Here is a 72,089-nt window from a genome sequence, read left to right on the forward strand (position 1 = left end):
CTCTTAATTGTAGTAGAGTAGATGAATAAAGTAATATACTCAAGTACAAGTACGGCACTTTGCAAAGATTTTAGGCAGTTTAAGTGTTTAGATTCATCATGCAATAACATCAGGGAGGAATCTGGTTGGTCCCAAATTCATTCTGCAGCAGGACAACGAGCCCAAACACACAGACAGAGAACAAGGAGTCCTGCAACAGGCGGTCATGTATGTATGTGTGTGTGTGCGCTTGAGTATGTATGTATCCGGAAGGCACCACAGTTTAACCGAGAGTTACGAGCACTAGGTGGTACACCAACCACCAATAAACATAAAAGGAGTAAAGATACAGGTGGAGGCAAAATGCATCATGTCAGTCAACAATTTAGCTCAGGCTGAAGCTGTCTGGAAAAGGGTGCAATCGGCATTCACACCCGGGGTCAAATGACTGAAGAATACGCGGCTCCGGCTCCGATCGGCATTGACGTAAACACCCGCTAAAACACCGTGGCTACACTGCGCTCCCGGATGAAAGAGTAAATGCAGCTGCGAAATTAGTTTTTTAAAAAACACATATTTACCTATACACATATATACTTTTATAGGAGCACCAACCCGGAGATGAGATGTGACAGATCCGTTTTACCAGTTTGCATGGCGGTCAGGAGCTCACTCACTCTTCCCCCCCTGACAGCTGACATCAAAATCCTCTACACTCAAGTTTCAAAAACACCGAGCAAGATAGAGGGAGAGAGAGAGAGAAGCCATCACTAACTGCTGAGCTAAAGTATCTAGGAGATGAATAGCATGCCTACCTGTAACCAACCAGATGAGACATCCCACACTGTTTCCATTGATCAGGGGCTGCTGCGACGCACAGAAAGCTAGCCGGCTAGCCGATATTACAAACAACCTTAAGACAGGAAATACAACTGCTCGCTTCTCGGATCCATCACCAACTGTTAACTAACATGTTGTTTACAGAGAGTTTTAACAGAAAGACTGGAATTGTGATTTAAATGAAGCTATTATAAGGCGATGCAGGCTGCTGTTAACACTGCTTTCTTTGTACCGTGAGAGTTGAAAACATTAAACCAAGATGGTGTCCCGTACGAAACACACCTCAAAACTACGGTGTCCCACAGCGGTCAAATAACACACAAACCGGGATTCACCTGGGAATAAACATCGCAACTGCGACTTGGGCTACTGCCCTACACATGCATAACCGTATGTATACATGTACAGTGAATGCCTGACAGTATGCATGTATGTGCAAGTGCTTAGTACCAGTATATTTGTATGCGCACGTGAAGTATTCAGTTTTGGCCTAGCAGCTTCACATAGAATTGACTAAAGTGAGTATCACACATTGATATTGTGGATAATAGCAAACTGAGAAATAGGTTTATTGAACACAGAATAGATTTTAGTTTGCGCAGGTTACGGTATTATTTGCTCAAAAAAAAATTTTCTTCAAAATGTAATTTGTGTGTTTGCAAAATGTATTTGTCTGTGCAAAAAAAGTTCCAATGCGTGCTTAGGAATGAGGCATAAAAACTCCATACATTCAGTTATTACTATAAATGCATACTTAAAATATAAACTACAATCATGGTTTCCCTTTTACTGATATTCAGTTTGTGATATGAAAACGTTTGTGTTTGCCTATTTTACAACTGCGACCTTCCTGCTTTTTTTCTTCCGTATTTAAAGCAAAGTTGGCGCCTTTCGGCTCAATGCCCGTATGTCCACAAGCAGCAGCAAAAATCAATAAACAACAATAAGTGAAGGTAAACTGCAGGTATAAGTCCAACCGCAGCTGTGCATGAAGTCAGGTTACTAATAAATAACAATCACAACGTTCATTAACATACAGTTCATTAATTTGAAAGCAATTTTGACTAAATGAAAAGCTTAAATGTCACATGTTACTGCTGGGTCCAAGGACAGTTTAGTCTGAATTATCTGTCCTAAAGGTAGAAATCAGAGAGAATCCATAGATTAACACAAGGGGCACTGACTTCGTGAAGAATCAACAGATGTGATTTCCAGTAAAATGAAAATGTGGAATGCAGGAATTGCAGTACTCTCTTTAAATGAGTCACCCTACTGATGTTATATAGCTGAAATTACTTTGAGCCACTAAGTTCCCTCTCTATCCCCATAATTTACAGTAGCTGTGTAGATTACCTCCTAACAGGTCTCATCCAGATTTTGAATTGGATATAAAGCTTTAGATTTGAAACAGTCATTTTAGTGTAAGAAATTACACAAACATTTTATGGCCTTGTAGCATCAGAGCCCCATTCATTGTTACAGAGCAAACCGGGAAGAAATTGCACATTTTAAGGTTCTCCCTTTGGTTTCTTACTTTAGAGGAGAGCGCTGCATGTTTACAAACATTCACCAGTTTGTTCTGGGGCACAGCAATAACAAGTGTGAATTCTTAAAAAGGGTTGGATTCTCCTTTAAATGCACAATCCAGGATTATGATATAGTGTTTCATCCTCAAAGCATCTGGAAAAATAATAGGCTGAAATTATAAATATTAAAGTCATTATAGAAGCCTATTGGGGACTATTAAGAAAATCATATAAAGCTGAAAATGAAAACGTGATTCCATGGTAGCAATATAATTTTTCACGTGTTCTAGGATTATACTGGACTTTACTTGAGGAATATGAGCAAAGCGGCAGAAGCAGTTAGCAGGACATTTCCAGGGATGGATGAGTGGAGCTGAGAGAGTGAAAGAAGAAGAAAAGAGGAGGGAATGAAAACAGAGTGATCCGGAGTAGATCAAATAAAATACTGTATGATAATATTACAGTACATGTCCATGTTATTTATACTATGATGCTATTCTTTAAAGAAATGTAATATCATTAGAGTAAATGTTCTTCTGTTGGCCTCATATTCAGTTCAGAGTTGTGAAGACATTCACTTGGACTCGTTGTGAATCCATGACTGCTCAGTTAGAGCGGCATGTATTATTATGGTCTGGATTTAATGTAGATTTGTCATCTAAACATTAAATCTGTGAACTTTAATCCAACATAGTGTAACAAAAATAGGTGTCAAGATTAGTGATGCTGTTTATGCCAGATTCATTCCCCACCTATGTCATGTAAATTCAAAATAGTCACATCAGACAATTTTTGCATCTTATGTGACAGTAGGGAAACTTAATCATTGTCAAAATCTGTTGTGTTGTGGTTTCAGAATGATGGAGACAGAGAACAATTTGATTCAAAATGTGATGCAGGTTTAGATGATTTTTTTTTTTCTGGGCAACTGTTATGTTTTCCCCAAATGATGTACAAATGGCTTGTAAATAGTGCATTCAACTGATGTGAATGGGTAAAAAATTCCCCGGGAGAGCATGTCCCCTGAATATCGGCTTTTTATGTACAGTCTATAATATCGATTAAATTGGGGCTAATCCCTGAATGTTAAAAATGTCTGGCTCTGCCCCTGATATTAAACACAAGATAATACGAGACTGTTTTAAATTCATCATGGTTGTGACTCCAAATAAGATCTCATAGTTTGTAGTAAACTTTTATACAAGTGTGAGATTGTCTTGTTTGCAGCTACAGACACTACAGATACCAGAAAGTTGCAGCTACACGCCCAAGAAACACAATGATGAAAGTGAAAGTGAATGACGTGTGGTCCAACCAATCACTGTGGAGGTAGGCGGGATTTCCGGTGACGTTGACAAATCAATAATGGTGACAAAAAAAAACTTTAGCATGTCAGCAAAACAACACGGAGGGGGAGTGAACTTATGGACAGCAGTCATATTTTGAAGAAACATTATAATATATTCACCTTATTGTGAGCAGTTTCAGTTCAGCCGAAAGGTAATTTAACTAACGGCGCTACATATTTGATAAATACTGGCATGTAACAACTCAGGGTTCTGCTAACGGTCCGAACTTTCTGACAGGACACAGTTCGGTTGAGTCTCTAACCAGAGCTAGCAGACTAGTTGCTAAGCTAACTAGCTGCAGCTAGCGGTTAGCTAAGTTCCCCGAAGATCAAGCAAAACTAAACGCTCAAAAGCGTCCATGTTGTTTGTTCCGTGAAACTTTGGGCTTCTCTATTTTATATTAAAGTCAATCGCTGCCTCTACAGATGTCGCCAAAGTCATGTCAGGCGCGTGACTTTCAGCTAAAGTTTGATTTTTGATGGCATATCCGTGATGGCCACCAGTTTTGGGGAAGCCATGATTTAGTCAGAGTTGGTTGCACAGAACTGAACTGAACGGCACAGAGATTGACAGACAACAACGATACAGCGCTAACGCTAGCCTACTTATATCATTTAAATCGCGCTATTTATTATTTGTCAGTGGCAAGGAGACATTTATTTTATTGCTGTAAGTTCAATACTGTCTGTTTTTATCAAAAAATGGTAATTGGTTGAGCATTTACAGTAGTCATTAGTAATTACGATACCGACAGGCTTACTGTAGCATATCGGAGATGGGCCATTGTGTTATGCTCATAACGGAAAGAATCTATGTATTTTAAGTGTAACGTCAGGTGAGGCAAATAGGTCTGATATCTGCATTTGGGCAACAGTCCTGTGCAGGAGCAGTTATGGCTCTGAGGTTTGACAGCAGAAAGTAAAAGATTGACAATATCTAATTTGACAAAAGTGGTCAGTCAGGCTGATACAATAGTGGATGGTATTTTCTTGTTAGCATTAAGGTTGCAGCACCACGAATAGTTTTTAGTCATCAGTGAACTTCATGCAGAGTGCAGAAAAAAAGCCTTAATCTTAGTTTCTGTGACCACTCTTTGCATTTAAAACAGCCCCAGTTCCTCTCTGTACATCTGTTCACAGTTTTTCAGGTACTTGGTAGGTAGGTTGTTCCAGGTCTCAGTGTCTTCTGTCTCTTCATGTGATCCCTGACTCCATGATGTTGAGATCAGGGCTCTGTGGGGTTCAGACCACCGGTTGCAGGACTCCTTGTTCCTCTTGTCGCTGAAGATACTGCAGTTGTTTATGAGTCTGTCTGTGTGTCTGGGCTTGTCCTGCTGCAGAATGAATTAGGGACATAATCACGCCTCTCTGATTACACTCCATGATGGATAAGAATCTAAACATCTAAAGTGCCTGAAACAGTTTGCACAGTAATGTATATGTTATGGTTGATGTTGTTGTTGTTACTCAAGGCTTTTTCTGGTTCAAAATTAGACTTGAAAGTTAGTTTATGTATTTTTTTTTGTTTTTGTTTTACTGGAAATTAAATTAAAGCATGTGTCAGGTCTTAAGCTGCACACTCTGCCTATATGAAGCACTGCCCATGATTCCGATATTATTGACAGTGGACAGTGGAGAGGGGTAATGGCATGCAACAAAAGTCAGTCACAGTACATGGCACACATCTTAACTACTAGGCCACAAGGACCTCCCCCTGATTTATGTGTTCATTGATTAAATGGATTTTTTGTTAAAATATGTCTATACAACATAATCCTGTTGAAGGAAACTGCTGTGTAATAAAGAGTGCAGACAATTCAAACAAAATTTTAAAATACAATAACAGTGTTAATAATATTCAATTTTATTGTGGCAGTAAAATCATGTTCTTCCTTTTTTCCCCTCTTAGCTGTCTGGTGTCCCACCAGCAGTTCAGTAGATGTCCACCCCCTCAGACACGTCAGGTGGTATGTCCCATCCTGGCCCTTCTCCGGGGGCAGGTCTATCCCCAGGGCCCATCTTGGGCCCCAGCCCTGGACCGGACCCCTCACCAGGCTCTGTTCACAGTATGATGGGACCCAGTCCTGGACCTGGAACACCCAATGCACCTCATGGCATGCAGGGCCAGGGGCAAAGTGATTACTCTCAGGACAGCATGTATCCTATGCACAAGGTATAGTATACCTGCAGCTGCTATCACTGCTGAATAAAAAGATAATGGATTAGAGAAGTACCAAACTATATAGCATATATATAGTTATATAGAAACATTGCAATTGTCTTTGTGGTTTTTTTTAAATGTTTTTTTTGTTATGTGTTTATGACAAAAATGGTAAAATGGAGGAATCTATAAGTGTCAGTATGTCTCTGCTGTTTTTTATCATCTTCTTACCCGTTCAGCTCTCTGATCCCCTTTTTGACATTGTAATGACCTAAGATGAATAAAGAAAATACATTTTGCTCAACGCAACGTTTGATTGACAGACAGTGTTCATTTTTGTGGGTATTGATTCCAAGGTTTGGTTAGAAACTACAGTTTGGCGAGAAAATGTGTTGTTCAGTGCATTCACAAAGTTTTCAGACACCTTCACTCTTCACATTTTTAAGATGCAACCTTATGTTAAAATAAAAACAAAGTATTTTTATGATTATTTTTTAGCATAGGTCAGCAACATAACAAAAACATTGTGTAAAGATTGAAGGGGTCTGAATACTTTCTGAACACATTGTATTAATGAATTCGTGTGAAACTTAAAGATTTTTTTTTATTTTTAGCCCATGGAGGGGATGAATGATAAGACAATGGCAGACGCGATGCACTTTGGTCACATGAAAGGTGTGGGGATGAGATCTCTGCACAGTGGGATGGGGCCTCCACAGAGTCCTATGGACCAACACAGCCAAGGTGTTGTTCTGCTTTGTTTTTAAAACTAAAAGTAGTGGGCTCATTGTTTTATTAGTTTGAGTTTTTTACAGAAAACCTTTTTTTGCTCAGTAGGATCAGAAACTTCATCAATACTTGATGGCAGTCTTGTCAACCTTTTAGGCTTGTGACCCACTAAAGCAATTCCCCTTCACATGTCTACAGAATATTATCAGATCAACCAAATTGTAATTATTCCTTTTATTTAAATACCTTTTTAAAGTCATATTTTTCCAGGCAAGTTTTAGAGTAAACATTTCAACAAATGCCCAGTTTTGTCTCAGAAAACATGTATTTTCTGTTTTTCTGTCTTGCTAATAATCTTGTGACTCCTTTGATTTATTGTAAGATCCGTTACATGGGCTCTGACCTCCAGGTTAGAAACTTCTGCTTAAAAGGTACCAGTGGGATTTTTGGGTAAAATTAAACTCTTTCCTGTCTGCTTTAGGATACATGTCTCCCCATCCATCCCCTATGGGTGTCCATGAGCATGCTTCTAGCCCCATGTCAGGAGGAGGAGGTGGGGGACCCACGCCGCCCCACATGCCTCCCTCACAGTCAGGCCCTATGATGCCCATGGATCCACAGGGAGGCATGTCCAACATGTCCAACATGTCCAACATGGCCCAGCAGGGACGGGGACCTTCTGCTTTCAGCCCGGTCCAGCTGCAGCAGCTCAGAGCTCAGATCCTCGCCTACAAGATCCTGGGCCGTGGGCAACCCCTGCCTGAAAACCTCCAACTGGCTGTTCAGGGCAAGAGGAGCCTACCCACAATGCAGCAGCAACAGCAACAGCAGCAACAGCAGCAGCAGCAGCAGCAACAACAACAACAACAACAGCAGCAGCAGCAGCAGCAGCAGCAGCAGCAGCAGCAGCAGCCAGCACCTAGTGCCAGTCCTTACAACAGGCCTCCAGGTAGGCAGATCCAGTTTAACAGTGATACAAACTGCTTTATAATGAGCAAGTGAATCAGTGTTGACTTTGTCTGATGCAGCAGATCTGACACCCTTGCCACTTTAATGTGAACAAGGCCACCTCAAAGTACGGATATGGAGTTCATGTCTTAATGTGGCTTTGTTCTGACCTAAGAGTGTGAATACCTGTAATATGACCTGACAGCTGATGTACTCTGTCATGAACAATGTGTGCATTGAAAAAATGTGTTTTGCGTCTGTTGCATCCTAAAACCAGAAATTATTATAATCTCATATTTTATCAGATTTCTCTCAGGTGGTGCTTTTATCACTGTTATTATTTTACTATTTTCTGTGGCTCTTTTGTGGCAAATGACCTAAAATGTGACCAGGGTTTTCTACCCTGAAAAGAAAAAATGATCAATTAAACATAAACATAAACATTTGTTTCTCCATTTTACTGTCATATAAAACAAAGATCAAATTCTAACATTTTGAGAAGCAGGAATTCTTTCATTCCTTCAAAAAAAATGTATTTTCAGTTGATTGTTTACAAGAACAAATGAGTAAAATCACTCAACCCATCACAGGCAGATTTTATCTGTTTATGTCACAAAACAGACAGAGGAATAATATAGAAAACTTCTATCCTGTTGAAAGGTATGGCAATGGCACCTATAGGTGGACCCCAGTCAAGTCCCTGCCCAACTCCAGCCATGCAAGGCCACAATCAGAGCACAGGACCCAAGCCTTGGTCTGATGGTAAGAACTGTGTACATGTTCATAATAGCTTTGGCTTTTTCATTCCACACATCATAATCCAGTGTAGGAGAGAGAGGTTTGAGACTGACCATGTTGCGTCCAGCTGTTTGATGTGTAGTCTTGTATGAGATTCTCAAGGCAGTTCAAGGGGCTGGTTCGTGACTGCCATTTTTTTTTTTTTTTTAATTTTGAAATATTCAAAATAAACATCAAAACGTTTGGATGCCAATGTAGGCGGACAAAGGCAGGAGCAACACCCGAAAACAGACTATGTAGTCTGCCATCTGTTGTTGCTGTGCTTGGCGCTAGCGTTGCTGGGAAAGCAGAGACATGTATGCATACAGTGACGTAATGACGTGGCTCTATGGCGGCAGTCCACCAGCCCAGAACAAGCACCTGGGTTCGAATTGGTGGAAAGGACAATAAAGGACAAGAAAGATGCTTCAATCCAAGACTTACTTCAAATACAGTGTAACAGCACCAGCTCTGAAGATGCCACATTATCTCCTGCTGTAAAGACAGAAATCTACCCTGATACATAATTTGCATATGTTGCCTGGTCAACAATAATTTTCTCTCAAAGTCAGAAACAAGTGAGAATGTCGATGAACAAGACACAAATCCTACCTGGGAGATGTACAATACAGCAACAACACCGCAGTAATTCGGGAGAAATGTTATGATTAATACATTTTATAGTGAAATAAATTCCCAGTAGGATGAAACATCAAAGTCTGCAAGTCTAATAAAATCTCCTTTTCTTTGCCAAAGAAGAAGCTCCCCAGTTTTATTATCCTATTGATGGCATTAAAAATGTAGTGTTTGATTTTCAAGGGTTTGAAGCAAGTTTTTGTTTTTTTAATATATATTTTTTTAACATTAAACCTCATGAGGTCCCTGGTGGAATGATCATAGCTTTCATTAATATTAAAGGAGTGATCTGCCTCTAGATAATTCATTGAGTTCACCACCCAGTTTTCTGCACCTCTCAAAGCTTCAAACTTCACCCACACACACAAGCAACAAACAGGCTTTTCCCATGTGTCTGCATCAGTCTAGTATAAATCTATAAGTGCTTTTATCCTGGTAGTTTTGGTAGATCTTGTACCTTGCACATCGATCAGCTTTATTTAATGATTCATAATAATAATATGGCTGTGGGAAAAAGTATACTATAATATTCTGTATGTCACAAATACATGGATTCTCTGTTTGGAGGCTTCATTCACAATCATAATTTATACTCACCACTCAAATTCCACAAGTATAAGCACAGGATATTGGTTCAATAAACAAGCATCTTACAACAAATGTTTGAAGAAAGTCAGAAATAAGTAAATAAATACAAAGCCCCGATTGATAAATAATAAATAAATACAAACCCCAAATTTACGAAAAGAAAAATATCTAGATTCCCAATGAGGTCAATTTAAAACTGAATAAATCGGAATAATAGGAAGTCAAAACAACAACAGTTCCTGGAGGGGTCTCTGGTCGCATATTACTCCCATGTGAGGAACCAGATTCACAGCGTTTCAGAGACATCAGGGTTTAGATTGAGGGGTGACCTTAGATTGTCAGGGAATTGAGGGAGTCTTCCCGGAGCTGGGTCTGGGAGGGAGAAAGGCCAGTGCTGTTATGTGCAAGTGTCTGGTGCTTTGCAAATCAGTATAATCTGGTTTGTATTTGATGGAACTGAGGAAAACCTGGTTTATATGAACTCGTCAATCATTTATTCTGATCATGTCGTTGTCAACCTGCCCTACCCTACTGAGAACTGCCCCAGTAACAGTCTTTGGTCTCCAGCTCAGGGTGGTGACAGTCAAGCCAACGCTCAGAAGCACCTCACCCCTGCGCCCAGTGGACGCCCATCCCCTGCACCACCCCAGGCCACTGCTGTGCCAGCTGGGCCCATGCCAGGCAGCTCGGTGACCCCTCAGCCTCCCGGGCAGCAGGTGTCCCCCATGCTACAGATGCAGCAGAAGCAGAACCGTGTCACGCCGATCCAGAAGCCCCAGGGCTTGGATCCAGTGGGGATCCTGCAGGAGAGAGAGTACAGGTATTTACAGATATCACACATGGATAATTTTCTTCATTCAATTCAAATGATTTCAGGTGAGCAAACTTACAAAATGTCAAGAGGTTCAAATGTCAGCCTTTAACTTTTTGAAACAAACATGAAATACTGCTTTTTAGACAGAGTTGCAATGTAAACTCCCCCTTTTCTGCAGCTCAGTAGCAAGAGATAGTATGTAAGTGATTTTCTATATTAAGGTTAGGCCTGGGCGACATGACTTCAAATCAATATCCTGATTATTTCAAACTTTTACCTCAATTGCAAATAGGGTAGAAGTTGCTCGGGTTGAGGGTCGTTGTTTGTGCTCTGAGTGAACGTGGCCTAATGTTAGTTGAATGGGGTTGAGACACGTTACTGTATTTTTTAAGGGGACTGTTCATAAACACACACATTTGGGAAAGTATTAACTGAATTAATCGACATGAGCAAGATTGAGACAGTTATAGGTTGCAAATGTCGATTTTGATACTTTTATGGTTAATTGCCCAGCCCTAATTGAGATCCAGTAATCTCTGTGCATATCTCCCTACTTTGCACCTCTGAAGTATGTGAAGCTCATACGTTCTTGTACATGGTGGAGTCTGATATTTTCTCCTAACGTAGAAATTATTTTCATTATCTTTATGCCTCTTAGTAGGTATGTGAGTAAAGATCCTAGCAGGAGATGTTTTTCTTCATACAACTTCAGACGCTTGTTTTGATGATCCCCTCTTCGTGTTCTCATATCAGCCTTGACAAGCTGTTTGGTCAAGATATTCTCGGAGACGAGAGAGCGCTGAACTCTCCTCAGTTTGTCTGTCTTATTAGGCCATTTCAGCTTACAGCACCTCTGTGAAACATCTGTTGTGCCAACTGTAATAATTTTTGAATACACATCGGAGGCACCTGGGCAGTTGTATAATCAAAAAGATAATATCAGAGGTTATAAATTATTATACACTGCTCCCTTGGGTTAGTGTGAGGTGAGGTAAACAAAATGAGAATATTACAAAATATGCATGTTTAATGTCTTGTTACAGGCTGTCTGCTTTCCCCACATAGTCCTGACTGAAACTGAGTAAACGTAAAGCGTTCTTTCATCATAAATGTCAGGACACCCAAATATAGGAGCGGGCCAAAGCTTGAAAAATTTGACTCGCACTCACAGTTTCCCATAAATTGCAACTCCTCTTGTCGAAAAACCGCTACAGCAGGTGACACTCGGCACAGTGGGTAACCAAAGTTAAAAGGAGTCCCTGTAAAGTGGCTGTTGTGTCTGTCTATCATGCACAACCAAGTGGAACAGAAAAGTACTTTTCAAAGTAAAGTTACTGAGCACAGCTGAGTGAAAGATTTAAAACAGATTGCATCACTATACAGCAGATTTATTTCTCTAATGTAGAATAAATTAACATGACCCTGTTAAGGATACCGGGAACTTCCACAATGCTACCGCTGCCACTGATCTGATATGTGTCATTTTAGCCAATAATTAACCAGTTAATCAATTCAGTCATTCAGCTGATCAACACAGGACTGGGTTTGTAAATGTTTACAGGCTATCAATTCTCTGTGTAAAATGATGCAGCTGTGAGTAGTTGTAATAATTCAACTGACAGCAGCCTGACTCTTCTGTTTTATATCATGATAATTAAAATATATTCAGCAGCCATTTTAAGACAATAACTCTTAAGACATTTTATTTACCAACAAATCCTTAAAAATAATGAATATAATTATTAGTTGCAGACCGAATAATTTCACTGATTAAATGTCCTCTTGATGTTCTTCAGGTTGCAGGCTCGGATTGCACATCGCATCCAGGAACTGGAGAGTCTGCCGGGCTCCCTGCCTCCTGACCTGAGGACTAAAGCCACAGTCGAGCTCAAGGCGCTGCGACTACTCAACTTCCAGCGGCAGGTACACAACGGCCGCCGTGTTTCATGTTTCATGTTTCATGTTCAGTGTGACTACATAAATGTAAAGCCACACCTAGAATAACTTCACTTCACCGTTTTTATTGTCAACAGCCCAGCAAGTGCTATAAGAGTGCAGTACTTTTAACATTGACTGATGCTCATTGAATCCACACCAGGTTTCCTGAGATTATTCTTTATGGACTAAATTGAGCCAGATTGGTTAAAAGAGTGACATGAAATTGGTTATTTTTTTCCTTCATGAAAATGATGTTTCTACAAATTAGACAGTTAAGATATTGAAACAGTAAAGTTTGTATTATAGATATTACAAAATAAACTCCTGCAGATAGAACGGAAGTCATTTAATTTCATATGGATTGTATTTTGTTTTTGCAGGACGTCTCCAGATTTAATAATATTTTTATATTGTAATATTTGCTTATGAAATTATCAGCAACCTGTCAGTGACATAACACCAAGTTTTAAAAAAAATAACCTCAAGTCATTCTTGAACGAAAAGTTTACGGCCATGTCAAAAGTTTCACGACGCCTCATTAGTTGCTGTGTTATTCTCCGCTCTATTTACTGTTAAGATGCAGTGTTTTGACGGTATCAGTCTACCTACAAACTGAATTTGATGTGCAACCTGTGCGTATCTCCAGCTGAGACAGGACGTGGTGGCGTGTATGAGGCGAGACACAACCCTGGAGACGGCCCTCAACTCAAAGGCTTACAGACGCAGCAAGCGGCAGACGCTGAGGGAGGCACGCATGACTGAGAAGCTGGAGAAGCAGCAGAAGCTCGAGCAGGAAAAGAAGCGCAGACAGAAACATCAGGTGAGCCCCTCGGTGTTTGTACTGAAATTGTTGAAATCGTTACTCTGAGCTGATGTTTAAAGAAAACTTCACAATTTGTTTTCTGTAGCTGCAACAGAAAATGTTAAGATGAAGAAGAGAAAACAGTTATAGAAAGCTGAGAACAAGGCGGCAGCATCAAACAGTCCCCGCATGTTGACATGAATCTGTCAAAAGTGATTTACAAACTGACAAAAAAAGTTGATTCTGGTAACATGGCGCCTAATGATTTTTCTTGTGTTGTCAAAGTAGTATTTATACTTGTTTTTCAGGAATATCTCAACAGCATTCTTCAGCATGCTAAGGACTTCAAAGAGTATCACCGCTCAGTTTCCGGGAAGATCCAGAAACTCACCAGAGCCATCGCCAACTGGCACACCAACACGGAGCGGGAGCAGAAGAAGGAGACCGAGAGAATCGAGAAGGAGAGGATGAGGAGACTCATGGTAAGAACCTGAAAGTCTAAATAAATGGTATCACCTCTTTTAGACATAAACGTGCAACAGTCCTAGAAGCTTCACACTTGAGCTTTTTCAGAGTTCAAAGTTGTGCAGTCAAATTTTTACTTGAGTTAAGGTACTAGAGAACTTGCTTTTGAAAGCACTTTTTATGTCTCTGAAACAATTTACTGACTGACTGTAGAATCTGTAGAATGAAAAGCCTGTTTATCTGGAATTAAACAAATGTTACATACCTCGACATGCTTTCCAAAGTTGGGGGGCGAATGGTAAACACAGCAAACACTTCAAATGAAAGGAACCTGTCTTTGTTTATAAAACTTCAAATGTGGACTGAAGATCAGGCCATTGCTCTCTGGTAAAGAATCTGCCTCATCTTTATCGAACATCGCCATCGTTAGGCCGCTGCCAAGTTCAAACGGAGCAAGCACAACATGACTGACTGTAGGAGTTGACTGTGAATGGTGTGTCATAGGTTTCAGAAAAGAGAGAGTATGAGTGACAGACAGTGTTGAACTTTTGTTTTTGGTTTCCTGGTCAGAGTTTATGATCTAAGTGACAATATATAATGTGGATAGGTATTGATAACCGATCCATTACATAAGGAAGATATTTGTACCAGCGCTGATCTGGTAATTGTAATGATGTGTCAGCACACTAGCGCTGCACTATTCAAATAAAGCGTAGACAGACTAGCTTTGAATGAATATTATCAAGCTGTATATAATATTTTGAAGATTATTTTCCTCATGGAGCTCCGGTCCTCTTCCACCATTAACCTCCTCTCACCATCCCCCTCTTAGGCAGAAGATGAGGAAGGCTACCGAAAACTGATCGATCAAAAGAAAGACAAGCGTCTGGCCTACTTGCTGCAGCAGACGGATGAATACGTGGCCAACCTCACCACCCTGGTGTATGAACACAAAGCCGCCCAAGCTGCCAAGGAGAAGAAGAAGAGAAAGAAGAAAAAGAAGGTGAGAAGAGAAATGTTCACATGGTGAATTTGTGTTTTTTTTCTGTTTAGATAAAAACAACCCATGAAACCCTCTTTCCTACAGAAGATGGAAAAATGGCAAAATGGTTTATTAGAACGTGGCTGAAGCACTAGATTATTTAAAAAAAATATTTGTCAAAATCCTGTCAAACACATAATAAGATGGTTGGTGTTCATGGTGTTTCAGTGTCAGTGGGTCCAGACGACAGAGGACAGTTCAATGTGACATGAATTATTCTGTATCACGGTTCCTGTCAAAATGACAGTGTGGTTATTACCAGGCGTGACTAGGTTGGCGGTTTTGGAGGGTGGAGCTGGAGAGCTGCTCTCACTGCCGTCAGCTGCTTTGATCTGCAACACTGATATTTCGCCCTGACTTTCAGACTTTTGGAATCACTGTCTGTCCATCTTTGGGTTTATAGGACTAGGTTTATAACACTTTTTGGAAAGCTGTTATTGCACTCGATGTAATGAGTTGTCAACCTGTCTCTCCTCTGCTCAGTGTTTGTGGGCAATGGTTAAGACACACACGGTGAAACAGAAAACAGAGGAGAGTACGTGACCGTAAATGACAGGAAAACGCTGTGAAGGGTCTCGAAATGGTCTCGGACTCAGCCACATGATGGGCTCAGAGTTCATGCTATCCCAGATGATTTCACACCTTGCTGTCAGAGAGGCAGAACTAATCAGGTGTTGTCATTGGCTGGAACAAACACCTGCAGACTCTCAGTCATTCACTACGCTGGGTCTGACATCCTTGACACTGATGTTAGCCATTTGAAAAAGGCTTTTTCTGTAACCACATACTGTGTGTAATACCTCACTTTGTGTAATGATGATTCTGGGAATAGCATCTAAGAAAATTATTTCAGTTTCAACTCAGAAGGTAAACAGAGTACCACAGATAACCTTTAATAATCCAGTTGGAGAGCTCCATGCCATTAAAATGCCATTAAAAGCAACCAAAACCACCCATTATAAAAGCACTATTACTGAGATATCACTTCATGCTTCATGCACACTTCTACTTAGAACATACCCTGTAGAAAATGAAAACGTTTACAATGTGCCAGCTGAATTGTTTTTTATGTGTTTGATGTGTAGAAGGTGGATGGAGATGGTGAAGGCACCAGCGCCATAGGCCCTGATGGAGAGGTAAGCTACACTGCTGTACTGTATGTTGTTATATTTTCTATTTGTTGGTAGTGTGTTCCCCCCCCCCCCCCATTCTGGCAATGAACATTATTATGTAGCTGTCTTAGATGTCTGTTTAAAGGGTAGCTATCCTTGGCTTTACACAGTGGTATAACAAGTGAACAAGCTTAACAAGCTTAAGTGTAACAAGCTTATTGTCGCACAAGCTGTGGGAAAAAAACAAGACTTAAAAACGAGTAATGGAAACACATGAATTTTCGAAAAAAAACAAAAAAACTGTCAAATATCAAAAAGAAGAGATGGTTTTTCAGACTAATCACCAATATTTTGCAAAACTGAAAGGAAAAACACTTTTTTCGCATTCAAGTCGTGGCGCCTGCTGCTGTATCAGGCCCCAGGGAGCCGGTTCTAACCACGAGGCAGACTGCTGGAAATCCATTTTCATGTTTAATTGGAATGATATCGCAAGAGAGCAAATTGTGTTTTGTCAACTTTTCTTAAAAATTGCTTGTATGTTGCGCAAAACTGCAATGTAAACCTGGCTATTATATAAAGCTCAACAGAGCTAAAAGAGAGGGAACACTGGACTTAGTTTCACCAGATGACACAAACATGACTGTAACTGCTGGATGTGGTTTGCTAACAAGTCCACTAAATCAACTTCGGCAATGATATGTCATTGCTGTGTTTACAGCTTGTTTCCACTTCCCCCAAATCAGTTATTACAGGTTTAAAGGGTGTTTCAGGTTTCACTTTTCTATCTAAATTCACAGCTGGATCTCAGGCTGTAAATTTGCCCTCAGAGGATGTTTAACTTGTAATAACGATATTTATTGCTCTCCTGCTTTCACTGATACTTGCATTGCGGCTGCTGTGAAACCAAACTTTCACTCCACCTCTTCCTTCAAAATGTGCTCTGACAGAAATGAAAAAAAATAAAAATAATAATGTGAACAACAAATCAGACAAACATTATTTATCCTCTCAGAGATGAGCTGGACGCTGAGTGATCGTCAAACAGAAGCAAATCAAACATCTTGTAAATTATGTTGTAAAACCAAACAGAAATCTGCAGCATTTGTTCTCATTCAAAGCTGCCCACAGCTTTTAATTGCGTTCTCCTCCTTTGTCTGCTGTCAGAAAGAGATACGCCTTGAAGGCCAATTATGGAGGAAACAATATCCCAGTGGTTGTTAGACTTTAAAGGGGGCTTTCCAAGTCCCGAGTGTTGGATTGTAGTGAAGGTGGTGGTGATTGGTTTGGAACTGGGATTTATGATCCTTCCTTCATTTTCTGGTACCATTTAAATAGGTGAATCAGTGAAGCAAGGACAAAAACTTTAATTCAGGTCCATCAGAATTATGCAGACAATTAATTAATTTACTCTATCATAGTATTTGTTTCTATGTGTTATTATAGGGACACGCTCTCATGTGTTTTCACAGTTATTATCCAGCCTCCACCTGGTACTTAAATTTGTTCATATGCAGCCATGAAAACAGGAAAAAAATCTGTAATCTCCGATGAAATGAAGATATTGTGGTTCAGTTTTATCAATGCACATGTTTCAATGTGGTTTGTCTTCCTGCAGCCCATGGACGAGAGCAGCCAAATGAGCGAGCTGCCAGTCAAAGTGATTCAGACGGAGACTGGGAGGGTTTTGCAGGGAACGGATGCTCCCAAATCCAGCCAGCTGGAGGCTTGGCTTGAGATGAACCCTGGGTAAGGAGGCACATGATTGCACTGTTCGGTTGTCTACCTCTGATATCTCTTTTAAATGAAAGTGATGTTATGGTTTGTGTTTTTGGAAAGTGTTTATAAGAGAGTTTCTGCTGGTGACAGCTGCCTCTGCTACCTAGTTACTGTTACTAGTCCACTGTTACTAATGCTTGAAACAAAATGCTGAAATTGTTCACGTAAGCCCTTAACGGACGTGTCCATGAGCCAAAACTGATATACCTAAGATGAAATGGTCACAGTCATGAGACCAGGATCTCATCTGAAAGGTAACTCTTTATAGGCCTTTTCCTCTGGAACTTCCCAGAACCTGAGTCTGTAAGAACCTGTAAGGTCTTGGTTCTAGGTTCTGCTTTGATTCTCCAGAATGGTTCAGGTGTGCGTCACTGAGAAGGCAACGCTGTAAGGTGACCGACAGCAGTGGTTTTATGTGGTGTTTTGTAGGTGAGTGTGCAGAGTGGAGTGTACATGTGGGAATAAAAGCAAGGAAAAAAGTGGAGCTACTTTACTCTTTTGAAAAAGAGAAAAAACACGACCTGAAGATTATTGGGAAATGTAATTTAATACTCACCACACTTTACAAACTATCTACGGATAGATGGAGAGATGCCCCACGTTGTACCTGAATTACCTCTAGCTTGGATTGAGTAGCACCTCCTGAGCAGTGACAAAATTTATGTTCAGGAATTTGCCCCCAAAGCAGAGTCTTAATAAAACCTCTTCCCTGCCTGTTTCGGGGACCGCTGCTCGTTACAGGATAAATTCGACGGAAGGTTGAACATTACGTTTCTGTGTGACGGATAGAAATGAACCAGCCTTTTGTAACTGTACTTTGTGTTGTCCTTGTTTCCTCTTCCTGCCGGTTCCACCTTTGAAAACCAGGTATGAAGTGGCCCCGCGGTCAGACAGCGAGGAGAGCGGCTCCGAGTTTGAGGAGGAGGTCAGTGACTTTCTCACTAATGAACTCCAACAGTGGAGGATTTGAGATCAGCCTGCAATTCTCCACATCATACAAACTGACAAAGTGGTTAAATGGGATTTAAAGTACATCTCGGCTTGACAGTCAGACTAACTCTATACGTACATACACATCAAAATCCACCAGGGGGCTGTAGCTGTATGTCAATAATGCTACATATGATGATTTAGTTTTATCGCCATCAGAGCTCCTTCTGGGATCTCTCTGTGCTGTTATTATTATTATTATTATTATTATTATTATTATTATTATTATATTAAGTATGCACAACTTTGCCTTAAAAGGAGGAAGAGGACGGGGCCAAGGCAGAAATGGAGGAGAAGAAGATCATCGATGCCAATGGACACGTAGTATCTGTGAAGGCCGCCAAGCACATCATCGAGTACTGTATTCCTTCTTTTTACTTGACGAGAACCGGTTAGAGACAAAGATAAGAGAATGAATTTAATCTTAATTTCTAAAAAGTTTAGTGTTTTTTGATGGAGTAATTTTTGTTCGAAAAGATTCACCACATTTTTTCATTTTCGACTTGAAACAATTTCAAACAAACTCAGAGCCTCATCTGGGGGTAAATGAGTCAAACTTCAAAATTAAAAGGAAAAAAAAAGTACAACAAATAGATGAATTAATAAAGCTCTGGTAGTCTTCATACTGAGTGTAGACTTTTCCAGGGGGACCCTTAGTGAGGAGCTCAGGCTTTTCCTCAGGCTGTGCTCCCGGCACCAGACCCAGCAAAAGGGTCGAAACCGATCATTAAAATCAATAAGCAGCACAGTGCAGTTTGGGTGAGAGAGGTTTCAAATGCTCTCTCTCTTATTTTTCATTATCATTCTTTTTTTTTATTTGCACCAAACACACATTCAGTTCGGCCAAGCAGGATGTGGATGATGAGTACAGCGTTCCCGCTGGAGAAACCAGCTCCCAGTCGTACTACGGCGTGGCCCACGCTGTCATTGAGAGGGTGGAGAGGCAGTCGTCACTGCTGATCAACGGCATGCTCAAACAGTACCAGGTACACACACGCACACATACTGTACTCCACTTTGTTATAAATTGGTTTCAGATTAAATGTTCATCAGCTATCCGCTAAAAGGCAGGTTTAACACAAGAAGCAAACACTTTCACAATCTCATTTTCACTTATTTTTTCATCCTCTTCCTATTTTTTCATTGTTTCTTTTGCAGCTAAGATGTTTCCAAGAACTTTTTCTAAAATCTTGAATGATGAATTGTCCTTGAACTAATCAACAAATCTTTTGAAAAACAGCAGCTGCATTTTCACACATGACAGTGAATTGACAAACAGAGCAGAGGTGACTGTAATAGAAAAACTGAATGAATGAATGTAAACCAGTCCAATGTCTTGATAAACAGTGGAACCTGCTCATAGTGATCACGGTCACAGTGATCAGCAGCTTTTATGGATGAAAGAGCTTGGGACACAATCATTCTTATACAAGTGCTGTTTAAATAATTTGCTTATAATAGAGTCAAGTTGTCTGCTTACAGAGTTCATTTTGTTGTCGCCTTCTACGACAAGCTGTCACATGCTTGGATTAACTTGACTTATTTTTTGGAGGTTTTTGGAGCCACAGTGTGTGACGCGTGGTAACGACTGTCCCTGCCTGATCTATGTGTGCGTGATATCTTCACCGCCACGGCGACAGAGTTATTTTGCCTCCTGTTTCTGCTCTGGTCGTGTTCTGGGACCTGTACAGTGAGTCATTATCGTCCCCAGTAGGTGCGTTACGTGAGTGGAGTGTAAAGCTTCCACCCTGACCATCGAGACCAGGCTTGGCGCAGCAGCAAGTATCGGTCCTATAGATAACGTCTTCCAGTATTGTGTCTCACAACACTGGTTTTTGGAAGCGTTTCCTTTACCAGTCTGATGAATCCAAGACGTCGCTCTTGTTGTTGAATTTGGTTTGATCTCAGTAATTGGAAATGTGTAGCACTACCAGGAACTTTGGCTGGAGCCAGCAGCAGCGCTTTCCAATCCCTCTTGAACAGCTTGTGTTGGTCCTGGCTGCTCAGTGTGGCCCGGCAGCCACCACTAAACAAGGCTGATTTATTTAGATTATTCCTGGCTTACTCTTAGCCCTGTTTTTATATGTGTTATGATTTATTTATTTTTTGTTTTTGTGTGTGTGTATGTGTTTAATGTTAAAGAGCCATTATACTTTACAATTAAATCAGGTTACTTAGTAATTAGATGACAACCTCTTATTAATTTAGCTACAAGAGACAAACACCAAGAGCTAAAACAAGTCGATTAATTGATTAGGCAACAATTTTCATAACCACATTAATATAAACAGTTTTTAAAGCAAAAAATTCACCGGTTTCAACTTCTTAAATGTGAGTATTTGCTGGATTCTTACAGGTGATTCAGACTGAAAAACAGCCCTGCATTAAAACTGTGAAGGGGGTTGTGTTGGTGGGGGCGTGTTGTTTGAGGTCCCACTGACACAATGAAAAAACAATCCAGGTAGAAGTTGAATTGAAGCAATGGATTAGTGTGTGTGTGTGTGTGTATGTATTTATGTGAACATTCAGACTCTTAATGAACTGTGGAAACAGTGGAGACAGGAACAGGAACCACTTCAGTCCCTGTTTCTTCTCATCATGCAGGGTTCCTGAATATTCCTGTGTAGTGGGAATTGGCCGTCGTGGGTTTGGAAGTGGATGTGGGGTGTGTGACTAAACATACTAGGCAACTAATTGCTCAATCATTTTAGTTGAGCTTAAAGATAGTCTGCTTGCTCATAACAACACAGCCACATTGTTTTCCAGTATGACACTACGATCTCATCTCTGTTGTAGTAAGTGGGGGTTGCGGTGAAAGATAGTGTATTACCAGAGAAAGGGAACTGGCAATTGGGTGCTGCTCACGTTTTCTTTCTTCCGATCAGTTTGCAGTCCTAGCACTCCTCTGATCTATGGTGTGCCAGACCTTTTTAAATGAGATATGGTGGCAGCTCCCAGGGGAAATTGGAGCGATTTCTGCTGTACCATAATTGGATCAACTGTCTGCAGTAACAACAGCAATCTGTGCATCAAACCTGAGTCATCAACATCAACTTACAGAAGCTTTGAAATACTTTTGTGGGACAATTTTGAGTTTATTATTTCTTATTCCTTTCCCCCCCGGCCAGTCTTTTCTTCTGGAATTAGCTCTGCTTTCAGGTGTTTTGTTAACTATGCAGTTAACTAATTGGTTGGCTGCCCCTTTTTCTGCTGCCACTGCCCCCCTGCCCTCCTCCTGTTTATACATTCTTTCTCTTGCTGGTTGTAGCTCGCCACAAGTGAGCTACTCAGTTGGTAGCACACTTGATTTTTCTACTGTCCTTGAATCATTTGGGATGTAAAATGCCGCAGTGGCAGGAAGATCAAAGTGCATGTGCAAAACTCGCTCTGAAAAACCTCAAATTAACTTCTTCAGACGTTTTAAACGTTTGTACTGTCACATGTAGAGAGGCAGGAGAAACACATTGAACACATTTGTCTGGCATTTTTTCTGTTAGACTGTTACAGCTGAAAGTGACAAGAGATTTAATAAGAGAAAGCAGAACATCACAAACATTATGCTTGTTTCGTTGATATATTATGCATTTTAGCTATCTGAGCTAATTAAAACCAGCCGTCAGGACTTCTGTAACTTTGTGATGTCACAACAAAACAGTCACCGCTCTCAGCCACGCCCCGAAGCCCCACCCACCTGCACCCACCATCCAAGCTCTGAGAATTTACCTGAAATTTGTTGCATCATTTTCGAAAACAGTCAGCCAATCAGGAGAGAGGCTCAGAGTCATTTTCCCTGATATGGCCCATCACTGTTCAAGGTGTTGTCTTTTATCTATGGTGGGAAAGGAGCAATACATCAAACAGTTGGAAAGAAATGGAGGGAGGAATGACAATTTCTTTGCAAGCATGTTTTCACACCACTTTATTTCTGTGTGTCGCCCAGATCCAGGGGCTGGAGTGGATGGTGTCCCTCTACAACAACAATCTAAACGGCATCCTGGCTGATGAGATGGGCCTCGGCAAAACCATCCAAACCATCGCCCTCATCACCTACCTGATGGAGCACAAGAGGCTCAACGGTCCCTATCTCATCATCGTCCCTCTCTCGTCAGTACTCTGCAGCTGGCATTTATCACAACTCTTATCACTCTGTGTCATGAAACCTTAAAAATGCTTTTAGCAAGGGACCAATCCGCACAGTGTTTAAAATTACTCCAGCAATTAGTTTTAAATTGATTTACACCAACCTTATCAGCCGCAATCACCAGATGGAGCTGTCAGGAGTCCCGTCTCTGATTGAGACAGTGATGCACCTGTTTGCTCAAATGATATTCAGGCATCAGGTGTGCACACTAATGTTTCCACAGTGAACGATGAGTCAAAGTTAATAGCAAACACAAAGAGTCTCAGCAGTAGCGAGTTTCTAATCAGCTCAGACAAAGCTGCGTTCACCAAAGCTATGTCTTCATATCCAGTTTGTGGAGTAAAGATGACTTAGCTGTGTCCGTCATGGAGATTATGGGCGCTGAAGTTAAACTATCTGCGGTAGAGTAACGTATTGGTCTTAACACAAGATGACCCTGGTTATAAGATGACAACCCACAACACTTATCCACAAAACAGTCCTGTTAGGAAAGTTTCCCTAAGTTTCCCCTTTGGCATAAACATTCACTTTCACTCGAGGATGATCTGATTAGAATTTGGTGGTCAAAGTTCAAAGGTCACTGTGACCTTTTTTTTTTGGCCATAACTTGAGAATTCATGTACTAATTATGACAGAATTTCACACACATGTCTAATAGTATAAAATTATCAAGTGTTGACATTTTATATATCCAAAAGGTGAAAGGTCAAATAAACTTCACACCATTTATTATATTCCTTCAAAGTCTTCACTACATTTACAGTATTATGAGTCTAAATAGCAACTTGACAGGTCGGCTCAGCTGCTTGACAGATGATTTGGCCCCCGGTCTGTTTCTGTAGTACAGATGTCAAGAGAAGACATTTCCACCTCGCTGGCAGGAAAATAAGTTACACAAGCTGAGGATGAACCGAGCTTCCCAGACACTTTGGGCTGAGTAAAATCTAAAAGACACTGAAACTGGCTTAAAGAAAACTTGCAAGCCTAGAAACACTAATCCTACAAACTCTCTATTGTAGCCGGTATTACACCGATCCTCTCTTCATTCAATATCTAAAAGATATTATTCTGAATATTGTAATTGTTTAGTCCTTGAACATAATATGACCTACACTTGAACTGTAATTTTCAGAAGAAAATATTGTCCTGTATTTGAACCACTATGGAGTTTTCGCCATTTGTGCAAAACACTGAAAACCTTCCGAGCTGAAATGAGGAGAAGGATTTTAGTCATTAGATCATAAGTTATCACAGAAACAAGCTGAGGAAATGTTAGTGGCAGCCCTGTGTTTACCGAAGAGCATCAGGGAAACACTGATTTTTAAAGTGAAACTGCTTTATTTACTGTTTTTACCGGATTTAATCACCGGGTCTATTTGTTTTGGAGAGGAGGAGACCTGTGGATAATTCGGCTTTTGTAGGTCACTTTAGAGCGAATGAAAAACTCGGTTTTAATTCCCACTTTCACATTTCACCTAATTGGTGTTTTCTCTTTAGTGGTAATTTACCACTGCAGGTGTGAACAGATTAGAACGATGGGTCTCTTTCCTCCAACACCCAAAAGCAGTAAACCTGTAATTCCTGAGGCGTGCGCTGCTTTTGTAGTCAAACAGCAGAGCAGAGGCTTAGATTTGACTCTAGGGCCAATTTGTTGATGTGCTTTTTTAAATATGGAGCAAAGCCTTAAACTCTCCCTTTTTCATTTGCAGTTATGTGTTAAGAAATTAAAAGTTAATGGGCAGAGACATTAATCTGTCCAGAGGCCAGTTTTTCAACAAAGAAACACAGGAAAGTCTGTTGTGTGAACTTTTTCTTCTTCTGATGTTCATCCAGCAAATTTTGTGTCAACCTTGATGATGGGCATTTCAATGACCACTCAGCTTCTTGTTGATCTTGCTTAACTCAGCTAAGAGTGTCTCTTTTATTAATCTAAATTCAGACCACTTTCTTACATGTGACTTCCTGCACGTGTGATGATTGTCACTGTTTTTTTTTTTTTCAGGACTTTGTCTAACTGGGTCTATGAACTTGACAAGTGGGCACCGTCTGTGGTCAAAATCGCTTACAAAGTAAGAGAAAGTCACTTTTCTCTTTTCTTTTTTTTTTCATTTAAGACATTCTGATTGCCTCACGACAGAGATTTGTCTTGTCTTTGTGTCTCCCCCATGGAAGGGCACCCCTGCTTTGCGCCGTGGACTCGTTCCTCAGCTCCGCAGCGGGAAATTCAATGTCTTGCTGACCACCTATGAATACATCATCAAGGACAAGCACATACTGGCCAAGGTGAAATAGATCAAATCTCTGTCCTCTCTGTATGATACACTTTCCCACTTGCACTCTGTTGCCATTTTGCACACTTCACATACACACAGGTGACATCCACACGACTAAAAAGGAGACTTTTTACGCTGCCCTGTTTTAGTTTGAAAACTGTTGGAGACCTTTGCAAATAATGACACTCTCAGTCGCTCCCTTATTTGGTCTTATCAGTCATGACTACCAGTGGTGAAAGCAACAGGGATAACGAATAACAAGCGTTACTGCCCTTGTTGTCTTTGCTAGCAGCTAGCAGAAAGAGTTTGAAAGTCACTTTTTTTCTCTATCTTAGTTGCTTTGCACTTCCTGCAGAATTCAAGGAGGCTGACTTGTAGCAGCAGCTTTAACTCCTCAGATCCAGAAGGAGATTATTTATGTCAGTTTGTATCTAGAAAAAAATGTTTCATCATTGGTGTTTGTCTTATGGTGCCTTCACACATTTGGATGCAAAATAGTTGGCCGCTTGTGAATCTGTGGTTGTGGGGATGTGTGTTGTGTGAACAACTCAATAACTCCTCTCCAAGCTGCACTAAATGGGATTAACATTTGGTGGAAATGAGCTGAAATTATTGAAGAAGAGGTTTGTGTTTATTTGTTACCTGTTAGCAAAATGTGTGCACAAACAATTATTGTAAGTGTAAGCAATAAGAGAGGGAATAAGAAACTTCTCATTTGTATGCAGTAATGTTGTTTACCCTGAGGGCAGTCAGAGTAGGAACTCAACATTTTCTTCTCTGCTGCCTCTCATTATCTCCTTTCACTCAAACCTATTTCAAATGCAGATTTGGTGTCAGCATCTCTGGGTTCTTCACTCTCAAAGTGTACAGGTAAGGCTATAATGATTCTTCTTCCACATACAGATTCGTTGGAAGTACATGATTGTGGACGAGGGTCACCGCATGAAGAACCACCACTGTAAGTTGACCCAGGTGTTGAACACACACTATGTGGCTCCCCGTCGCCTCCTCCTCACCGGTACCCCACTGCAGAACAAACTGCCTGAGCTGTGGGCTTTGCTCAACTTCCTCCTGCCCACCATCTTCAAGAGCTGCAGCACCTTCGAGCAGTGGTTCAACGCGCCATTCGCCATGACGGGAGAGAGGGTAAGGACCGGGGGAACCGGCCTGGAGTCTCGTCTCACTAACTCTGCTGCTCATTATGTAGAAGACAACAGTCTGTGATGTATCATCACATATTCTTTCTGACTTGTTCAGGTTGACCTCAATGAGGAGGAGACCATCCTCATTATTCGGCGTTTGCACAAGGTGCTCCGCCCCTTCCTGCTCCGCAGACTGAAGAAGGAGGTGGAGTCTCAGCTGCCAGAGAAGGTGAGAGCTAAACCGAGCTTTGTGTATTTTGATTTGTTGTCACATGATTATATTTGCTGCACAGGATTCACTGCAGAAAACTTGCACTGTTGTTTGATTAGATTACTATAAACCACGTCAGCACTGGCAACTATAAATCAATGATCATTAACAGCATGATTATTGGTTCTTTTGATATGTTAAAAAATGACAGAATGGGGGATTTTTGAAAAATGGCTGAAACAATGAATTGTTGCACTTCCACTTAAAAGAAATTTAAAGCTTATAGGAGTAATAACTCACACAGCCTGAAGTGCAACCTCAGATGGTTTGATTGAATGTGTTTCACTGCAATAATCAAAACTGCAGGTTTTCTGTACATGTGGCACCTGTGTATAATGTAACTTTCTTTCTCTCACCTTCTCTTGTTTTGTATTTTTTTCATTCCAACTGTCAGTATAAAGAATAAGACTGTGATCAAGACCTTGTTGTCAAATCAAAAAGGCTCGCCATTAAAAAGACATTGTCGTGTCACTGAGGTGTTGTTTTTATTGTCATTCACACAGGTGGAGTATGTCATAAAATGTGACATGTCTGCCATTCAGAAGGTTCTGTACCGCCACATGCAGAAAGGCATCCTCCTCACTGACGGCTCTGAGAAAGACAAGAAGGTAAATACACCAGGACCCCTGTGTCTTCACTGTATGTCTACACTTTGTTTTATCAGCACGTGTCACGCTGACAAGTGGAGCCGTTTGGCTCAGAGCTCAGTGGCAGCTTCCTGCTGTTTGACATCTGAAGGTCCCTGAATTCTGTCATGTAATTGGAGCCACAGTTGCCCTGTGCGTTTTCTTTTAACAAATATCATCGTGAAACAGATAAATAAGAACTATAACGTCATTTTTATTTAACCTCTGAATCTGTATCTTGGCTTCCAGCCTCAATTTTGGTTTCAGTGCAGCAGAATGTCTGTTGTACAACGCTCTCGGAAAAATACGCTGCACAGGGTTTAAAAAAAAAAATTGAATACACTTCTCAAAATCCATTACTTTCAAAGGGGTAATCAAATCTTCTTATAGTTATTAGTGCAGTTGATTTACTATGATGGATATTTTTATCAGGACAGTGTGAAAACAGTCTGACAGTGTGAAAGGTGACACTTGTGATGAACCTACTGAGAATTATCACTTGAATCTGCAGCTTCCTCTGGCTGAACAGAACTCCCACTGTGCACTACCAGCTCAGCACCACATTACAAACAGACATTTAGAGGGAGGTGGTAGAGCCCAAAAACAAAGCTATAACAGAGGGAATCATTGACCAGGTGGAATGATAATATTTCTCTGTAACCACTAAATGAATAAATGAGCAACTATTTGCCAAAAATGTTTTTCATATCAACTTAAAAGGTGATGAAATGTAATTATTACGTTCACAGCATGTTTCTGCAGCTCTCAACTTAGCCCCTAAAGAAACTTCTTATTGCAGGTTTAAACTCACATCATGACGAGAAGAATCGTTCTGATCTGGAATTAAATCTCTTCTATCTATACACTAATTTTCTCCAGGGCAAAGGAGGGGCGAAGACCCTGATGAACACCATCATGCAGCTGAAGAAGATCTGCAACCATCCATACATGTTCCAGCACATTGAGGTGAGCACTGCAGGGCCAAGACCACTGGTCCTGGCTCTGAGGAACCAGTTACTAGAACTTGTTAAAATTTATATATATATGTTTTTTGCAGTACTTGTGCATGTTTATCTGATTTACCTAATTATTTCACATTTATGACCTTCATTAAAACAGACCTCATTTAGACAGTTTTTCCTTAAAATGTATATCAAATTTTATGATATATTTGATATAATATTATAAATATTATATTATAAATTATTTATATATATATTATATATTATTATATATTATATATTAAATATTTTCTAAGACCCGGGACTTAGTTTCAGAGATTTGCTTGACATTAGTCTTTACTAGGGGAGAGGACGTTGTTTTGTGCAGGTTGTGCCGTCTTGTGTGTGAAAATGTACAGTAAACTTACACATATATATATATATTAAGAAAAAACTGATAGGCTATCTGCCACAAACTTTAAAATATAGTTTTTAAATATAGTTTGATAGCCCCTCCTTATTTAAACCAGTAAATACTCTCTGTTACAGGAATCTTTTGCTGAGCACTTGGGCTATCCAAACGGCATCATCAATGGGTAAGTCGGACAAAAGAAGTCTTGTGTGTGTAAAGAAGTCTTGCCTATAGACATTATGGAGTTTGTAATTTTTTTCTTTTTAATTAACAAATTACAATAAATCCTCCTTAGAAAATATAACTGTGAAACTTTCTGCAGGTTATAGTATTTCTGTGTCACAAAGGTATCAGGAGATGTGCAGGATTCCTTGTAAAGTGGGATTTTGCCCACTCTTAGTAACATGTTAAGTCTACATGTTTGCTGACTTTTCATGGTGTTGATCCCTCAGGATGTCATAAAGAGGTTTTTACAGAGACAATATAAAGAGGCTACAGCTGCCACCAACCACTGAAACAGTAAATGATCTTGTTAACTGGTGATTAAGGAGTTAAATGGCATTATTTAACTATTTACACTGCTAACCGCTGTCCGCCCAGAGGCCACAGACACTTTAACAATCATCCCTGTTAATGACGACTTATGATACTTTTCTGGTTTCATCGTCTCCGCTCAGGCCTGATCTGTACCGAGCTTCTGGAAAGTTTGAGCTACTGGATCGCATCCTACCGAAGCTCCACGCCACCAACCACAGAGTCCTGCTCTTCTGCCAGATGACCTCGCTCATGACAATCATGGAGGACTACTTCAGCTACCGAAACTTTCAATACCTCCGTCTTGATGGTGAGCTCACCTCTCTCATGATGTTTAAAAATTCTATGATCCTCAAATCTACAGATAATAAAATATAGAATATATATTTTATAATTAATAGAAATGTTCCAAGCTGAGGTCGCATTTAAATCTGGTTGTTGTCTGGTTAAACTGCTCTCTGCCAGCTGGTGTCTGTGCCCAGCCAAAGATCATTTGTGAGGAAAGAGTCTCCACTCTGTTACATCACTGTTCAGTGATACGATTTCTCTCGAGCCGATCACATGACATGTCTCCCAGTTAAACGTTAATTCATATCATAGTTATGAACCAGGATGTTAAGCATTTGAATGAAGCACCTCTTAAAAAAAGCAAGTGGGTCAGATGTAGAAGTCTGCAGCTGTTATTTAAATGCGTAAACGTTTCGGTAAATAAAAGAATCAGATCTTTTTTTAAAAGATTTGGATCTGAGCCAAAAAAACTTGATTGATATACCTTGTAGGATATTAATTCTCACATGTCAGAAGAAGTAGGAAGACATCTGAAGCTGCCTGATGCGTCGATGTGGTGTTTAAAACCCTGTGCAGGTCTGATGCCTTTGAAACGAAAAGGTTAATTTCTCATTTCTAATTTGAAGCTGACTCACACTTGTCTAGACTAAAGGAATAATAATCTTAAGGTGTCATAATTCCCATTACATACACTCAACATTATTCCCACGCTCAGCATCTCAAACAGAAGGCAGTCCTTCTAGCCACTGGGTCTGACGACAGAGACCCGAGCTCACTGAGGAGAGGTAAACCATTCGTTTTTATGCTCCTCTTGTTACAAAATTAGTCTTTCACTCCATTCTACCTTGACTGCTGTGTGAGTGACAGATCATGCAGCAGTGTAAACAGCTATCAGCACATAGAAAACATAAGACACAAAAACAGCTTCACAGTGTGGCCAATTAAAAAAGAAAGAAATGAATAATGAAAATTAAGAAACTAATCTCTGATATGCAGCTGTGGTTTTGTTATCATATTTTAATCAGACGTATAAACTGGTTGTTGAATGGTGTTATCACATTGTGAACCCTGCATAATCAGAGCCACTGGATGCCCTTTTCAGAAACCTTTGAAACTGTTTCACTGGTCAGAGAAGCGGCGCTGTGCACATGTGACAGTTTTACTTTGCTTAAAACAACAGGCTTTTTTTATCAGAATAACAAGAAGAAGTAGATACTGGCTTTCCAAAGTTAACTTGACAGACTTTTCAGCATTTCAAAACGATCATGTTTGATGTTCCAGGAACCACCAAGTCTGAGGATCGAGCGATGCTGCTGAAGAAATTTAATGAGGAAGGATCTCAGTACTTCATCTTCCTGCTCAGCACAAGAGCCGGCGGCCTGGGCCTCAACCTGCAGGCCGCCGACACCGTCGTCATCTTCGACAGTGACTGGAACCCCCACCAGGTCTGTCTCGGTGTGAAGGCGTGATTATAGAAAGTGTTGACTGTGTGGTTTAGGTGTTGGCAGCTGTTGGGAGTCTGACACTGTTAAATACTCTACCGATCAAATTGAAAGGGGTGTACACTAAGGGTTTGTGCTGAACAGTCAAATAGAGTTAGCTGTTATTTTTAAGGACTGCACTGCTGTGCTGGTAGAAGATAGCACCCCTAAGAATCGTGTTTGGTCTCATGCAGTATAAGGCATTCCTGTTCAGAGGTGTAAAATATGTGAGGGAATGAATATTTTCTGCACCTGATTTATCTCTGCAGACTGATCACTGCCACAGATGACACTGTGAAAAAGCAGGTGTAAAATTGATCGAAATGCTTTAGCAGACTCACACGGAGGGTGGGAGAGATGGAGAGAGAGAGGGAGAAACCCTAATTGAAAGATGCATTATAAAGTTATTTTACTGGACTCCACTTAACACCAAAACACAAGACAAGCAGCGATGCAACAACCTTTAATTGTAATACTTCCACAATCTTGCATTTCTGTTTCCCACAGTGTTTCCCTGTGTGATATGATTGAAGCAGCCACTGATGCTTATTATATATTATATAGTTATAAAGTTTTTTTCCACACTTATTTCAATGCATTGTTCAATCAATGATCTTTCTGATGAGCTGACATCAAGCTATTTAAATTTTCTTTCTCTGGCTGTTCCAAAAAATACCTTCAGCTGATTTTTAGCTCCATTGCTTTTCCAGATATGCGAATCAGATGAACTGTGGCTGGGCTCAGTCATGTCTTAATACTCTGCTAGGCTGAAAAATTGCATTGCAACATTTTGGGCCCCTGACAGTAATTTGTGACGGGCTTAACGGATATCTGTTTTAGAGTTTGACTAAAATTCATTGCCTCAGTTTTACAATCAGTCCAGCTTGCATTAAAGTCATAAAGTCACTAGAAACTGGAATCCAGATGAAAGTAATGGTTTAAAGGCCCTGAAGCGGCCGGTGGTTGGTCATCAGATGGGACGCTGCTGGGTCATCGTCAGCCCCAGTCTGATTGGCCGTTAACTGTAGTGAATCATTCTGTGTGGTTTTCTTTAGTTTTGGTTTTGTTTGAGTTATTTTTGTCCTTTCCTTTTCCCAAACAAAAGTCAAAAGTCTAAGCACACCTACGTAAAGCAAAGCAAAGTAAAACTTTCAGAGTTTTTAAAGTTTTAAAGTGCCCTTTGCAACTCTTTGTCAGAAATCTTCTCCATCTATATTCGAGATATATTGGACAGATTGACAGCAGTATAAAAGTGTTCAGTTTTTGTTCGTCTTCCTGTGATTATTTTTTTTTGGATTAGGAACACAGGTACTTGATGGAAGTAGATATTTCCTCTCATGCAGAACGATACGTGCACGTGTTCAAGTGCAACTTTTAGCAGCATGTTGTGATGATGAAACGTGTGTGATCAGACGTTCTTTGATTTTGCCTTGTGGGTTCGGACTCCAGCAGGTAAACAGGGGTGGGTATGATATCGAACTTTATGTTTGCTCTGATTTTATTTACTCCCAGAGAAGCACGGTGTTTTATTTTGAAATGGTCTCATATTTCTCTTTTCGTCTGTTAAATCCAGGACCTTCAGGCTCAGGACCGGGCTCACCGCATCGGTCAGCAGAACGAAGTGCGCGTGCTTCGTCTCTGCACCGTCAACAGCGTGGAGGAGAAAATCCTGGCGGCTGCCAAATACAAGTTGAACGTGGACCAGAAGGTCATCCAGGCCGGCATGTTCGACCAGAAGTCCTCGAGCCACGAGCGCCGCGCCTTCCTCCAGGCTATTTTAGAGCACGAGGAGCAGAACGAGGTAAAATCTCAGTTTGTATTTTTGGGCGTTTTATTATATTATAAGTTCAAGCATCTCATGACCAAGATGAGGTGCTCATGCCTGAGAAGGCATTTTATATAATGAATGTGGGAGGCCTTAAATAGAAAAATAAATCCCCACCTATAGTTAAATTATGCATGTTGGTTTTGATTGAATGACTCCAGGCCTAAAGACAGCTCTGTAGATATGATCAGCGTGTAATGCAATTTCAGCTATTTAATTGGTATTTGATCAAATCTGTACGCGATGCTTGACTGATTGTTTTGAACTGAGCTCGAGAAGCTTCTGTTTTGCTGCAACAGTTAAAACGGACACTGTAAAGATTGCATTATACGTTCAGAAGAAACAGTCTTTTCATGCTTTTCTCCTGTTGTAACTTTAGGAGGAAGATGAGGTTCCTGATGATGAAACTCTTAACCAGATGATCGCCCGCATTGAAGATGAATTTGAGCTCTTCATGGTAAGAAAAGTCCAGATTTTTGTGAGATGAAATTGAGATTTAACTTGCAGAACAGTGTTTTCTGTCTGTGTTGGTAGCAGACAAGCGATTAAAAATGAATTATTAAATAATGTTGTATATAAAAGATGTTTAAGAAAAAGAGAAAATAAAAGTTTAGTTCCACCAAGGAGATCAAGTTGCCCCCATTTATTTATTATTTATTCATAAGACAATCAATAAATAAAGATATACTTGAGAACAAAAGACAAGTGCAGGGTTGTTTGGCCTTGGCAGAGAGACGCGCTTGACTGGGTGTCATTGTACTTTCTGATTATTTATTGACGACAGCATAAATGATGCCGGTATTAAATTTACCATGCCGTGTGTGAGATAGCCAAGTCTTAAACAGAGGCAAACCCAGTGCGTCTGTGCTTACTGCTTGCTGATGTCCTGACACAGCATCATGTTGGCAGAGAGAGAGGGAGACAGGGCAAGGACTGGCGGAGCAAATCAATGGGCTGCAGACAGCTCTGCAGCGAAATAAGATTTGATCTGCAATAGTAACAAAAGAAAATAGAAAATAAATAGTGCTGATATTTGTGTCAAGCTGCCACACACAAATCACTGTATGGGAAACACTGAAGAGTAAAACCATGAAGTGACTGGTCTTAAAATATTAATTTGCCACAAGAGGAGTCGCTGCCGGCTGCTTTTCTTCTCCATCCACTCCAAAATGATTGTAGATTGTCCATCATGTCAAGACCATTATTCAGTCATCATTTGTTCAGGCACTTTCAGACTTGACAGTAACTGTCCCCTGCCAGACGCTTCTCCCTGCATAGAAATAGACTGAATTGCCATGGATACAGGACTCACATTCAACACATTAGGCAAACTCTTGTTTGAGACCATCTGTGTTTGACATGTTTAGTACAGTTGTTGTGTCACTTGGCCCAACCACTAGTTTGCAGCAGGAGTTCAAAATCAGATGTGTGTTGTTTTTTTACATTAACATTACACAACCTGAAGCTTCACTGGTTCATGCCACATCTTTGGTGTTTCGTCCAGCTTTTAATGGCTGGTGCCATGACAGGTTGCAAGACGTCACCTGTATTTATAAACCTGAGTTTAACTGATTGGGCTTCATACGTATCTGGAAGAAAGCAATAGGATGTGGTTGGCAGCAAGGTTGTAACTTCTGAAAGAGCTTTAGTATTACTGAATCTAATGTTGAATTTGCAGTTGTATGTTATGAGGTTACACGCACATCCTCTATAACAACTAGACAAAACCTTCTCCACTGCAACCCTTGTGCTTACCACAATCCCAGTTTTCTATCACAGTGAATGAAAGGACATAAACATGGTGATTGCATGGCAGTCGTCACCTGTGTAGCCCACTGTCACTTTGTATCACCAAGTAAATGAAAGAATGTAAACACACTGTTTGTAGGGAATATAATTAAAGCACAGTATGGCCTGATAAAGTACGATACATCCAACTAGTGATGCACCTGAAATCGGATGCTGATATGTTAATAAAAACCTACAATATAGGTACCTAAGGTGGAATTGCCCTAAAGAGTTGTGTCGCCTTTCCCGCATTTCTCCTCTAGCGCATGGACATGGACAGGCGCCGGGAGGACGCCAGAAACCCAAAGCGCAAGCCGCGACTAATGGAGGAGGACGAGCTGCCTTCTTGGATCATCAAAGACGACGCTGAGGTGGAGCGGCTCACGTACGAAGAGGAGGAGGAGAAGATGTTCGGCCGAGGATCACGCTGCCGTCGGGATGTGGATTACAGCGACACTCTGACTGAGAAACAGTGGCTACGGGTAAAGTCTGAGCATAATGTTGTGAGCTGACTGAAGAAAGTTTTTTGTACCTGCAGAAGATCAATCATTGTTAGCAAACTATAATTGGATGCCAATTTTATTTTATTTTGTTTTATTTTAAAATTTTTTGGCGTGATGCTAATGGACCACAGTCCTCCACACCAAATATCCTGTGACACATTTCCCTGGAGAGACAGCTCAGACCCGACATCCATTTTATCGACTGTGGCTCAGGTGTTTCAGGGAAAAGAATAGAAAAAAGAAAGAAGGAAAAGGCGGAGGAAACTCTGTGTCGGAAGAGTTGGTTTGGTTCAGAGAAGCTATAATTAAAGATAGAAGAAAAACTTTTCCTTTTTTACTTATTTATTTGATAGGGAAAGTGCAATTTAACACGGTCCCAATACAGAGCATGAAAGCGATGAGTTGCACAAAGAGTTTACTACTGCTAATTTTTTCAAAATTGATTGACAATGATCTCAAGATTACCCCTCACCTGTGGACAAGTCGAAGTGATTGTAGGATTAACCTTGTCTCCGCTCCGGCTCCTTTCACATTCCAGGCCATTGAGGATGGAAACCTGGAGGAGATGGAGGAGGAGATCCGGCTGAAAAAGCGAAAACGCAAGCGACGTCAGGACAAGGACTCGTCGAGCAGAGAGGACGGAAGCAGCAAGGCCAAGAAGCGACGTGGGCGTCCACCAGCTGAGAAACTCTCCCCCAACCCCCCTAGACTCACCAAGCAAATGAACACCATCATCGACACAGTGATCAACTACAGAGATGGGTAAGGAGAGTAACTTCCATGAGATAGATCAGACTATGCGTATGGTTATGTCAGTTTTCTGCAGAGTTAAGAAGTGTTGTTTGTGAAACGACCTGTGCAGCTGCATTGTTCTCATCCACACTCGATGCTGTTTTTGAAGGAATTTTTCTAATGTCTCTTTTTCTACCATGAATGTACCTGCTATTCTGGTTAAGGTCTTCATTTTTAATCCATTTTACAGTGATTTGATTCACTTGGTTTTTTCACTTTTCAACCCGTCAGCTAGGCACGGGCGATATCCAAAATATAATGTGGTGATACAGTCCAGGCCAAATATCGCAATATATGATAATATCCCACACAGGGATCTTTTAATAATATAATATAGATATTTGATATTATCGAATATCAGCCCAAGCCTACGTGAACCACACCAGACCTACTGAAATGAATAAGAAACAAGAAAACAAGAAAAACAAAAAACATATGCTGCTCTTCAGAGGTCTGAAACCATTTGGTCCACTTCATGTATGTCAGTGACAGTAGTCTAAATCAGCAGAACCACAAAATGCAGCCTTCTCAAATGACCAAAGTTGAATCGCATCAAAAACTGAGCCCTATGACCTGAATGACAGTAGGTTTTACAGGTACCTGTTGCATTAGACAGAATCAGATTCAGACATGTGTACCTACTAAAACCGAGTTTATTTCTGGTCTCATCTCCCTCATGATAAATCAACAACCACCAACTGGTGTGGAAGGACAAATCTCCGGTTATGCTGAAATTTTCACACAGCATCACAGTATTTGACAGACCTTGACAAAAACTAATTTGTTTTTGAAAATATTCTGCTGGAAGCTTTCCTCTTTGCTCTTTCTGCTTTCCGCCCATCAGCTGTGCTCCTCAGTCGCCCATCTGACTCAACAGATGCATTTCAATATTAAGCAGTTTAGCTGTCTGTACCCACGGGATGACGGCTCACGCTTGACACATGTAACTGCAGCCTCACACGGCAGCACTGATCCTGTGCAGACGTTGATGGAGGACTATAGATATTACTGTTGTGCTGATGACAAGCTTCTCTCACTACATGGCCAGTTGATATGAGGCCTGCGGAAGTTGTTCTGTGGCACCTCAAACCTGCATATAACACTGTACATAAAAGGATTTTTAGTTTGACCAGGACGCCCTGTAGAAGCAGTTCTATATTTTTTTTTATAAATACAGCCATCAAATGCCGTAAATATAAATACTTAAACTCATAAGTATACACATTCATTTTATTTTTTCTCACAAAGCCTGTTTTATAACAATTACAGATAAGAGCTTTTGAAAGTGAAAGTAGCTCTATAGCGACACCACTGGCTGTTTTACATGTTGTGCTAGAGTAGTTTGGTTTGATCGCAGTTAACTGGTGATGGTATTCTTTGAATGTGGAAGTTACTACTGTCTCAAAAACACTGGTGTGAAACTGGTTGTACTCCGCAAGAGATGGGCAGAGTGGCCCGCTGTGTAGGCAGGTTGTTTGGTCTTTAGCAGTCCCTGGTTGCTCTCTGTCGACATGCTGCTCAGAATGAGATTGAAAAATGATTTAATGGCGGTTTATTAAAGTAAAATTGATTTCATGCAGCAGAGGTTTACTGTTGCAGCAGCTGATAACAACAGAGCCCTGCAGCCAGAGAAGACGTGATGCTCTCTGTAAACTGGGAACTAATGCAGATTTTAAACTTCATTTTAATGGTATTTGATGCAGAGGGGCCTAAAAAGTAAAATCCTTTACATACATTACAGTGTTAATACACAAGTTTACAAGTGAGGTGCTCCCACAATGATATTTACATTTGTGAATTTGATTTTCACTGAAAAGAATAAGAATAAAAACAATGATGATTTGATTTTTTTGCTGGGATCTGTACCAAACCAGCGTATTGCCTCACGTCTGGAGAATATGATTTCTAGGCCGGGGCATCTCTGCAGCACCACAATGCTTCATTTATAATGGTATGTTGTGACACATATTCACCTTTATCAAAAACTTGCAGCTCCTGCGATTTGGATATTGCACCTGGCCGTACTGTGATTCTGATAATATTTTTGATTGATTGCTGAGCCCCGCGTCTGAGTTCAGAACAGAACCTCCGTTTGTGAGACTGGTGCAAATAGGCCAGACTTGATTATCCAGTGGAAAGTGGAGATTTCTCCGTGGTCAGCAGAATAAATAAACCGACATGAAGTCATGTCTTAGGAACAGAACAGAGAGATAAACATCCCTGTATTCCTTCAGTCCAACACTTATGAGAGTTAGTATATGAGTGTATTTGTGTGTCTGTGTCTGTCTGTCAGTCAGTGTGTGTGTGTGTGTGTGTGTGTGTGGTCTATTTTGTTGTGTCTTCTGTCTTGTGTTGTCTATTATATACACCCGTGCATGAAGGAACATGTGCATTTATGTTCCCTCTATTCAAATATGTGCTGGCTGAGAACCATGCCAGGAAACTGCTACCTGCCTTTCCAGCAGTCAGATTCTTTCCTCTTCCAGCTGATGGCTTTTCTTCCCAGAGCATCTCAATCATCGCTCTGGCGTTCCTCTCACTGAGCTTGACTGGGGAGAGTTTGGAGTTTCCACCCCAAGACTTTGGATACATAGGTTGCACTGCTGTCTCTGCATAAAACAAACTATACCTCCAAACTGCATGACGCAAATGTGAGAGCAACTTAAATTTAATTTGGAGCTTCTTGGTTTTAATAAACTCTTATCTCTTCAGTGGAGTCAGGCAACAGTCGAGGCTCCATGTCATGTAACTGTGACGACGTCTCTATTAAACATGGCAACAGAGATCATTGAGATTTCAAACACAGGATGCCACACACTCACATTGGTTTGAAATGAGGCGTTGTTTTACCTTGTTACTATCACAAACCATTGGAATAAAAACCCTAGTTTAAAGCCTTCGGGATCACATTTCCCTTAATTCCAGTGTCTTTCACAGAAGTCAACAACTGGGTCTGTTCCCAGAGGTACCATTGTTGTGGTCTCATGTGGACGACCGTCGTTAGGGTCAGGTGACCCTGTTGTTATCCCGTGTGAACGACAGTCGTTAGGGTCAGGTGAGCCCCTGGTGGATGATGATCGTTGAGAGTCGTCTGAGGTTATGTTGTTGACTCTCCTGGGTACCGATGAAAGGGCGACATTGTAGATGGGGGATAGATGGTGTCGCACAACAATGGTCAGGTGAAACCAGTACTTTCACAGGTACCTTGGTGGACCCACCCACAAGAGGTTAAATACCTGGGTCCTACTCCACTTTCTTGGTCAGACTAGTGCGGACTAGAGAGACCAATACATAAGAACTGATGAAGCCGCTTGGATAAGAGGCGAAACGTCTTCCACAGACAAATACAAGTCCAGTTGCCTTCGATTTAATTTGAGAAAGAGATAACAATGACCTGGACGAATGAGAACTTTCACAGATATATGTGTGTTGATTCTAAATAATCTGTCAATCCTCAATATTTCTAAACTCAAAAAGCGAGTCATCTTTGCTGGACTGACAGCAGCCAAAAAAATGATTGCAACTTGCTGGAAGACACCTCATTCTCTGACTACTCAGTCTTGGATTCTCTCTCTTTTGGACGTCATATACATGGAGCTTTCAACAGTTCGGATTAATGGTGCTAATGATAGCACCCTTAACACCTGGCGTAGCACCGCTGACTCTTTAAAAAACATGCTGTAAGTTGATTTTCCCAATAGCTTTCTCACCTCTCATCTAGTGCTTCTAGATGTCAAGTCCCTTCTGTCTTGTCAATATATGTCTTTGTGTATGTATGTATTTTTGTAGGTTATGTATGTAATTTTATTTTTCCTCTTATATTTTATTATTTATTTTATTTATGTATTTATTAATTTTTATTTGTTTATTTATTTTCATTATTATTATTATTATTATTTTATATTATTTTATTATTATTATTATTATCGTCAATACTTTCACTGTGTTCTTTCCCATGACACGTTTTTATGTCTTGGGCAACTGTCTTTCTTTGAGAATCCATTCTAACGATATTGTATCCCCTGAAATATTTCTGTTGGACTTAATGGAAATGAAAATAAAAATTTGATTGCAAAAAAAAAATTATAATGCTGAATTATTTTATGTTCATTTCCAGGTCAGGGAGACAACTGAGCGAGGTCTTTGTCCAACTACCGTCCAGGAAGGAGCTCCCAGAATATTATGAGCTGATCAGAAAACCTGTGGACTTCAAAAAGATCAAGGTATGAAGAATATGATAATCCAGAAATTAATAGAGATGGAGATTTGGAACAGAAATATGAATCTGAAAGTGTAATGGTATTATAATTGCAGCACAGTATATACTAATATATACTATACAGTAGTTACAATAAATTTAATTATTCATTTATTTGGTTTAGGATAAGCAAAGTGTTTAGAGCTGTACAGTCATTTGGCGACAACGTGGACGCCTTTAACCTCACTTTAGTTGAAGCCTTGCAGAGCCTGAGAGGGATGAGTGTGAATCAAGCTGTTGCTCCATGCTGCTTTCTTTCTGTCAACAGGAGCGTGTGAGAAATCATAAATACAGGAGCGTGGGAGACCTGGAGAAGGACGTGATGCTGCTCTGTCACAACGCCCAGACCTTCAACCTGGAGGGATCCCAGGTCAGAAACCCAGCTGTGGAATTTACTTTTTCTAATTTACTTTGTCTAATTAATTTTAAATTTTTCATCTGGTGTTGAACCATGTGTGATGGAGAACCAGAGGTCTGCAGGTTCCCAGTCTCAAATTGTGCTGAAACACTTAACTGCTGTGTCAATAATTTAGAAGAATCAAGGAAAAAGTTCTCTGAGTAGCATGAGGCTGATGTTCCCTCGGGAACCTTGAGGTCTAATCCTGCTTTGGTTCCAGCGGTGGTTAATCTATGCTCAGCGGCGGACCTCGCAGCATTTTCACCCTCCAGCATTCATGTTATGTGGAACAGCAAGGCTGCGTATGCTGTGCCCGGCCTAAAACGTTTGCACATCACTGTCTATATGAGGAGAAGTAGGACGCTCAGACAAAAGGACCAGTTATTTGTATCGTATGCTTAAACCATCTTCAAAGAGACTCTCACTGGATGATGGAAGCTGTGACATCAGCCTCCTTTGTTAATGCAACATTTTATAGGCTGGAAGTCTTCACGCCTGCCTCATGCTGTCCTGAAGGTGGACTCATCCTCATACTTAGATGTAAGTGGGCAGGCGGTTCGTCCTTGAGTTGAACTCAGGTCGCCATTTAGTGTCTTTGCCTAACCTTGGTTCTCTGAGTAGCATGAGTGTGATGCGTCAGCCATATATAAAGAGGCAGAATGCGATGACTGCCAACCACTCAGAGCTGGAGTAATGAAATATGTGATGCGGTGAATACACAGGGGGCTCGTCTCATCATCGAAACGGATGCTGTGAAAGAAACTCCAAACATTCTTCACTCCCACCTTCTCTAATGTGAAAATCTGCTGCTTTTGTAAGTTTCATATCACTGCAAATTTAATCTATTTAGGTTTCAGACTGTCAGTTAGACAAATCAATAAGGATCATCCTGGGATTCTGGGACTATGTTACAGGCATTTTTCACTATTGGCTGGTGTTTTATAGAATAAACAATCAATTGGTTAATTAAAAAAGAAATTTATTTGAACCCCGACTTGCTTGTTCTAAAATCCATTACACATGCCCTTTATCCACCATCTTTAATCCATTCTCTATCCATGAATGTTTAATGTTTTCTATTTAATGTCTTTACCCACACCCCCCCTTGTGTTCAGCAGGCTCTTCTGCCATTTCCTGTTGGAGGAGCTGTTTATATCTGGTCTTGTCGTTTTATCCCTGCAGATATACGAGGACTCCATTGTCCTCCAGTCTGTGTTCAAGAGTGCCAGGCAGAAGATTGCCAAGGACGAAGTGAGTGAAGATGACAGCGATGAGGATGATGACGATGACGACGATGAGTCAGAGGCAGAGGGTAAGATGTACTGTTTTTTAGGACATGCATGCAAAAACAACACACACACACACACACACACACACACACACACACACACACACACACTGCTGCTGCTGCTAAACTGTAAAACAGTAAGTTAGGGCTGCAACTAATTATTTTCAGTATTGATTACCCTCCTGGTTGTTTTCACAAGTAACTGATTAATCATTGGTCTACAAAATAATGAAAAAGTACAATTTCCCAGAGCTAAAGGTCAAAAGACAAAGATTCATACAGTGGCTTCAGACGGTTTCCAGATCCCTTCAGTTTTTGAACATTTGATTGTGCTGTAGATTTAATTTGGATTTGGATACAACTGTCGTTTTTGCCCACCAATCATCTTCACTCAGTAACCCAAAATGACAATGTGAAAAGCAGCAGCAGGGACAGGGAGACTGGTCAGAATTGAGGCGAAGATGAAGGCTCCAAATACAATAAAACCTGCTCCAGAGAGCAGGCGACCTGAGAATGAGACGACAATTCACCTTTCAGCTCGAAAGTGACTCACAGCCAAGAAAACGCTGGAGTGGCTTTGGGATGAATCTCTAAGCTTGAATCCCCTAGAACATCTGTGGAGACTGTGAATGGCAGTTCACTAACGCTTCCCATCGAGTCTGATGGAGCTTGAGAGGAACTGCCAGGAGGAACGGGATTAACTGCCCAAATCCAGCTTTTGAAAGATGCCCAAGGAGCTTCTACAAAGTTCTGAATTAAGGGGTCTGACTACTTTCTGAAGCCACTGTGTTTTATTTCATGATTCCACATGTAATCAACATGTGGTCTGAGCCCAGACGTGGGTGGATACTTAATGATGAGTGTAATTTATGTTTTCTGACTCAGAAAACAATGATGAAAGCAGTTATGTAAGACTTTGTTTTAGTTGAACTTTACAGTTACGCCTGTTTTCCCCTTGTGCTTCACTCAGCCAAGTCGGTGCGGGTTAAGATCAAGCTGAATAAGGAGGCGCGAAGCCATGACAAAGGCAAGAAGAGGCAAAGCCGAGGGAAGGCCAAGCCGGTGGTCAGCGACGACGACAGCGAGGAGGACCAGGACGATAATGTAGGTCATTCCACTTCACGGCGTTTTACTGTGTCATTAGTGCATCTTTGAACAAAAATTACGCAGTGATCCTTTACTCAGAAAAAGGCTAATACCTGACTGTCAGGCAAACAAAGTGAACTTATATGGGCGTGGCTCTGACATAAATGCAACTATGAAATAATTGTAATAACATTAGCTGCCACAGCTTAGGAAAGCTCAGTCACAGTTTATCCCCTGTGGAACATGGTGCTGTTGGCAATCTCTCTCAAGCACGGTGGATTTAAATCCAGCTTGTCACGATTCAGTCCCCCTGGTTTCCTTCCTCACACCTGAGATACCTTGTGCTGTTAAATTGTCTGTGGAGGAAGAAAAAAAACAGAAAACATTACTATATTGGGTCATCTACTGTGAAACACGAAGACTGGGCTTGCTGAGTATTTTAGAGACGGATGGATATCGGTGTCAGGGGGAAGTGAAGGATCAAAGCACATTTCACATGGGTTCAAAATGTGGTCAAGTAAATGTCAGTGAGCCGCAGAGCAAAACCTGTAAAGGTAAAAACTGTAGCGAGCTCATCCAGGGGCTTAAGACATGAAAACCTCCAAGAGGAGGCTTCAGCAGGTGGAGCGTCGAGTGAATAAGACCCAAACTTTAAACACATTTCCCCTTGAACTAGGAATCAATGTAATGACTGGGGTGAATCCCAGTCAGATGTAAACAGGAGAATTATGGACTAAGCATCTACCCTAATTAATTAGTCTTTGTTTTCATGCCATTAAATATTCCATTATTCTTCTGCTCCTTCTGGCAGGATTTTATTTCTCTGTGTTACCCCGCCTCTATTATGTTTATCCTACTCAGTTTAATTGTACCAACAGTGACACATCATCTAATTTGCTGCCAGCATACAATGAAACCAGCAAAGAGGAATTAAATTGAAGCCATGACAACCACCAATAACGTACCCATCTTCACTATGACAAATACCTTCTCCTCCCCCCTCCCTCTGCTTCTCCTGTAGGTCATGTAAGTCACCTGACCACACTAATACTTTTCTCTCTGTTCCATCTTTACCTCAGTGGATGCTTTATTGATGTGACCTGCAGATTCAATGCCACAGAGCAGCAAGGCACAGAACGAATGATGTCGCTTGTCACTTACTGAAGCTGCTGATCTCCATCAAACAGATGACACTATCACATTTTGAGACTAAAACGACACAGTTCACACTTAATAAAGCAGGAAGATTCTTATAGCCAAGGTGACATTTTATTAATTCAGGTGTGACTGTGACAGCCTGTCTCCACATCCATATTAATGTGAACATAAAACTTTGAAATCAACTTCCGAAAATTCAGCAGTTGTACAAACAACAAAACCCATGACTCCTGATTGACAGTTCTTGGTGGTAACGCAGCAATAATCGCTAGAAGGCATCAACAAAGCCAGAGACGAGGAAAACAGGCAAACAAACAGCTGTTAACGATGCAGGACTTTAAATAAATAAATAGATTTTGCGAATGTTTTATGTGGAAGGAAATGCACAAAATGTTTATTTTAGACCTTAAGGATAAACACTGTCTTGGTGAGAGTCACTGAATGTAACTTCTGTTTGTTTACAAGCCGTTTCCGCAGAGCTTCTTTAATTTAACTTGACAACTGGAAAGCTCCTTTTCCACGGCTGCACATCCATCTTTATTAGCTGCTTTAAGAACAGAGACTGTAAATGTTCTCACAAAGTACGCAGCTGAACCAGTACAACCTTTATTTAATCAGGAAGTTTGACCGATATTAGAGCTGAAACTAATGTAGTGATAGTAAAAGGTTTCCACTAGAATTTCCCAAAACCCAAGACAATGCATTCAACCTTCTTGTTTTATATTAGCAACAAAATACTCCGTTTACAATCAGATATGAGGAAGAAAAGTGACAAACTGTCATGTTTAATGTTTGAATTTTTGCTTTGAAAATGACTATGATTAATTTTAATCAATTATCTAAATAGCTGCTGATTAATTTTCTCTTGAAAAACGACTAATTGTTGTAATCATTAAAAGTGATTAAGATCTCTTTTGAAATTAAATGGTAAAAAGTTCCTCAGTGCGATGAGAAGTTTTAAAGTTCTTTGTTGTTTATTCCATTTATATGATGCAAAGCGCTCGATTCAGTCCGTGCACGTTCAGTGTTTAGTCGTGATTTATCATGAGTTAGTTTTCAAACTGAGCTTGATTAAGAGTAGTTTAAAGTTTGAGAAGAAAAGTGACACACGGAGGCAGCTTCAGGAGAACTTTATAAATAAAATTGATAAGGTGTAGTTCTCTTCTTTTTGCCAATGAGGACCAGATAAGTTGATATTTATCTCCCACGATGAAACACAAAGCACATTGGTGAGTTGCGTCAAGCTGTTTTTAAAAGAGATGTGGATCTCAGTTATGGAATTAGTTACTTGATGTGGAAGAAAACAGGCTGACAAGAAAGATACTTATTTAACAAATTATTGGCTCTAGGCCCAAAGACGTGTGGCCACTGTTTGCATTTTTTAAAATAACAAACAGCTCAACGTGTTCAGAGGAGATGCGTTTGCTCAGTGGAGAGCAGTTGGCTGAAGACACACGGATTAAACCAAAATCAAAGATCTGTGTCCAGCTGAGATCTGAGGCTGGTTGCACAAAACACTTTAAGTGAAGGTTTTCTTTTAAGTCTGAGTTATCTGACATATCTGTTTCCTTAGAATTAAACGAGTTGCACAAAACACTTCCCTAAAATGTTCACTTAAGTATTTAAGTCAGTTAAATTGTTGTACAAAAGTCCTTAGAGACCAAAGCTCACTGTAGTGAAGTTCCCATCAAAACAACAGGAGGATGACCAGATTCCCAAAAGTGAGAACAGGTATCACAAGCTAATGCCAGCAAACAAACCGTCTCCATGGAAACAGTAGAAATATAGAGCTGTAAAATCTCTTTCACTGCTGTAAATTACCTTTAATATAGAGATTCTGTGTGACACCTTTAGTTAAACCCCCTCAGCTGAGGAGAAATGAAACCTTAAGTGTCGTACTTCAGTAGAAAACAACCTGCTGATTTCTGTGCGGTTTAGTAAGAAAAAAACTGGATACTGACATTGTAAATATAGATGTTGCACAAAGACTGAGTGAACTGATCACATATGACACATTTAAATTTACCAAGTACTTGGAGAGAAGCCTGGGAGAAGAGGAAAATACCCTTTTTTTGGGGGAGTATTTTGGACTTTAGGATTTTCTTTCGATGTAACCATGGTATTTCCAAGAATACATAAGTACTTATAATCTTTTTCTGCGCGTCTTTAGTGAAAGTATATCACTAAAATGTGTGTTTGGTAAAGTAGCAGCGTCTTGTAATCCCATGTGGGATGGGACAGATTTGACATGACAGAAATAAGAATAACACTAAACTTGAAAGTGGATGAGCAGCACGAGAGTAGATGATCGCTCCACATTACATAACATTTACTGTGCAGACGTTTATTTGCACACAGAGTTACGAGGCCCTGTAGCAAACACCATTTGTGTTGCAGTTTATGCTCACACTGTTTATGGTCATTCAGTATACAGAGTTCATCGCTGTAGGCGCCGTAGTCCCAGCGTCTCATCCTCGTCCCATCTGCCTTTTGATACTGTGAGTCACGCACTCCTGATGTAATGATATCCTTGACTTTTCTGTCATGAGATGGCATTTACTTTGAGTGTCTTCCCGTCCCAAAACAGAAAAGGTCATTGAAGCTTGTATAAAAACACGCAGACAGTGTGATGAATATAGTATCGTGTCCAATACAGGTGCCAGGGTTAAAGACAGATACAGGTGCTGTGAAAGCATCTCTCTTTAGACATATTTTCATAATTATAGGATGTTTGCAATACATTTATACATTTACTACTTGAATACTAATCTGTGTAGAAAAATAAGGGTGATAAAACCTGCAGTAACACAGTTCAGGGCTGTAAGTTATTATTGCTAATTATGTTATAAATTAAAGTTATAAATAGCAGCAGTCGAGCAGAATCTGACTTGTTGATGTTTTTGAGGCGCCTGTGTAGTGGTTAGAGCAGGAGTGTTGGGCGATAGCTGCGAGCTGTCCCTCCTGCCAGTTGAAGTTGTCCTGATCGACTCTCTCAGCCCGACTCGACAAGGTCAGGAGTTTTTTTTTCCTCCTTCTTCTGAATTATTTATTTGGGCTCCAATGTGACAGTTTGGGGAAAGTGCGGCCATCTTGTCTGACAATTCAGGTTAGTCAGTAGCTGCTTTACACACTTTTCACACCCATCTAAATTCTTAATCATTACTTTATTATAACCTGAATTAATGACTATTTGTATCTGATTTCACCCGTTGGTATCTCCACTGCAACACCAAGCAGGTCTGCATCATACATGATCAGGGTGTACTCTGCTTCATTTTATCTTCCCCACAGTGTTGACAGGCTTTTAATCACTTCGTAATACAAGCTTGAGTAGGAAGCTTCACCTTGTTTAAGTAGTGAACATGAGACTCCTCTGTGCTGTGATTGTGTTAGCCTTGTGCCACTCTCTGAGAGAGATGGTGGGGGTCGTGGTGAGCAGGAGATGTGTTACTGAAAAGGAGGTGATAACTGATCAATCACAGTTCTGGGCCCCAACGAGGGATGTTTCACAGTTTTTATCCAGAACTTTTATCCACAGCTCAGGACAAAAACATTGAATTTTCTAGTTAATGACGATGATTTTTATTCAATTGAGATGGATCTTTGCATTTGCATCTGGTTCATTTAGGGCTGCAGGAGATATAAACTGTCTACTTTTCAGAAATTGAGTTATTACGGTGCATAAAAAGGTTATTTTAAGTTAAGAAGTAACATAGAAAATAGCTGCTGAGTGAGACAGTCTCAGTCTTATCATTCTTGATGTCATGTTAGGCCTAAAAAATATAGATAAACAAATAAAGGCCGATGTTTTAAAACCAGGAAATGTGTTTACAGTTAGGCCTGTAACACCATTTTATTTTGAAGGAAACCACAGTGTTGCTCACCTGTTGAATGAAGAAGAGACACACTGTATGCAGTATTGGTGCATATCTGATGCAACCATGAATGATGAATGGATGATGAATCATCAAAGCAGATCAAATTGATTCTGGATTTTGTGAATCAAAATGAAGTCGTGTTGAGGGATCAGTGTTGATACCCAGCCCTGGTCACTGTGGCAGCTCCGTCATCCCAATGTGTAGTTACATTTAAAAAATAGTTTCCATTCCTTTCAGTGGAGACAGTCTGACGCAGCGGGGCCAGCCTCGAGCTTTAGCTGCCACACATTGTGATGTCATCCAGCAAGACCAAGACCATATTTCTGTTGTTTAGCTTGATTTCCTCATGACGACAGACAAAATAGTTGCTGCCATGGTAACTTGTAAAGTCCTGTCTGAGTGTTACGACCTGCTGTGCTGTGTTGTGGAGTTTAGTAAGCTTTAAAACACTGTATTACTTGGTGGATCATGGTATTTTAAACAGCACGCTCCCACCAACACAGCCCCCAATATCCAAATCGCAGGAGCTGCAAATTTTTTTTTGATGAAGGGAAAATGTGTCGCAGCATTGTTGTGCATTGTTAGCACCATAAGCGTTGTGGTGCTACAGAGACGCTCTGACCTACAAATCATATTCTCCAGACGTACCAACACATGTGAATATGTTTGTTTGGTAAAAGACCCAAGAACAATCACATCGTCATTAAAAAAAAAAAAATGTTTTCTATGAAATTGAAAAGTAGAAACAGCCATTCCAACTGAAATCGCATATTGCACTCAAAATATCTGCAAAAATAGTTGCATTATGATTTTTCTTTTTGCATATCGTGCAGCCCTACAGGGGTATAAATCATAAAGCAAGGAAAATACGTTGTCATTAAAAGGGCAGCACTGAGCTCTACCTTCATATTACAGGGATCACAAACAGTTTCCCCTTCATTAGATCTAGTGATTTATTCTCAGTTGTGTGGTGCACGAGTGTTTTTATTCATGCCTAGAGTGATACTGAACTGCCGGGTGTTTGGGGTTAATGTAAACAGCTCAGCCAAAATAAGACCTTCACCAAAGCCTGGCCCATAGCCACTTTACTCTGTGAATATAAATGCAGTGAGTGATTTCTTCAGCCGTCCATCAGTCCTGGTGGTAACATAATCTGCCTCTGTGCAGCGTTTTTAAAGGAAACTCTTGTCTCTTTCTGTTTATCTCTTTCTCCTCACTGTCGATTTCGAACTGAACTTTCCCTCCTGAATTTCTCAGAGGTCATTTTAAAGTCCTCGTCCGTCTTCTCTGCTCTGCTCTGCTCATCTGCTTCTGCCCAGAAACAAAATCTCAACAGGAGGATGTAAGGAGTCGGGCACCAGCTTCACCTTCAAACCCTCTTTCCTCCAGAGAGCTTATATATCCGTGATATATTCACATCGAGATGACCTACGCTGCCTCTTGTTGACGCTCTCTACAGACAATAAACCTTCATCACACGGCGTTATCCTTCTCCCCTCCCCTTTAAATCTCCCTCACTGTTAATGCTCTTAATCTCTCTCTTTCTGCAGGATCAGTCAGACAAGAGCAAGAGCGATGATGAGTGAGAAGTGGATGCCAGGACGTGAGGATATAGTTTATAGCACTTATAAACAAAAGGACAATATCTTCCATTACTGTCGTTCATGTGCAAATTCATTTTTTTTTTAAATTTTGCATCATTTGTCCTCTTTGTCTGTCTGTAGTGTTTGTACTGTCGTCCCTTCTCCCCCGGCTTGGAAATGTATTACTAATAATCAATAAGCTACAGCAATACCAATCTGCTTATATTCCTGTTTTTAAAACAATTTTTTAGTATATATTTTTTAACTCTGTGCTTTAACTAAGATTTAAATTCTGTATGAAAAAAGGAAAACAAAACAAACAAAAAAAAATTTGGTCATGCCACAAGCGCTTTTGCTTTATTTGTACTTGCTTGCTTGCACTTTTAGAAAATGAAATCTTAATATCCAAATTTTAAAGATGTGTAATAAAAACAAATATATATATACAGTATATTTAGCCAAGGACATCCAAGTGAATTTTGGGAGCCACTGGTGATTAAAAAGAAAATGGCAATCAAGTTTTTAACTTTTTGATTTATTGTTTATTGCAGTGCCAAATATTGAAGCGTAGAGAAACTGATTGTTCGCCAAACCCCGCCCCCGATAAAAGATCGTCTAATCATAGCTCAGCAACGGTAGTTAGGTATGGCAAGCCTGTCAAACTTTAGATAAACAGCATTTAAGACAATGTGGAGGGTGCCTTTCCAAAACCAAAAACCATAGAGCAAAAGGTATAAGGAATAGATTACACCGTGTTTATCTGCTGTTACATACAGTAAGCTGCAAAGGTTAGCAGGTCCGGTTCTTTAGCTCACTTCCACAGTGGTAACTAGAGCTGAGACGATTATTCGATTGACAGAAAAATAGTCGGCAACTGTTATTATTAATATTCAAATATTCGAGACGATTCTAGGAACTAGATGATTTCACTATTTCTGGGTGTTTGGACTTTAAGACATCGTGTTTAGTTCTGTGAAGTATTGATGGGCATTTTTGACATTACATTACATTTAATCACTTGACAGACGCTTTTATCAAAAGTGACTTAAAAGTGAACAAGCACTTAAGCTTCAGTGTAGTAGGACTAAACGATTAATTCAAAAATAACCGGCAGATTAATCGTTAAGAAAATCAACATTAGTGTGTTAGTGTTCCTTCCAGTCATTGAGTTCATCGTTGACCACGTACATTAGTTTGAGGGGTGATTGGTTATCTTTAAAAAGCTCCAATCACGACGAGAACATCTACTGTGAATCTACTGTGAAGCTAATGGTGTCTTCTCTGGCTACTGTTAGCAGCTCTGTCCTGCTCTTCAGTGGATTTGGGGAAGCTTACTCACCAGCCAGTGTTACTCAGGAGTTATGTTTGCCAAACACACCGGTTAGTGCTTTTACTGTAGTAATTTTAGAGGTGAAAACATACTGTAAAATACATGTAAGAGTGTAAGCTAAAAACCAAACGGGTTACGTTACAACACATAAACAGTCCGGATGCTGACTTTTGTCTTTTAGAGCGATATCATGATGCAGCGATTTCTTGCCTAGTTTCAGTAGAACACTTAGAGGCAGTTACTTTCATTACCAATTAATCTGCAGTTTATTTCTTGGATTAATCAATGAATCGTCAATTAAAGTAAAAAAAAATGACAATCGCTGTCCAAGGTGACGTCTTCAAATGTCTCTTCAAATGTCACGTCAAGTGTTTCGTCCGTCAGTCGAAAACCCAACGATTGGTTCAGTTTGTCATTGCAGAATTTTTTCACTACATTTGTTTGATAAACAAGTGAAACGATTAATCGGTTTTTCTGTTGATCAACTAATTGTTTCAGCTCTACACCTGTTTCAATTGCTCTGAAATTCAAAAGCTTGTCAGACATAGCATCAACTAACTACGGGCTCAGCAAACGGTCCATAACAAAGACAACAGGATTGTGAGAGTTGAGACAATTATATCGAACATTTATGCGTCTTAGAGCCTTTATTATGACAAGATGTCAGTTGTTGCCCGATGGTTTTTAGATTAATTTGAGGTGGCCATGAATGCTTAATGCTTTTTGAATTGCTTTTATTAAGAAAACTGTAACCTTATATTATGTAAGTGGCGCATCATGTAGATAGTTCCACGTGTTTCATGTATCTGCTTCTAATTCTTCCAAGTTGTTGTGACTCAGCAGAAGCTTTGAACTCAATAATTTTCTCGCGCAGAAAGGTGCGTTCAGGTATTGGGGTTTTTTTTGAGAAAGAGGCCTTCAGAGCAACATCTCATGGTGGGCAGCAGATTCACAGGGAAACACCTTGTTTTGTTGAATAAAACCAGCATCTTATTGTAGCAGTAACTGTAGCTCTTTAAAGCGTCTGAAAACGTTACACAATGCGGTCCGTTGCAGCAAACAGATTGTAAAGAACCAAGTCTCAGCTGGATTTTTTGCAGTTTATAAAAATGGTTGACAAATATTTCAAAGAAAACAGTATTATGGGTTTAAAACTCTTGTTTGAATGACATTGAATATAACAGTATATTTTAAACGATGTCTTGATTTATACATTTGGATTGACGTGTTTGTGTTGCTTGTCATTTTATTGGTTTATATGTTGTTTGTAGCATGAACTCTTTTGGCAATATACTGTGTACATGCAGATACATCATTTTATGTGCTTGCCAACTCTCCATAAGTGTGACTTACTCTTTGCTTTCTTTGCACAGTGTCTTTGTGGTTGTATCTCATAGCCCAGGGCAAATAAAATCTCACAGATTTTCAGCACAAAAAGAATGTCTTATTTATTCATTGATCTATTTTTGCTGGAAACCATTTTTACAATATTGAAGTTTGTGAATATGTAAGAGGATTTGTGATGCACACTTACTGTACATTTAAAATGGAAAGTCCTCAGAGTCCTGAATTTAATTTAGCGTTTCAGTTAGAAAACTGCAGTGGTGGAATGTAACACATAAGAACATTTACATAAAATCAGTACTTATGTAAGAATTTGAACCACTTGTGCTTTACTTTAGGTTTTTTTTAATTCCACTTCACAACATTTCAGAGGAAAATATTGAACTTTTTGCCCCACTACAGTAATTTTGGACAAATTTAGTTAATATATTTTTTTTCCTACATATAAACAGTTAAAATATGATGATTTGTTATTGATTGAACTACACCTGGCATCAACATGCGTCTCAGGTGATCCAAGTGGACAGCTCTATGTATGATTAGATATATATACTTTAATATTAATATTTATTATCAGTTTACTAAGATGCATCTCGAGATATTGTGATTGGATCCCACATCCTTGCTCTATACATACGTATTCCCAAATTTCTGTTTGCAAATACCCAATACATTGTTTTCACAACATTGTCTTCACGTCCACACTGCTAAAAGAATGTGGCCACATGTGGTCCAGTGGTCAGAGTGACTCGTTTTCAAACGCTTCCTCAATGCGTTCACACCTGTACTTGTGATCTTGTGAAGCTGTCCACTTGTGATCAGCCAAGATGACGCTGGGTAATTATGAGGAAACTTTTTGAGAATTTTTCAAACCAAACAATCATGTAGTTGAGAAAGTTATCAGCAGACTGCGTCTCCTGTGCATAGTTTAAAAAACAGTTAAACCTCAACTACAGAAATAAAATACTGCTTAGAAATGATTGCAATAAGTAACGTGAGTAATAATCCAATGATGTATTATAGTTTAACAGTCACTTAACAATTTCTGCATAATGAGTAATTTCACTTTTTATACTTTTGTATACATTCGAGATTATAATAAAACTTGCTATTTTTAATGCAGAACTTTTCCTTATTGTGGAGTGTTTTTACATCATTAGTAAAGGATCTGAACACTGTGCTACTGCTGCTGCCTTTTAATAGAGTTAGAAACAGGACATCAAAAAATATATAAATTAAATTCATTAATGGTCTTGAATACACTTAAATATAACCTGTAACGTTTCAGGTTGCTGGACTTGATGCAACAATGGTTGCTCTCGTTTTCTGTAACTGTTCTCCAGGGATGCTCTTTGTGTTATTGTACCTGCTAACTGCCATTTAAAAGTCTTAAAAGTCTCACATCTAAACTGATAAAACTTACAGACTTCCTCTCTCAGGTCACTCTACTCCAGGGTTTCTGCAGCGTTCACCAATTAAATTTAATACTGCACAGAATACAATTTAACACCTGTTACCAACCATGCTGTTCAAACTATGTTAGTATGATGGACAGTCAGTCACAATTAAATATGTATTTATTCATTTATCCCCATCTACATTATGAGCCTCCAACCTACTGTCGCAGCAGTAGCTGTGTAATTGTGTTTGCTGCAGGTCTGATGGTGCGAAGTGAAATTACACAAGAAAAGATTGACCAGCCTCCAGCAGAACAATCCAGTGTCACCGCAATCTGTCTTTTAGTTTACAGGTGTATAATGTCTCCTGACAGAGAAGCAGCGAAGAGAGAATTGAAGACTTTTGTACCAGACACCCACATTTTCGTAAACAAGCAACGACGTGGCGTCGCAGTGAGGTCAAATCTGACATTTTTTGGTAAATCTCTTGAGGATGAAAGAACAGCAAACATGTCTCCTCTTTATTCATTTGCCCAGTTTTACAGTCTGGTGTGTAATGAGCACAGATATATTTTAATTTGTTTTGACTCATTTCTTTTTTCTCCTGACCTGAGGAGAGTGTTTTTGAACATTTCTGTAGACACAGTGTTGAGGAGTTGAAAGCTGGTGTTGCCTTGAGACCCACTCTGAACTTCTATTGAGGACTCAAAATGCATCCTATTAAATCTACTAAATTACTTACAGCCATCACTTATTTCACTGACTATATTTAACATGAATCAGGTTCGACAGGATCAAATTTCTTGGCAAAGCGAGACCCTGTTTTGAAGATGAAAATATTTTACTCCTGTAGTTTAGATCCAAAAACACAAGTGGTTTTGTCTGCAGCATTTCATGTCAAGTCTGTAACTGCCACAGCCTCTTGGAGGGTTTAAGACTCTCCATCGCCAACACATCATCACAAATCACACGCATGGATCCCAGCCACCCAAGGTCTGAAGCCATGCTCCAGGTACTTCTCATCATATTTCCTGCCTTTGGCTTTTTAAGTGTCAGCATCTTGGGATTTCATGCTCCTACCGATTAAAAAATCGCTCCCTATCTCTGCAGACCAACTCCACTGGTGAAGTAACCTGTGTCATCAGGGGTTAGTCTCAGGAGTCAATGTATTTTCATCAAGCGGCCTATAGGTGGTGCCAGTATGCCGGTGTTTCATAAACTCATTCAAAGAACATAAGGGTGGGAAACAAGTAATTAAAATTTTAATTTCTCCTTTACGGTAATTACAATTTTAACCAGAAGTCATTTACCAAAGTCGAAGCAAACACCGCGGAGATTGATTTCTCAGAAATGAATTTGAAATTTCATTTCAATCTCATTTATTCTTACTTACTTTTCAGGAGTTTGAGGCGTCTACACACCTGTCTAAACCACTGCTGTGGTGTGTCTGCTCTGCTGACGGGTTCATACTGTCTGTTAATGGCATCATGGCTGCATTGTGCAACTCAGTCACACAAGGACAGAGGAAGGACCGTCATACTGTACAGCTGTCTGGACCCTCACACTCCGCAGCACATCAAAACAGCTTTCCTTTTTGTATTCCTGCCATTTTAAACAGAGCTTCACTAAGCCAATTCCCCCTGAAGAATGACCATACATCGCCCCCTTTTTATCTGCCTCTTTGAAGTGCCGAGCTGTTGGGATAGATTGAGCCCAGGAAGAGAGGGGCAAATTGGATGTTAATCCTTGTCTGAGTGCCAGAGATGTCAGCTGGAAAAAGTCAGGTGCCAGTGTGATTTCTGCTATTCCTCTGTAGCTTTTGTCCGGGGCTCACACCATCATCACATTCTCCAAGCAGCAGATGCAGGTCCTTCCAACCCCAAACTGATTCAGGGAATTTTCCTTCCTAATGACTCATGAATGGTGATCTGAAAGGGCCAGGTGCTCTCTATTATTAGAGAGCCCAGTTTGTCTGGTGTTGTAACCCGACCGCATTCAAAAGGCGGGAAATGGGCCCTATCGATGCTAACTCTTGCACAACTTAAAAGGAAGAGCGGGAAAATGCTTTGTCTCCCTTTGGATTCCGGGGTTCACTATCAGTTTAACGCATGAAAAGGCTCATTTTTCTTTGCAGCCCGGTAAGGTTTTGAGTCCGTGTAAGCTCACCGACATGAAGACAATGAGGGTTTCAGGTGCAAACAGTACATACAGGCCAATGTCATGTGTACCTGGTTTATCAAAGATTACATAAGGGCTGCAAAAACAATTACACTCATCATTGGTTGAGCTGTTGATTATTTCTTGTCATTAAAATGTCACAAAATGATAAAAAACTCTCCGTCACAAGTTTCCAAAGCCCTAGGTGACATCTTCAAATTGCTTGTTATGTCAACACAACAGTCCAAATGTCAAATTATTAAATCTCCCATTTTACAAGCTGGAAACACCAAATGTTTCCTCGATGAATAACATAATCGATCTAAATTATATATGAATAATGATATCAAGATCAAATTTTCTTTCTACTGAAGGCAGATCAACAGGGTTTAATACACAAATATCTTTCATATCATTAGGATGCAAACTAACAATTATTTTCATTATCAATTAAACTGTTTGTTGTTCCTAATAAATTGCTTAAAAGAGAGACAGTTTACAACACAATACAAACAAAGAGCAGAAAACACACATTTTAGAAGCTGGAAAATATTTGGCATTTTTGTTTGATAAATGACGATTAATTGATTATCAAAATAAATGGCTATTCATTTTCAAATGATTAACTAATTAATTAATTGACTAAACATTTCAGCTCTTGACAGATCAGTTTTTTATTTTTTAACAGTTTCTCTTACAGGTTTCGGTGCAAAATGGAGAGACATGCGTCCTCTGTTGCTCTACCCTTAAGTAGAGTCCCCTGCTGTATGACAAAAATACAAATCACAGCCCCATGGTTAATGGCTTACATGGAAGACGAAGAGACCATCAACATGTTCATGTATTAAAGTTTCAGGACTGTATCTGTTGTGATGCTATTGTGGTGATATCTGTCCAGACATATTTCACACCTTTTCATGATGACTCACGCTCTCATACAGACTCACAAGGTGAAAATAATACCTGTAACCTGTCACACTGATGCAGCTGGTAAATGTAACAACCACTGAAAGTAATTATCTGTCTGATGTTTAACAAACAAATTATTTTGACCTTAATCCAGGTCCTTTGAAAATCCAGTATTGCTAGATATCGAATATCACACACCTTCTTTTCAATAGCTAATTTATCCAAATTATTGGACGATGCCAACCCCTGACAGTGACTTGAAATGATAAGCTAGAAAGGAGATGTCTCACTTTGTTGGATTTGCTGTAACAAAAGAAACATTCAGTTTGGCCATGATACAGATCTTTAGGATTGGCTCAGGACATCTCTACTATGTTCTTCTTAGTTTAGCATGTTACCATGCTATCATTTGTATAAGTATTTGACAAATTGAAATTTTAACCTGATAATGCCACTGTTTCACTTAAGTGAAAATATATCAATATGCATCAAAACCTGAACTTGAACATGAATTTCTATTGTAAGCAAGAAAAGAAAATTGCTTTTTCCCTTTATCAACACACTTGCCATGACTTTACAATGAGTTACCTCAGTGGCCTTCAATGGCTGAAATCCAGTCCTCCAGTATGATTCACTCCCCCTGTTTTACATGAGTGGTCAGCAGTTACAGGTAGAGGAAAAGCTGTAAAGATTCAGGTTGCTCTGAACTGGAAGAATCATCTTTCCTGAAATAAGGTAAAAAACAGAAAACAGATAATAAGAAAATAGTGATTTTCACGCTGCTCTGAAAATTACATATTAAAAAATGATATATATGTTTGGCTTAATATCATGTATTCAAGTTGTCATGTATTTATTTGTAAAATAGTTTGTAAATTTGTTCAAATGATTTAGTATGTGTTTCGTTGTGAACTAAATAATGCATTTATGAAAACAAGATAAATTGCCCACATTCACGTTTGTCAATGTTTTTTTGTTTTTTTTTGGGATGAAGTTTACAACACATATAACAGCTTAAACATCGGTACCCAAGCCAACAGTTTGTATTTCCTTGCAAAATATAATACAAAAAAGGTTGTATGAGTAAAAATGTATTTAGAAACATACTTACCTAATAAGGATGGGTCATTGCTCTTTATGAATGGAGTAATTTAGTGGCCTCTCCCTCCAATAAAAAAATCCTCCAAAACATTTTAGAAGATGGTTCTTTTGTTTGAGTTGTTTTCGATTAAATAAAAGCCGTGAAATGATTTAAAATGAACTCATAATCGCTTTAAACCGTCACCATCACGATGAATAAACTCGTCTACGTAAGCAACGTTGATAAGCGAAGCATCATTAAATACGCACCTCAACGAATCAGCATAATGGTCGTCCAATCAGATTTGTCATTGATATTCTTAAGACCTGCCCCTTCACCAGTCAGCCCCTGGTCTCAGCTAAGACTTATTCTATTGGTTGAAAATATTGTCAGTCATGCGCCAACGGCTGTTTGTGCGTTCTGATTGGCCACTTTAATTTGAAAATTAAACGGTCAAAAAGACAGGAACGGAATTTTGCATGACAGACGTTACAAACGAAGGTATGATTGTAAATTTATTCCATATTTAATGGGTTTAACCGTGATATTGTTACATTTTCTGAGACATTTTAAAAGTCTTTGACAACATTGAGTATGTCAGACTTAGTGGCCATTGGCAGTGGCATATTTTATTTTATTACAAATCCCCAAAAATACTTTGTGTACCTGTAGCTAGCTAGCTTATGACGTGGTGGCAATTTTGAGACTTTGGATGATGGTTTTCTTTAATGTTATCCTTGTTTCATATATTTACACAAACTAGAGCTAGCATAGTTGGTTTTTAAGCTGGTATACAGTATGGTACAGCTGTTTCTGATTGTAGGAAATAATAACAGACAACGAGTTTCCCTTTGGCTATAATATACACTACTGTTCTGAAATGAGTTAGAACCATTGTATTATAATTAATTATTTTCTTCTTCGTGCTCCTATCCTTGCATAACAGCAGGTCGGATGAACGGTGATGCAGTGGTTACTACTGTTGCTCAACAGCAAGAGGGTTGGTCCTGAACCTGCCGGCTGGCTGGGGCCTTTCTGTGTGGAGTTTGCATATGCTCTTTGTCCCTGCATGGGTTTTCTCCAGGTACCCTGGCTTCCTCCCAAAGACATGCAAGTAAGGTTAAATAGCATCTCTAAATTGCTAATTGCTCTAAAGTGAATGTGAACAATATCAATTCAGTTATTTTTCTCAAAGATATTCCAGTGATTTTCCAGTTAGGCTATACTCTCTGAACAATGCCAAAAATGTTTGCATCAGCTGGGCCAAACATTACCTGTTATTATAGATTGTATATTATATAGTTAATGTTAATATATCTTGGAACAATAGCAACTTGTATCCTTTAAAAGAAGCTTTTTATTTTCAGTACAAACTCCTCCACACTTGTCTACACCACCATTATTTAATACTTGACAGCCTCCAGAACAAGTACCCTATTTTTCACTTTCCTTTCATTAGGTGGAAAGTTTAAACCAACTCCATCTGATTTTTTGACCCCGACTGCAAATCCTTTTCTATGTTTTGAACTTAGATAACCTTCTAATAAAATGGACTGTGTGTGGGTAGTGATAAATTCATCTGACAGCGCTTGTGTGTCTCAGAATCGATGAACACCAAAGGTGAAGACGGCAGGTGCTCTGCTGGTTCACTAAGGTCTGCGGAACAAAATCTGTCGACTCACAGCTGTGAGATATTTGCCAAATAGAAACTTTTCAGTGGAATGATTTACATAGCTCTGAAAGTTAAGTGTTATTAACTTGTTAAATTTGTTTGTTTAGAACAAAATGTAAAGCATTAAATTAAAATGTAAGCATTCTAGTTAAACATGCAGTCTGAGGAATCAGCCGAGGAAGTAGACAGAGATAAGTAGCCTATTTTGGTTCTCCCCAGCTGGTACAACTTACAATTGCACTGGCTCACATTCCTATTGTGTCAAAAGCAGATAAGCTGCTTGCTGCAGTGTTGAATTAGTTTCCTATTATCATAATTATTGTTAATGAATTGATCTGTCATGTTGTCTGAACTTGTGCATTAGTCACAGATGTGAGTTATTCTGTTTTTCCATAATTAAATCAGTCAGTCAGTCCAAGTTTATTTTTATTGGCCATTTGATTGAGGCATTTAATGATACTAAAGACACACACACACACACACACACACACACACACCTGTGATGAAGAGCAGATGCACCAAAGTTGAGCCAAACTATCCAGTTGTCCATCAAACCTGCAGAAACACTCCTGTGGGCTCTGGATCCCCATCAGTGTCAGAGTTTTATTTTCACAAATATTTTTTAGAGGCAGAGCTACCCTTCTGACATATATCTAATTTCATGGTTTGATGTAAACAGCAATGGACAGGCCGAGTTGTTTTTTCACTCTTAAGTGCATAGCACTGAGGTTCAGAAAAAAGGTAGCAGGTAAAGAGAACAGGAAGCTACTGTTGTAAACCCCTTAACATCCAGGTCACTCCTTTTGGGTCCCCTTAAGTAGATTTATGTTTGGAAAAAATAATCTTATGCCACACTGTCTATGTGAGTTTCAACCATTTGTTTTGATTTTTAATGCCATATTTCAAGTAGACTGTCAGTTTCTCTGCAGACCACGACTTCCCAGCTACCTTGATTTGTCCTGTTTGTTATGATGGATGATGTTACTGTGTGTAGACTAAATACTTTGTTCAACTTCTACTGAATGGATTCCTTGGCTTTTGTGTGGAGTCACACTAATAATCAAACCCTTTTATAGTTTTTACAGCTTTTCCTTAAGGCATTTTGACAGACAGTTATATTTGGTGTATCTGGGAACTTAAGGAAACTTTTGGGCAATAAGGTTAAAAACGTTGAATTTGGTGGTCTTGCTCTTAACTAAACAAAACTTGGAACAGCAAACATGATGCCTAAATTGAACGCATTATACTTTAATTGAATTATCAGTACTTTTAATCACACTGTGATAAGTTTGGTGTCTGATCTTTCACAAATATGACATTCTTCTGCTCTAGATATGCACATTAGCATGTTTCAGTACACCTGTCTGTCCTGTATTGCGGCTTCTGTCTCGGGTTTGGAATTATCGTTACAGAAATAAAAACACAGTGAATGTTTGCCAAAATGCACCTTGGGAGCTGTAGTTAATTTCCCCCCCAGAAGTTGTACACAGTACCTGTTTGGCGAATTTTAAATTTTTTATCAAAGAACAAGATATTTTCTAACGCAGTTGTTAATCCAAGTGTAGATGTGCTACAACTGTGTAGCACTGTTTATGAGAAAAATGAATTGGACCAGAGGTGTCCAAATTAGCTCTCTGTGCAACTCTGTACCTTTTGCATTTCACAAAATTACCTGAAATCTCTGGGAAAACAAGTTGGATCCGGAAAACATTGCTACTCAGTCTCATAGTGAAAATGCCCTCAGCTGTAACATGTGAAAAAGTCAGTTTCTCTGGCACAGTTTTGTATGAACTCTCCTCAACACTTTCAGGGCATCCCTTGTGGAGTATGTGTTTCCAAAATAAAAGAAACTCACTTAGGGTCAGATGTTGTGTTAAGTGGGACTGACAGAAAAAGGACAAGGGAGGATGAAAGACTTTTAGAGAATCGTGTCATTATATTTCTTTGTAAGGTGAAGTGGATGAGAGACTTGTTGGTACCCGACTGCTGGGAAAAGCTACAGACTCTGTGGTCAAGTGAAGTTTAATGACACCCAAACTAAAACGTGAGAGGTCTCGGCTGCAGGAGTGATACAGAGAAGCAGTCCTCTGCTGGCCTGTGTGTCTCTCTGGTGCCGCAATTGACAGGGAGAGAAATCTGATATTTAACATGACCACCAGAAAGGACTCCTATGCCTCCCCCTTTCTTCTTTTTGACAAGCCACTGGAGCAGTAATGTACATGAGGCTTCACATAGGGACATGTGTCAACGTTCAGCAGGGGTCTGAGAGTGTGAAAGCTGCCCACATCCATTCCATCAACATGATGGCATGAGGCCATCATGTGTGGGAGTTGGTTAGATAATTATGTTTGAAGGATATGACATTTGGCCATGGAAAAAGAGCAACGTAATAAGCCTGCAGCAAGGGAAATCAGTGCCGTTGTTTTGGAGTGTGTTTGTGTGAATTCCAAAGTCTTTAATATCAGTATATGAAATATGAAATTACTGGGAAGGTCTCTGTTGTGGTTCCACACCAATATTTGAATTCTTTTTACAGCCATTTGTCTCTGTGATTGACATCGGTGACATTCAAGCTGAAATTTACAAGTCTGCGTCCCAACTCTAACGATGACGGCAGAAGATCTAGAGTCCTACATCCAGATGAGAGACCTTTTCCTCAATCAAGCAGGTAGGCCGCATGCAAAACGTACCTGACAACACAAGGAAGATGACACCAGATATGAAAACCACAAAGGATTTATTCATAATTATATGAATATTGCATATTATATGAATTGAACTATGACCTCAAATATGCTGATCTTGCATCCACTGGGAGTCTGCCATTGACAGCTGTCAGACCTTGTAGTGGTGACAGTTCAGTAATAGTTGTTTAACTACTCTCTACTGGGACTTGAATAAAAAATCTATATCATGGCAGGAATAAAACTCAGAGGATGGAGATATCAGGTTAGAAAATTAATATTGTGATGATTTCCATTCAGTTGTAGTTTCTTCCCCAGAGCCCTACGTGTTGGGAGCCCTGCTGTGTCCAGGCAGTGGTCTTATTGAAATGATTGAGGGGTCTGTGTCTTTTGACGTGGTGCTAATGTCAGTCAAATATGGGCTCAGTTTGACTTTTTTAGTCACTTGTGGCTGTAATCAGCCTCAGCTAAATTGAATTAAACCTAATGTTAACAGGGTAAGGTCATGTTAACAGACTAGCATTAAGCTGAAAGCTAAAATGGAGATAAACATTTTTAACACGGATCACCAGAGGCATTGGGATTTTTTTCTCTTGAGATCACAAATGTCTGCACCAAATATCATGGCTGCACAAACACTATGTTTACATCCTCCCGATGGCTCTAATTCCAACATTCTCTCAACTCCTGAAGGAAATATCTGGCTCTTTAGCAGCTAAATGTTTCACTATGTTCACCAGCTGGTCTCTAACCGTCTGTCTGCTGTTTGCTGCTGAACAGGAAGTGTACAGTGGATTTTTACAGCTTTTTCTCTGAAAACAGCTGCTGTGGGCAAAAATGATGCTATGAGAGCGGTTAGAGTGAACCAGAAAAAAAAAGAGAAAAAATAAAAAAGGTTTTTAAAAATGAGCTGAAACTCAGAGTAGAGCTCTTTCAAGCCGAGGGGAGCTGCAGATTCACGTGATGATTTTTCTGTAGGTTCATCACAGTGACTGACCTTTTCCAAAATGTCTCTGCTTTAAGGACCTCTTGTCAATGATGAAACTTCACCTAACCGATGGGCAAACTCTAGCTGCTGATTTTGAAATGATCTAAAGCTCAAGAACAGGCAGCTCCTGAGTGGACCTTGTGTTTTGTACTCTCAATCTGAGATTTCTGAAAATAAAATGTGGCATTCAAAGGTTTCACAAATGTATCCACATCTCACTGAGTTTATCTACCTAACATTTCCGAGTAAAGGTGACTGTCTCAAAGAAACTTTTTTCTGGTTTCAGACAGTAAGAAAAGCCTTTGATCTGAAGCATTTCTACCCTTTTGTGATGAATAACTTTTTAGGAGCTGGAATATCATTCCTCCTCTTCATTGAAAAGAATAGTTTACAATGCAGGCCATGCTCTACTTTATTTATCGATATCTTTGTGATAGCTGTAACACTGGTGAGAATCACTCTGGATGCGGTGTGTTTGGTTGCTGAGGACTTTCTGGACCTTCCAGAGAGCAGTGGGTTCAAAGAGAGAACTGGTAGGAAAGTTTGCAGGAGACAAGATGAGGAGAAAGTGTGGCGTGTGGACAGTGTTCAAGTCATCTCTTCATTCCATCATTTGACCCTGATGTGCTCAGGAGGAATTCAACGTCTGAAAGAAAAGCGGGATTAGAAAAGGCCGCCAAAGCAGGTGGCTGGATTGTAAGTATAGACGATCGCAGCCTGTTGGCTCAGCGGTTCAACCTTCTGATAACATTTTCTCTGCAGCTGCACCATCTGGGCTTTGATGTAATGAAGGTGTTTTCTTTTATTTCAGTTCATTAACAGAGCTGCCACAAATATTCCAATAGTATGTGCAAGTTCAAACAAATTTCAGACAGCAAAGACAAAATGACTGCATCTTATATAAGTAATACTTACACTCTATAAGTTTGTCAAACTCACAACGGACAAAATCGATGTAGCATAACCAGGGATATCTTCTTTTTTATTTTATTTACTTCTACCTTGTAAAAATCTGGCACCTACATCTTCCAAAATGGAATATGTCAGCAGACGGTTTGATCGAAGATGTGGGTGTGCTAGTACTGCCAAATGTAGCCTCTAGCCACTAGCCTCAAGCAGAGACTTCTTTCTAACTGCACACCACCAGATTTTTTGAATTTCCAAACTTGTAGTTTTCACCCCCATCTGATGCTGGCTCAAATGACTTTCCTCAGACTGTGTTCAGTTCTGTCTGGAGCTACAAAAACAACAGATGCTGGCTCTGTTATATTCTTTTTCTGTTGATTAATAAGCAGTGTCCCTTTCAAATAAAATAAAAATGAAATGAAATGGATCATTCATAGAAGAGCATATCACCAAATTCTGCAGTTCCCCTGTGCTCAATGGAGCATTCAGCATCTTTCAGCTCATTGTTTTGGCACCATGGCCTGCAACTGTACTGCTCTGGTTCACACTCACTGCTCTCATCAACTTGTTTCCAGCAGAAGCAGGAAGTAAAAAACAATTCTTTGATAAATCCACTGTACGGGAGGCAGACAGGAGCTAAAAAGACAGATTTTCAGATTTTTTCCCAGGAGTTGGTGGAGACCAAAAGGTAGCCACAAATATGACTCCAAATAATGTTGCTCCATGTTTATTGGATGCCATGCACTGTACATTGGCAACTGTTTGTTTCGTTCACCGCAACAACTTCTTAAGTTCAATTAACACTGCTTCATTCGAAATTAGTTTATATTAATGAATATTAGTGCTGTTTGATATTGTTCAAATGATTCACCTTTAGTATGGGTGCAAAATTACTTTAAAAAAGTCGACAGCCATCTTCTATTTTCTATGAGGAGTGTGTGTGTGTTTGAGCGCCAGTGGTAGGAGAACAGAATAAAATATGATTAAGCTCACTCAATTCATGCATAAACCTGAGGAGATTGATTTTCTTAAGAGACCTGGTCAGGCATCACGTCTTGCAGATTAGTGACTCAACTATGAAGTGAAATACCCACCGCCTCACTAAAATTCTCACATGGGAAAAGAAAGGCCCCTCTTTATATAGGAATTGAGCAATTTAGGACTCTTATTGACCTCTATCAGTCGCCACTGACGTGCAGCGGCGTTTGCAGGTCTAAGGCACAGCACATGGTAGATCTTAATGGGCAGAAGTAGAACGATTTTATTCACAAAAAAAGAACTAAGGAGGTATAATTAATTAGAGGATCGATCCAACAGAGAAAGTGAAGAGGAGGTGCTTCCCAATTTGTGATATAGTGCTGTGTGATATGTTTTGGTTTTTTTTAGCATTCTTTTCTTCTCCGAGTGAAATGTGTTAAAAGTGCGAGGGTTCGGTATGAGTCAGAAAGTTAGTGTTGAGAAAGAAAACCCTTTCCAAGTATTTACTAAAATTATGACAGAATCAATCAGACTGAAATCGTAAAATTACAAAAAAGCAAATGACCAAGCAGTATTTTTTTCCAGCATTTCTTTGTTAAAGGTCTTCATCTCATTATAGTTTTACATCTCCTCTCTTCTTTCTGGAGCTCTAGTAACAACAGGTCAGTGAGCCAATCAGAAGAGAGGAGGCTCTGAGCCTCTACAGTATGGGATCTTTAAATCCAGTTCATTAAACGGAGGCAAAATCTTTTAGGGCTTAAGTTCACTTACAGCCAATTCAATGGGAAGTCAGAGTAAAAGAAAGTTGGCAGAATATGAATGAATCATAAATACCTCTCTGTGTTAATCCACAAAGCGCTGTGGAATTGATCTTGGAAAAGACACCCGTCTTAAAGTGGACAGACACAACTGCTTTGAACTCAGGTAGTCATGTAGGTTGCCTTGCTAACTAAAATAACCAGTGTTATTTCAGTTATTCCTTGTTTTTCAAGGCTGTGAAGCGCAATGTTATTAACTTTATTCTGTCCATTTTATTTTGCTGAATAAAGCCACTGAGGTGCACCAGCAAACAATAAAACAAATTTAAGATACAGGTTGTTACGAACACATGACATTTGTTTAAATTCCCTACATGCCGACACAAGTGTTTTCAGTTTTTCTGGTTAATTAGGCCTCTGCTCGGGTTGAAGTTGTGCAGGTATGATGGATTTTTCATAGCAGACATTTTGAAATGTCACAATAGGAATATAACTGGTTTAAAGAGATATAATGATAGCAAAATTAAATTTAGCTGCTTCAGTGTCAGGGTCTTGATATTGTGCACACTGCCTCACTGTCACACTGTCATGGCTTACGGGGATACTTGAATAGAACAGAGCTATTGTTGATTTTAATGTTATCAGTAACACCTGTGCTTTTCTCTCTATGCCAGTCAAAATGTCTGCTGTGAAAAAAGCAAATTGTTTTTATGATTAGGTGATTAACTAATACCAACAATAGAAAATATACTGGAACCACAGGGACCCAAGGACCTTAGCAGAGATGGCTCACCTACTACATATACACTGCTTAAGTATGGAGAGTGTGTTCCTCTAATCTTCTGGACACAATCATGAATTGCAATCGAGAACACATGTATAATTGGACACTGCTACAAGCAATGTACTTGGTGCCCTGCTCCTTTAGATTTTCTCTTTAACAGTTTTAATAAGCCCAATGAAACTGGTTCATTATTTTTTAAAATAATAAGTGTAGTTGATACCTCCCTTGACACCAGAAGAGTTCTTCATCAAGTCTGACCATTCCTTATCAGTAAATGTGGCGGATGTTTCTTTTTTTCCCTCATATCAGCTTTAAAGCATTGGATTTGTTGATTAAAAAGGATAATATCTAAATACTTTATGACCCTGTCAGAATATGCCCAGTGACTGATTAATAATTTTTATTCATGGAGGGCTTTGTTTGTACTAAAAGACTGCAGGTTTGAATGTATCTCCATTGTCAATTATGTTATAATGTAAATAGCGTAAAAGAATATCAAAGGGCTTCAGAGTATTTTCATAATTTAAATCTCCTACGGACTGAAAACCTCAATGCAACCAGACTTGGAGATTTGTTGATGCAGATTTTCTGGATTTAACTATAAAGTTGATGATGTATTTAAATATGTACTAAAATCAAACAGCAGAGATATTTACACTGACTGCAAATGAGAAAGAACTGCATGCATTTTATATGCACAAGTTAGAATAGTGGAGAGGTAACTGATTGGAGGAGGAGGGTTACATAACTTGCCCACTGGGCCAAATGTGTCAGACAAAAGGAGCAATGATAAAGAAAGCTTATTATATAAGGTTACCTAAGTTCATGATAGGAACGATAAAGGTCCCAATGTAACAGGTGTTAAAAAGTAACAGGACAGAGAGAGAACTTTCAACCATTCACAGCCAGTACAGTCTAGAGAGGAAGTCTAACAAATGAAACCACCTGTGTGTGGAAAGTATCAGCAGAAACAGAATCATCAGTGGCTTTCTCAAAATTATTTAATGTAATCCAATTTGCACCCTTAATCTAGTCAGTGTTCAGACATAGGTAAGCACTACATGAAAAAATGCAACCTGCCCATTAATTTCAGAATGGCCTCCGGATGCAGAGGGAATAAACGCCACACCATAATACAACGTCATGCAGCAGCTTTCTTCAAATACAAGCAAGAATACAATCATGATGGATTACTCTGAAATGGAAAAGAGGGTAATAAACTACTGTGCAGTGATTTGGCATCTATGAGACTTCAAACTTATTCATAACTCAAACCAGCCTTTCATCATCTCACTGCTACCACGGTAACACACCCAAACAGCATACATATAAAAAAAGATCTCATGAGCTTATTTCATCTTTATTGTAACATCTTAAGTAAATATAGTAACGTGCAAAAAAAAAAAAAAAAAGATCTACAAAAATGATGATGATGTGATGAAGCTCCTGTTATTTGGACATTACACGTAGCCATATTGCGGTTTTGATAATAGTTCGATTTATTTGTTCAGCCCTAATTACATAGATGATTAAAGGTAAGAAGCACAGCATCACTTATAGTACTGATTCCTCTTCTCTTGGCTGTTTTTTAGCAACAACATCACAAGTTAAGAATAAATCAACCTCCTTATTTCCAGAGGAGGAAAGTGATGAGAATTTTGTGTCATGCCCGACTGAATCATCTCACTATGCATTTTGGTCAGGGGGCACATTCGTTCAGGATGTTCAGAGTTTTAGGAAGCGGTCGGTAAAATAAATCATCTTCACCAACAATTCCCCCTGTAATAAGTAACAAGAAGGTGACGTTAGTCCTAACTACAAGAGTGAACCAGCTTACATTATTTTTACCACAACAAATGATAATGATGTCGGATAATGTAAGTGTGGAAAAGTGGAGTCTGTCATCAAGTGTGGCATCCAAGGCTGAAGGGCACGCTTTAATCAATTTTGATTCTAATCACAGAAAGGGATAAATGGCAGTTTCATGCTTGATAACTGAAGGTGTTTCTTTAAGGAAAAGTGGCAGAAAAACAAACATTACTCTATTTCTGAGTGAAAATTGTAAGAGGCAATGATGTGCAGTGTGCAGGCATGTGATGAGGTTTGTGCCGTGGTTGTGATTTTTTATTTTACAAAACACAAACCTATGCAGGGAGTCACCAAACACGTACAACTCTAAAGGTAGAACGAAGAGTTATTGAAACTGGTCACGTTTTAAAAGTATTTTCCCTCATATTTCACCCCAATTATTTATTTGTGCTTAAACAGACACATACTTTATTACAGTGACACAGAAGGACAGTCTAGAAAAAAAGGTTACCGTAATCAGAGAAGATGCTAAATAGACTTTCTGAATGACTCACAGGAAATGAACTGCCTCTGAACAGCAGACAGAAGTTCATTTTGCTGCCTACCCACACATACCCTCCTGACCAAATATTCACCAGGCATGTAGGCGAACCATCTATCTGCATTCCTGCAATCCTCTGGGGTCTGTAGAAACAAGAGTTTCATGGAGATCACATGAGGACTGTGAAAGAAGACTTTCTCAAAGCAAATGCAGTTTCATTAGAAGGAAAAAAAAAAAAAATCACAACTAACCATCGTATGCGTTTATTTGGAAAGACACACTGGCTATAAATAAATACATTAAGCTCATTGTCCAGAACAGCTTGGCATGGCATGGTTGTTTTTAGCAGAGGGCTTAACTTGAGGATGACAGCTAGGTTCAAGGATATGCAGGGTAAAAGTATACAACTGCATAAAATAGCTTTTCAGTCCCTTTAAATGTCGCTCAGTAGTTTCACTTTCAGCTGTCTAAAAACAAAAATGTTTATGCCCAGCGGCATTGTGTCGGTTCAAAACACTCCAGGGAAATACCAGCTAGATTGCTGCTGGTATAAAGTGTAGTGTACCATATTTTAAATTGCCACGGTTGTTATTAGACCATATGTAGCAATTTAATGTTGTTTGTTGTAACTTGTTTTACTTTTATTTCCTCCTTCATGATTTATTTCCTGACATAACCCTTTGTTACAATGGCCTTGTTAAGTATTTTTAGCTTGACTTGAAGTTTCTGCGTGTCAGCTGTATCTTCACCAAGAGAAAACAAAAAACAATTGTCCATTATGCAGATTCTTCCTCTGCACATTAAAATCTGTCTAAAAATTGTCCAGTGGTTTTCCCAGGACAGTAGGGTAAGTGTACTCTGGCTGGCAGGTCACTGTCAACCGATATTTGGCTTGTTTGCTCTTATTTTAGGAACATTGTCCATTCTCTTTTTTTTTTGGTTTTGGATGAGTTGATGACCTAATGTGGTTTTGTTAGCACAATGATTCTCCTTTTATGGAAGGGGACTTAACTGCCTGCATTTGTCTTCAGCTTTCCTCTTATTTTTGAGGTTCATGGGTGCTACTGTGTGGGGAAATTGTCTTGAAAATTTAAAGTTTGTAATGATAACAAGCTTCTAATTAGGGTATAAGTGTAATAAATAGTTTTGTAAGTTAGTTTAATAATTTTGAATTCTATAATTAAACAATTATGTTAAACGATGAGAGTCTACAACCATGCTAGAAACTCTGTGTGGCAGTGCTTTGAGCTAAATGCTAAAATTAGCATGCCATTTCTAAAGTAATTAGGATTCATTGTCCGGAAACCACGCATATCCGTGCCACATATGGTGCCAGTACAACTACCAGATGTTGACATACTTCAGAGGATACGTCAAAGCACTGACCAGTGGAGGTGCTACTGGAAAAGTCAGCTGGCTTCTTTGTGGTCTATGAGCATCTGCACAGAAATGTATGGCAATCCATCTAATAGCTGAGATATTTCAGACAGTCTATTTCGTGTTCATTGCTAGTGTGGTTAAAAAGTGTAATTATCACTATATATTAATATAATAATAATAATTTTATTACTATTCCATTAGTTGAATTAATGAGTGAATAAGTCAATTAATTTGATCGTTTAAAGAATACATGCATTATTTCTTATTCGCATGATTAAAAAATCCTAAAGGTTTATACAGCGTAACTCATCTTGAATAAGATTATGTGAAATTATGTACCTATAAATTTACTAACCCTTTCAATAACTTTAATTAAGACACAAAGACAGATCCACCTTTTATTTGGCCTGATTCAACTTGTTAATTTTGGAAAGAGGAATAACATTTGCCACCTTCATGTTTTGTTAGTGTCATATAAATGTCATATGCACTGTTTTGATAATCATAGTAATACATTTTATTTATAGGCTCCTTCATGGCATTTGAAGACACCTTACAGCGCATAGTAAAATAAATAAAATGGCAGACAGTAATCCAACAAGGCATAAAATACAAAAGACATTAGAATCAATATAATTAATTAAAATTAAACATTTGCCAAAACAATGTGCAAATTATGTTTTAGATACCAAATATTTAGTCAAGGCAAATTTATTTGTTTAGAACATTACATGCACAGAAGTAATTCAATGTGCTTAACAGAAATAAAAGATACATTAAAAAAAAGCATAATAAGAGACTATGAAAACAGTGTAAACAGGTTATAAAACAGGTAATATCTATTTGAATATAGATTAAGATTTTTTAAGTTAAATCCTATAATAAATCCATCACTAATTCTTTTTCTGTGTATTTATCTATTTCACATGATGGGACAAAAGGTGCAAGAGAAATCACCAGATACATCACATTGAATACAGGAGCAGACTCAGCCAGATACACAGAAACTCTTCTAATTTAAATGCATTGATTCTACTGTTCATTTTATTATTCATATTACATCCTTAGGTAATGTATCTGGGGTGTGCACAGAGAGTAAACACTGTTGCACTTTTCTGTTCAGTGCTGCTCCTATAGATTTAGAAAGTATTTTCAAAGAGATGTCCAACAGTGAAGCAGGGTGAATTGAATTCTCTAGGCTCATAAATGTTCAGATGGAACAATGAACAGGACCGGTCATTATTTTATTTACCTTTGGCCAAGAGGAATTTGATTGTGAAATTGCTATTGCATTAGTAGAAAAGAAATTTAGGGGAACAGGTTTCTTCAGGTCTTCAGGTCCCTTGTTGCTCTCATATGAATTTTTTCCCTAGAAATTAACTCTTTTGTCTCAATGAAACTGATGTAAATGCAAATTAAACAGAGGAAACAAAATGGAGTATATATATATAAAAAAAAACATCTAAAGGCAAATTAAAGCCAAGAGATAGGTATGTTTTCTTGTCCTTGTCATTTAGCATCACTTTCAAAAACGGAGAGAAAAATAACTCACTTGCGTCACTCTCCATCTTTCATAACAGACACTACAGTTCAGATTTCTGATAAGTATTATCATCTCCACAGTCAGTTATTGTATACCGCTGCTCTCCTCTTGCACACAGAAATCTCTTTTATAACTGCATTAAGATCATCTCTTATTCTGTTTCCTAGCAGCTCTCATAACAAGCGTTTGATGCACAACTTTGCAGGAGGAGGCAAAAGTTCAACGTCAATCTTAACAAACAGGAAATCTCCTCAATATCATATTGTAGCACAGGGAAGATTCATAGAAATGACAGTAGCAGCAGCTGTTTCGAAAACGAGCATGATACTACTTTTATTTAGTGTGAACATGATTCTGCACCAATTACAACAAAACAAAAACACCTAATCCTGGTATTTGCATTTTTGCATTAGAACCTCTTTAGTTTTCATGCAGTGATCATTTAACCTGCATTAAATATTTTTCCGGACAGTTGTGGAAGCAGGTTGTGGACACAACATTAACATATCACCTTTTAAGTTGATATTATGAACTTACGCATCCAGAAGTTATTGTGTGTCTGTCCACCTAACCAATGTCCGTCCATCCATCCATCAGCTGCACCGCTCATCTTTGGAGTTTGCGGGGAGGCTGGAGCCAATCCCAGTGGACATTGGTAGAGAGGCGGGGAAACCCACACAGAGAGGCTCCGG

At 39.5% G+C, this 72,089-nt stretch overlaps 1 protein-coding gene across 1 annotated transcript; it reads left to right on the forward strand.

Moving 5' to 3' along the window:
* Positions 1 to 3,719: 3,719 nt before the first annotated feature.
* Positions 3,720 to 51,906, forward strand: smarca2 (SWI/SNF related BAF chromatin remodeling complex subunit ATPase 2). The gene is made up of 34 exons (XM_023414430.2): positions 3,720 to 3,845; positions 5,603 to 5,866; positions 6,469 to 6,598; positions 7,065 to 7,532; positions 8,192 to 8,293; positions 10,100 to 10,352; positions 12,143 to 12,269; positions 12,931 to 13,104; positions 13,395 to 13,568; positions 14,384 to 14,554; positions 15,679 to 15,729; positions 17,321 to 17,451; positions 18,349 to 18,406; positions 18,730 to 18,827; positions 19,310 to 19,457; positions 22,412 to 22,575; positions 24,615 to 24,681; positions 24,785 to 24,895; positions 25,789 to 26,031; positions 26,143 to 26,256; positions 26,802 to 26,906; positions 27,804 to 27,890; positions 28,415 to 28,461; positions 28,955 to 29,121; positions 30,381 to 30,544; positions 32,154 to 32,381; positions 32,785 to 32,862; positions 34,457 to 34,675; positions 35,235 to 35,458; positions 39,606 to 39,711; positions 40,015 to 40,116; positions 41,326 to 41,455; positions 42,402 to 42,535; positions 49,104 to 51,906. Exons 2-34 carry the CDS (start codon positions 5,633 to 5,635, stop codon positions 49,137 to 49,139), a joined length of 4,845 nt encoding a protein of 1,614 aa, XP_023270198.1. The 5' UTR covers positions 3,720 to 3,845; positions 5,603 to 5,632; the 3' UTR covers positions 49,140 to 51,906.
* The last annotated feature ends 20,183 nt before the right edge of the window (positions 51,907 to 72,089 follow it).

The sequence above is a fragment of the Seriola lalandi genome, unplaced genomic scaffold, assembly GCF_002814215.2.
Source record: "Seriola lalandi dorsalis isolate HSWRI2012SDOR001 ecotype SW California unplaced genomic scaffold, Sedor1 jcf7180002054524, whole genome shotgun sequence".
NCBI classification, from domain to species: domain Eukaryota; kingdom Metazoa; phylum Chordata; class Actinopteri; order Carangiformes; family Carangidae; genus Seriola; species Seriola lalandi.

What these genes read in the sequence shown, in the direction of transcription:
- smarca2 (XM_023414430.2), top strand. Translation starts at nt 5,633, where the DNA reads ATGTCCACCCCCTCAGACACGTCAGGTGGTATGTCCCATCCTGGCCCT. An exon ending in TCCTTACAACAGGCCTCCAG is followed by an intron (nt 7,533 to 8,191) that starts GTAGGCAGATCC and finishes TCCTGTTGAAAG; the next exon opens with GTATGGCAATGGCACCTATA. An exon ending in CTCATCATCGTCCCTCTCTC is followed by an intron (nt 22,576 to 24,614) that starts GTCAGTACTCTG and finishes TTTTTTTTTCAG; the next exon opens with GACTTTGTCTAACTGGGTCT.